General features: G+C 31.4%; 6 protein-coding genes across 8 annotated transcripts; 2 read left to right on the top strand and 4 right to left on the bottom strand.

The window, feature by feature from the left end:
- Positions 1 to 8379: 8379 nt before the first annotated feature.
- On the bottom strand, positions 8380 to 12085 carry LOC137811749 (probable methyltransferase At1g29790). Of its 2 annotated transcripts, none has more exons than XM_068613582.1 (2): positions 10431 to 12085; positions 8380 to 8777 (listed from the first exon to the last, which is right to left on the bottom strand). In XM_068613582.1, exon 1 carries the CDS (start codon positions 11576 to 11578, stop codon positions 10451 to 10453), a length of 1128 nt encoding a protein of 375 aa, XP_068469683.1. In that variant the 5' UTR covers positions 11579 to 12085; the 3' UTR covers positions 8380 to 8777; positions 10431 to 10450. The 2 variants fall into 2 exon arrangements, with proteins under 2 accessions (XP_068469683.1, XP_068469684.1); XM_068613583.1 differs by having other exon boundaries at positions 8380 to 8717.
- Positions 12086 to 17418: 5333 nt separating this feature from the next.
- LOC137811748 (26S proteasome non-ATPase regulatory subunit 8 homolog A) lies at positions 17419 to 21439 on the bottom strand. The gene is made up of 6 exons (XM_068613581.1): positions 21234 to 21439; positions 20508 to 20586; positions 19539 to 19641; positions 19030 to 19293; positions 18565 to 18676; positions 17419 to 17769 (listed from the first exon to the last, which is right to left on the bottom strand). Exons 1-6 carry the CDS (start codon positions 21336 to 21338, stop codon positions 17629 to 17631), a joined length of 804 nt encoding a protein of 267 aa, XP_068469682.1. The 5' UTR covers positions 21339 to 21439; the 3' UTR covers positions 17419 to 17628.
- Positions 21440 to 28987: 7548 nt separating this feature from the next.
- On the bottom strand, positions 28988 to 30958 carry LOC137809432 (uncharacterized). The gene is made up of 5 exons (XM_068610544.1): positions 30699 to 30958; positions 30235 to 30357; positions 29944 to 30130; positions 29639 to 29800; positions 28988 to 29152 (listed from the first exon to the last, which is right to left on the bottom strand). Exons 1-5 carry the CDS (start codon positions 30956 to 30958, stop codon positions 28988 to 28990), a joined length of 897 nt encoding a protein of 298 aa, XP_068466645.1.
- Positions 30959 to 33346: 2388 nt separating this feature from the next.
- On the top strand, positions 33347 to 36298 carry LOC137811747 (uncharacterized). Its single transcript, XM_068613580.1, has 7 exons — positions 33347 to 33594; positions 33791 to 33856; positions 33949 to 33998; positions 34149 to 34213; positions 35303 to 35394; positions 35878 to 35949; positions 36028 to 36298. The coding sequence occupies exons 1-7, from the start codon at positions 33592 to 33594 to the stop codon at positions 36064 to 36066; spliced, it is 387 nt and encodes a 128-aa protein (XP_068469681.1). The 5' UTR covers positions 33347 to 33591; the 3' UTR covers positions 36067 to 36298.
- A 7154-nt stretch (positions 36299 to 43452) lies between these two features.
- Positions 43453 to 43896, bottom strand: LOC137809430 (secreted RxLR effector protein 161-like). The gene has a single exon (XM_068610542.1). The coding sequence runs from the start codon at positions 43894 to 43896 to the stop codon at positions 43453 to 43455; it is 444 nt and encodes a 147-aa protein (XP_068466643.1).
- Positions 43897 to 47600: 3704 nt separating this feature from the next.
- Positions 47601 to 64498, top strand: LOC137811746 (two-pore potassium channel 3). 2 transcript variants are annotated; one of them, XM_068613578.1, is made up of 2 exons: positions 47601 to 49126; positions 63831 to 64498. In XM_068613578.1, exons 1-2 carry the CDS (start codon positions 47997 to 47999, stop codon positions 63976 to 63978), a joined length of 1278 nt encoding a protein of 425 aa, XP_068469679.1. In that variant the 5' UTR covers positions 47601 to 47996; the 3' UTR covers positions 63979 to 64498. The 2 variants fall into 2 exon arrangements, with proteins under 2 accessions (XP_068469679.1, XP_068469680.1); XM_068613579.1 differs by lacking the exon at positions 63831 to 64498 and adding an exon at positions 50298 to 54866 and having other exon boundaries at positions 47624 to 49126.
- Positions 64499 to 65757: the final 1259 nt, after the last annotated feature.

Genomic DNA, 65757 nt, shown 5'->3' with positions numbered 1-65757 from the left:
TTAACGTTGTCAAATCATGGGGGATTTCGGGTTGAGGATGAGCGCATGCAACATCCTTTCTTTGTCCTTTTGTTGATAGTGTTAATATCCAACCTCATGCTCCCCCCCTCCCTCCTAATTTGTCTTAACGTTGTCGAATCATGGGGGATTTCGGGTTAAGGATGAGCGCATGCAACATGTTATTGTGGCAATGGAATGTCTTTGTCCTTTTGTTCATATTTGTCGTTAGGCCTGTCAAATTGCCGCACACTATTTACCTTGAAGATATTCATTTTCTTCATGGTTTTTTTTCCAAGAAGTTATTTCACCCTAACATGATTGATGAATCTGCCATCAAGTTCATGTCATAGAGCAACATGAGGTGTGTTATTAAACAGTCATATGAAAGAGGCATATCATTGTTGCAACATTTCATCATGTCTTCAATGATAATAGGGTTAGTTAATCTTTATATTACTTTTCAAGCACTATAACATGAAAACATCTTCATGAACTAGCTGGAAGAAGTTGTTCCCCCGAGGACACAACATGTGCACCCATGTGTAATGAAGAAGTATGTCCTTCATAGTCAAACTCCAACATTTCTTACATTTTGATCGTGCACCTCTTCTCATGTCATGGTTAATAGAGCCTATTAACGATCAAAATGTATGTCCTTAGGGATGGTACCAGGGGTTAAGAACAAACCATGATATTTGAGATTCGCAATGTTCATCTAATCTTTATGTCTAATTACAATCTTGTGTGTGTCGATCGAAGTAGAAAGTGAACTCTGTGTCATTAGATGAAGTTTTGAATAAAAAAATTATGACCAGGTCCTCATAATATGGTAGTCTTAGACTAAGAAATTGTTCCAATTCTTAGAAATTCAAATGTCCTTGAAACTCAAACCCAAATGTGGCAAAAAAATGGGAAATCTATCACTTTTGGCAGTATGACTACTCTGCCATGAAACTTTTTCTCGAATGCAATCATCTCATGTTTCATTTGAAAATACCGAGAATAATCTAAAACGCTCTCCCTCTTTGTTGTGGGATTATAAAAACTTTATCATCATGTGGTCCGGCTTTACCTTACTCTTAGGTTTTTTTTTTCCTTTTCGTGGATGATACCATGGATAGGGAAGTTAAAACCTAAGATAAAACTTTATGAAACAATCACAAAATAATATTATATTATAAAATAACCCCACACAAAAATTTGAAAAGAATATAAATGTTAAAGGGGAAAAGTAGTGGCAATTAAGTATGCATATACACAAAAGATCGAAGTAACCAATAATGCAAAGGATCATCACTTAACATACGCTGCAAATTCAAATCAAAAGCAATGATGCAAAGAACAATATTTCTTTTCATTTGTTCTTGTATTTTTTAAATTAGATTCATGTTCACACGAACAACATCATTATAAACTGCAATTGCGTTCTCAAATTCTTTGTTATTGGACTCGTAAAAAAATGGTGGACAATTGCTTTGGTTATCCATGTAATGTTTTACCTTCTCATTGACAACCATAAAATAGTTTATGAATACGCTGCATGTAGTTTATGCTACAAACAACTCTAACCACTTCTTTGAATTGGAGTTACCACAGTAGCATTAGAGTTAAGGTGAGGGTGAGGAATATGATTACGATTAGGATTGAGGTTTAGTTATAGGGTTTAGTGTTATGGATATGGTTTAGGCTTTAGGCTTAAGGTTAGAGATACAGATAGGGCTACGAATGACTACTACTAATGAATGAAAATAAATTTATAACAAATTCTAAATTTATTTCAAATCATAATCATATAAACTTAATTACAATACACAATAATAAGAAGTTAAATACAACCATAACATCAATAATTTTTTCAATATTAAACATATTTTATATGTTAATAAATTATAAACAAAATCAATATTAACATATAACGTAGACTACTAAAAAAACAATTATAACTACATAACATATATACATACATGTGGCAAAAACAATTATAACCATGTTAACCACATGATATATCATATATTCATACGTTGAAGGATAAAAATTATAAAAATATATATGTATCAAAATAGTGTATATTTAACAAAATTAAAATCAAATTTACTTCATTATAAATGCAACCGCTACCACCACCAGTAAATATACCCAACTACAAGAATAAGGATTAGAATAAATTGACAAAAAAAATTGTAAACACATTTATAAAAATTAAAAAAAAATGATCAATTCATAAAAAAATTTACACAAATCAACAATTATCCAATCATTGCATATACAAATTACTTACAACAAAACTACATGTAAAACAACAAAGTTAACAAATTCATTTATACAAAAATCAATAAAAATTTCATAAAAACTTACTCTCACGAAGACTAAAGAAGAAAACCTTAGAACAACAAGAACCAAGCAAAACCAAGAGATTCAACATTCAAACTCAAGAACATTAGGTTGGATTCAACACTCTACTTGTTCGTCCGCCTGTGCACTCAACTTCAAATCACTTTATCCAAAAAAAACCAACCCACTCGTCAATCCGTGTATAGAGGCCATGACTAGAAGCAAACATAACCTTACTCCTTTTTTTCTAATTTCTCTTTCTTCTTCTTCTTTCTATAGACTTTTTATCAAGGATGGTAAAATGGTTCAGACCTGGCCGACCGATCTGCTGGTCCGCCATTATTTAGGTGAGACAGGTTAACCTTTTGAACCCGCCAACCTGTATTGGCCTGATCCGCCTAACCCGTCAACTCGGCGGGCTTGTTTGCCAGCCTGACCTTCTATACTTTTGGTACTTTTAAAAAAGAATCTCATGCTTTTGGAATTAAAATTGATGATGATCAATGCTCTATATAGATTTTATTAACATTTATTTCCTTATACATCATTTTATTCATTGAATTATTGTTTATATTTACTTTATTTTGTTAGGCATTAAACTTCTTTTATTAAAATATTAAAGTTTAATTTATTTTATTTTCTTCCTTGCATTTTTATTGTCAAAAAAGTGATTATGTGTTTGGTTTTGATTATATGCTTAAACAACTAAGTATGAAACATAATTTTATGTTTTTTTCACATCATGTTAGATGTAAAATATTCAATTTAGTTCATCAAACATAAGTTGTTTGGTTGGACAGATGCAAGCATTATTTAATATACATTTTGTCTAATAGACGTAAAGTGTTGTGCACATGCATCATCTAATATGTTTTTGCTTATACAAATACTGAGTATACTTAGTCAAATAAGTTTTTACTTAAACAAACAATAAATATACTTCACATAACTGACACGAGTTTTAAGCACTTTACTATACATGTCAAATTTTAATAAATGTTTATTTTATAGTTGTAAGAAGTATTAACATTTTCATTCGTCTTTCAAAATGATCTCGCAATGTCTTATTAATTTCAAAGATCTTTTGAAGAACGTACTACAAGATACTTCATGCAAACAACTCTTTTGGAAAAGAAAAGTGAAAAGTGACACATTTCAGTAATATTTCATATTAAAATACAGGCACTTATGAATATTTCTTGATAAAATAACAAATATAATGCATAATTATGAATTTAAACTTTTTTACATATTGTATGATTATAATATGAATAAGAATGATTTATTCCCAAATTTGTGTTAATTTCATGATTTTATGGATAAATAGAGATGAAAAGGAAAAAGGGGAATATACAAAGATAAAAAGGGAAAGTTGGAATGCTCCAACACTTGCCCAAGCTCGCCTAAGCCAGAAGCTTCCAGAGGATCTCGCCCAAGCAAGATCACTCTAGAGATGTTTGGCCTGTTTTCGTCCAACTCGCTCAGGCAAGCCCAATCATGCCCAGGCAAGAAGTCACTTAGCTTAAACCCAACTAGGTTAAATATGAGGTGTGAGGCACAACCCTATACATTATTGGAATAATAAAAGGTGATAGAAAACCCTAAAGGAGACAACCATTAAGTATAAACATTCTGAATCTTCTTTTCTTGTTTTCCATGCTTGTAATGGCCAACATGAGTGGCTAATTCTACCCTTTGGGATTGGGAGTAATATGTTCAAACTCTTATGTATTGAGGTGATATTTAAATATAATATTTTGTTATTGATTGATGATTGGTATTATCATTTTATTCGTAAGGTTCGTTTACCATGATCTTGATTCCTAGATTGGACTGAAAAGTACTTCTAAGTTTCTAACCTAAATGATAATGTTTAACATATTTGAATGCTAGGAAAAAATTTGAAATGTTAGCTGCTATCAACATCTAATCATAAGGATAAAGAGTTTTTATAAATATGTGAGAGATTGATATTTAGGAGACTCTCTTAATATTTTATATGCAAACAATCGATTTAAATGAATTTTATATGGGCATCAACATCAATCAAAGGATAGAATATTACTATGCCTTTCAAAATAAAAGAGTAAGAAGGATGAACCTCAATCCCAATTTTCCAATTTAATCAATAACTTTATACTTTGCTTTCTTTACAATTCTTGCAATCATACACAACAAACTTTATTATTTTGTTTTCTATTTAATGAACCTTATACTTGATAATTTAATTGTTCCTTGTGGGTTCGATATTTGTCCTTAGAGACAAATTATTACTTTTGATGCAGTACACTTGTCATAAAATAGTCATCAAAAAGACGAAAATGTTATGAGGCCTTGTGGTTTGCTCAAAGATGGAAAGAAGCCACCTAACCAATCATGTAAAGCCTTACCATACTCCAAAGGTTTTGTCAAAGAAGCCACACGTATTCAATGTGATGTCTAGAGCATTTAATGCATCATGAAGCCTAAAAAACATGTTGAGACACAAGAATAATCAGTATAAAAAGGAAGACCATCACAAAAATATATGCAATGACTCTTTTCTTCTAAGTTATATATACATATATTAAATATCTTGTTAAAAAAGTCACTAGGACAACAATGAAAGTTTTAATACAAAAACATGCACAAGATCTTAAGCTTCAAATCCTTGTAGTTGTGTGTGTAACAATCAATGCAAACATATCCATATCTCTCTCTAGTTTTCTCCTCTCTCCTTTCTCTCTAATTTTCCCTCTCCATACCTCATCCATTTCAAAATCTGATTACACCATGTCGTAGCTGAAGAGTCTACGATCAATTCTACCCGAACAAATTTCAAACAAAGTAAGTTTCAGTTTACTCTAAAGATCCCTTATTCTTTTTTTTCTTTGGATTTGGTCATCAATCATTAAGGGGGATGGTTGAGAAAAGTGTTTCCCTCAACTTGTTTTACCATATACTGAAATTTGGGGATGTTTGGATAACATGTTTTAAGTTCTTATACTCTGGAGTGGTTTCCCTATTGAAGCTGAAATTCCAACTGACATAGAATTTAAGGTAATTTAAAGTAAGGGAAGCTAACTTTAGCTTTATAATAGTACCCTAAGCTATAATATCTGTGGATGATACGTGCTCCCAAACTTCAATTTCTCTTACAAGAATGTTGTTTTAACTAGTAGAAATATTAAATTTTGATAATTTAGTATTTAAGTCTTTTTTATGTTAAATAAGTTCTTGAATGTTGTGGATTGTGTTATGAATGATTTTGGAGTGTTGATTTTGGATGAAGGTTTGAAGTTAAGTCTGTTAGGTTGCTTAAGTCCTGATATTTTTGCTCAGGCGACAAATTTTCGGTCAAGCGAAATCTGGCTGAAAATTCACTACAACTTAGTTTGGTCTCGACCTTACTTTCGCTCAAGTGAGAAAAATTTTACTCAAGCGAATCCATTCCCACTTAAGCTAAAAATTATCGCTCGAGTTAAAAGTTCATTCTCACTTAAGCTATAAATTCTCACTTAAGCTAGCCTTAAAAAATTCTTTCTTTTCTTTTCTTCTTGTCTTTTAATGATTTGAATTATGCATGAACTCTTTTTTTTTTGTTTAATGCAAAGTAGACATTTGTTTGTAAATTCAATTGATTTGTGAAAGTTTAAATGTTGTGTGATTAAATAGTATGTAATATTATATATATGAGAGATATTGTATGATCATTGAAATTTGAAACTTATAATTGATATAGATTGGCATGAATGATGGAAGGTGTATGAATTTGAGATATATGTGTAATTGATTTCAGAAATCTTAAATTCAATATGTATTATATGTGAATGATATGTCTTGTATGTGAAAGAATGAAAGTTAAATGGTTGTTGATGATGGTATTGAAATGTAGTTGGATTGTGGTGATTTGTATTGAGTATTAGGTGATTTGTATTGAGTATTATATGACTATGATTTATGGAAAAATAAAAATGGAATTATCTATATGAATGATTAATCTATTTGATTTTTTTTTACTTCTATTTTTATATGTTATAATTTTATTTTTGTTAACTTACCCTTGCATGTGTTGATTGTATTATGTACACAAGCAAATATATGTACAGATGCAGGAGGGACTTTGGGAACATGCAGGAGGGACTTTGGGAACAAAGTGAAGAGCATTGTTTTATTTTATTACCTTTGGTAAAATGTTTTGTATATTTTAGGGTGTTACAATTTTCATTAGTAAACTAGTAGAGAAGTTAAACCATATATATGTTATAAGACAATACTCTCTCTAGTTAGCAAACTCTTTCATGTTTTAGATCACTCTTTAGTCATCCTTCATTTAAGAGTAGTTGCGTGCAAAAAAAAATACTCAGTGATTTAAATAATAGTGACTATGTTACAAAAGAATACTCGAGATTTTAATCAATAGTGCCTAAGTGTTGAAAGAATATTCGACAGGTTAGCCATAAGTTGTTACATTCTAAAAGAATGTTAGATGAGTTAGATAGGAGTCATTACATCTCAAAACAATACTCGACAAGTTAACCAAGAATAATTACAATCCAAAAAAATACTTGTGTAGTATCTTGCAATTTACATAATAAAATTTAGTTAATTAATTGAGAATTGGATGACAAACAAATATAAAAAGTAAGAAAATAAATTTTTCATTTTCTCGTTTTGTTAAAATTACGTGTTATCGTCGGACTAAATTTTTGAAGATGTTTTAATAAATCTTCCATCAAGTTAAAACTATTGTTTGACTTAGCATAATTACACTATCCTTATAGTTCACAAAAGAACAGAAAGGAGATTATTTTTTTCAGATTCAACTTTTCTGGCAGTCTTTTTCAAACAAAACTAATGGCCGTTTATTTTGTTCTATTTTAGTATTTTGACTAGAAACTTTCATTCAATCTTTAAACTATTTATTATTTACAAGGCCTATTGGATCGATATTTATAAACATATTTCATCATTGATAAAAAGTAAACCTCTTCCTATTATTTTTCCCGTACTCTATTGCAAGAACATGTAATTTCATACTTATATACGACCTTGCACCATCAAATCATAATCCAGCATAACATAGTAATTCTAATTGCATCATACTTGAGCATGTATTGATGATGACAACATATAATATAGTTTACTAATATAAGTATGCCAAAACATATTATTTAGATTCGTTTTGTTTTTTAATGTCAAATAATATGTTATACATAGATGTGACAAAACGGATTATTTATATTCATTTTTTAATTTTAAATTAAGATAATATGTCATACTGTATTTGCTAGCCATAAGATGAATTGAGAATTTGACCCGTCTTAGTAAAAAATAGGCTAGCATGGTAATAAGTTGACCCGTAGATCCATTAATTTTGAATTTAATGTAATTTATAAAAGAAGATTAATTTGTATAATGTGCAATTTATATATAATCTTATCTAAATATATATTCTGATTTTCTGACAATAAAATATCTATTTAACACTAGTTTTTTAAGTATTTTAAATTCATTTTTAGAATTAATGTTAGATAGAACATAGTTAAAAGTATGAATTTTCAGTCTCGAATTAGTGATTGATATTGAAAATTACTTTTAATAATGATTCTTATTGTAACTAGTGTTGAAAGTTTGTTACTTTCAATAGTGGTTGTGGTGACTAGTTTACACCATCAATTATGATTACAATTGATATTTAATGTGATATGATTAACCTTTCAACATCGATTTGTAAGAACCAATCTTGAAAGTGTATCTTTTTTTTAAAATGATCTAACTATTTTGGAGCAAGTCACCTAAAAAACAAAAAAGTATAATACAATTTTATATTCACATGCATCACACTTCTAGTTCTACTACTATTCTGAAATTTCATTTCCAAAACATAAATCTATTCCAAATTTATCTTTCCAAATTGTATTTTCTTGTATTTCAGATTTTCAATTTCAGAATGAAGAAAATTTTGAAAATTTAGAAGTGGATCGTGCTGGAAGAATTAGCCAAACTCAATTCACCCAAATCTTTAGTAAAATAAGACTAGAGGGTTGGTATTAGTAAGTTACGGTGTGAAAATAACCAGGAACTTATTTATTTTTCATGTTGAATTCATATTCACACAAGATTTGCAACAACGATAAATAAATTATTCATATTCACAGGACGATCGAGCATGATAAATGGGAAGCAGGCAATGATGTTTCTTAAATTTATTTCAAAACAATTAATAAGGCATAACAATTTAATGAAATAGAAGTAAAAACTATGACAAAAACTATTTGCTGAACCAGGTTTCCCAAGTCCCCACGGATATACACCTGTCATCCACTTCCTTCTATCTTTGTTTCAACGGGTTATCATCCATCACTGGGCATCAAAATTGCTTCATTACGTGCTCCCATAAACACCTATGACCAAGGAAATCGGGATAAACCCACATGCTTATCGTCCTTACACCATATATCAAACTACAATGTGCAAAACAGGGCGAAAATAATCAGATCTCAGACACAAATACGAGGTTGCAGAGTAATAGAATTACTTACAAGCCATAGCACACTCTACTTACGTTTAATTCCCATTAAGTTTGTTTCACAGAACATTATCCAACAATGTTTCAGCCAATCTTAGAAGTTGAATCAGAGATATCCCCTGCCCTCATTTACTGATCCCTACTACCCTGTCCCCCCACATGGTTTTGGACATCCTATTGTAACTCAGTCATTTCATTCAAGTTTAGTTTGTTAGAATATTTCAACGCTTCATTGCCCAAGTTCATCAACATTAACAGACAGCTCCTTCTAAGAAGTATAAAGACCATATCATATTGCAACTAGTGTACTCAAATTGTCTCAACTGGTAGACACTAGTTAAAGTGAGATTTACTTTCCAGTCAAAATCCAATGTTTCTAGAATGCAATCTATGATATATATTGCTTGAATGAAGCAAGCCGGCACATTACACAAAACAAGGCAAACCCCAGGTACTATTCCATGCTTGTGATAGAATGACCCACCAAACACACAATAGAAGAGATGACCCTTTGGTGCTTCCACCAATCAGGCCCAGCCTTATACATTATTAAAGGCACAATAATTTAATTAATCCAACAAAATCACAAATATTATTAGGATTTGTTAAGATGTCCAACATCAACCAGGAATTTAGCCAAAGTACTCCTTGTAATTTGTAAACTTGAACAATCATCTTCTCTTAAGCAAGCTTTTAAGGTGGAGCTAATTCTAGTCCATTTCTAATGCTATACAAGTTTGATATATTGTAAACATCAACACCTAAACAATAGTTGGCATCGTAAGCCCCCCTCCTCTTTTTCAAACAGTGCATCAAATTTAAACTCACATTAATAACCTCAAATTAATAATCACAAAATGAACTATAGATTATATTAGGAGGCAAAAAAAATACATTCCTACCTTATTTAAACGGAGACTTATCCAATAAAAAAAAAAAATCTCGGTATAAACTGAAGCATCAAACCTTTTTTTAAGGTATAACACCAAAAAATCACCATTATTTTATTGATTAATCATTTATTTAATTTTCGTAGGTCAATGTAAATAAGTTTACATTATCAATCAACGACAACTTATCCGATGCATAACTTTTGTAATTACTATAAAAATCAATAATTGGACTATATATGGAAACTTATACATGACATTAAAAAATAACATATTTACATTATTATAAATAAATAAACACATTCCAATTAAGCAAATAACCAATACAAGAGAGTTTACACAGTTATCCAATCACAAATTATTGCAATGTATGATAAGTACTGACTTTTACATTACATACCTAAAGAGTTCTACATACTTACCATAACTTTTTATAGGTTATTGACTTGTAAAATTAATCTCTTCAAATAAAACCTAGCTTCCTAATTAAATTACTACCAAGAAACTTGTGAAATTGGCTTCCACCTAGGAGTGAGGGCTGGTTTCAATAAAATAGATAAAGCAATTAACAACAAGGATATTGACTTCTACAGCATCTACTTTGATTTAAGATCAATGAGCACTGTATAGAGGTTAAACTGTTCTTGTTAGATTCTTAACTAAAACAATGTTATAGAGCTAATTTGCAAATTATCTACCTCTTTACGTGTAAACACCCTCATCTGGATACAGGCTTCTGCAGCAACGCGGTTAAGAAAACTTCACCATTCTTGACGCCACCAGCATCGGTCTTATTCCCCATCGCCCACTTCACCTTCTTGTAGCCCAATTTCCCAATCAATGGCGCATAAACCTTCTCAAGGTCCACCCTTTTGCTGAAAAAATGGTCCACCCAAAGGTACCCTCCACCCCTGAGCACCCTATCAACATCAAACAGCAGAAACTCCAACACCGTCATCGGGATCCACCGGTTCACGGCGCGCCCGCACCGCACCAGATCCACCACTCCATCGAACAGCGGAAGCCGCTGCTGCAACGGCACGTGCAGCGGCACCAGCCCCCGCAGCGCGACGGCCTCGCTGTTCGGCGCCGCCACGTTCATCGTCGTGGTCACCACCGTCACATTGCGGAGCTTCATCGCGGCGGCGAATGACCCGGTGCCGCCACCGACGTCGAGTCCGAGGCGGAGCACCGACTTCGCCGCCTTTGCGATCTGGAACAGCTGGTTAATCGGGAGATCCAAGTCGCTCTTGTAGGAATTGAACTTGGAAACGTCGCGTGAGGGGTCGAAGCCGAGGTTAGGGTTTTGCCTGTTGATGCAATCAAAGGATTTGCAGGTGTAGTGGTCCCAAACGACGGCGTTGTCGGGGAGGGAGGAGGGAAAGGGGTTTTGCGGGAGGGAATTTGGGGAAATGGGTTTCTGTGGCGTTTGGGAGAAGCAGCGGCGGCGGGGGAGGGGGTGGCAGCCCCGAAGGATTAGGGATTCGGCGAGGTCGGAATCGGAGGGGCAGAGAGAGAAGGGGGTGTAGGTCATGTACTTATGAAGGAGTTCGGGATGATTATGGCATGATGAAGCAATTGGGGATAGTTGTGAGTAGAGGAGTAGATCTGAGGGGATGGTTGATTTTTTTGTTGGGTTAGTGTTCTGAAGGCGCGTGAGGTGGTTGATGGTGGCGCGTATGGTGTGAAGCTGGTGGAGGAGTTGGTCGGGGACAGGTGGGGGTGGTTTAGGGGATTTGGGGGATTGGAGGGTGGAGGAGAGGTGGTAGAGGGAGAGGATGTTGGTGGCCACCATGGCTATTAGGAGGAGCAAGTTGAGGGTCATGGTGGTGAAGGTGAAACCCATTTTCCTCACTACCACACTCACTCACACACACTCACTCTCACTCTCACTGTGTTTGTTTTGCTTTTGAGATTGACTATTTGGACTTGATTTAGGTGGAAGTGAGTGTAGTAAGTAGACTAATACTAACATAATAATGTAGGGACCAATGCAACTAACACTTGCACCTTCCAGGAATCTAGATCTACTGATCTATATCCCTGCTTCTGCTTATGCAAAATGAACACAATCTAAATTGTTTTTATTATTTTCAAAGACAGTTTTTAGTGTGATTCAGAGAGTGTGAGTGTGTTTGTAAGTTAGATGTGAAATTGATGTGGCATGCTCAAAGGATTGCGTTGACGTTGAGTTATTAAGGGAGGGGTTTCAATGATTTAAATAGAAAAGGACTTTGGATCTGATCTAATGTATGGTCTTGTCATATTTCAAGGATTGTATCTCTGCCCACAATTTAAGCACTTTCATTGTATCAGCCACGTTTTTCAATTGTTTCTGTAACTATTTTGTATCCTTCCCTTTTTTATTAGTTACAAAAAAAAGGTTAATTTCAATTAGGTGTCACGGTTGTGGGGCTTACAGATAGTTGTGGCGCTACCAAAAACGTCATCATACTTATTTTCAATTATGGTGTTTTTAATACTATTTTTCAATCAAAATTAAACAATTATCTTTCTACTATACATGTTCTCGCAAGGTTGAGTTTAGGGATGATTAAAGGTGGTCCTCAAGATAATTTTTTTGTTACTGTTACTTTTTTATGTTAAGAAATCATAAAAGAATGAGGGAGTTGCAAGACAATACTTCAATAATTAAGTTATTGTAGTATAAATTATTTGAAATAATACTTATCTTTTTTTTTAATCTCTATTTAGAGAGATTTTTTAGCTGATATCTTTTCATTTATTTTTTATCATCATAATAACATATTTCAATAATAACAATCATATTAATTATGAGTTTATAAGGAATAAAAATCATTTCATTTGAATAAAAGACCTTGTCAATGTCGATCAATATTCCATTAGTTTTTTTCCATCTCCATGTAACCGAAAGATAAAGAATTCATGATATATTGGCAAAATTTTAGGAGATAAACAAGGAATGAAAAACTTGTTTCCTTGTCGGACAAATACCAAGCTTAACCATATTAACTACTTACCTGACTATATCACATCGGTTTTATGTCCGATCAATATCATCGGCATATGACTGATATGACTCAAACGGTAAAGAGCCCTCTAACCTCGAGCGAGCGGGACAAAGACATTTGTTCGTACTTACATGAAAAATAACTTTTGTATCAAAAACGGATTTGCACATGGCTCAAGGCACTTTATGAGAGGACGTGGGTCTCAGAGTTATAAATGCATATGCACACATGCCACTCATCTAGCAGCCCATCAAAAAATAAATGTTTCCGTTACCTTTTTTTTAAAATAAGCTTCACTCTTCCTCCTTCTTTTCTCACTTATTCTCTATTTCACCCTTTCATATTCCCCTTTTCGTTGTCGAAGTTCCTCTGCGTTCCTCTGCACCTCCTAGGTATGTTTTACCTTTTTTCATCGTTAAGTGTTTTTCTGGTGGTGGTTTATCATGCTTGTTGGTTGTTGTTTTCACATTTCAAAAAATGGATTATGCTTCCGCCTACCCTTAGGCAAGGAAAGAGTTTATTAGAGAAACTTCCTCTTATACCTCTTGGAAAAATGATAGAGATTTTTGGGAAATTGGTTCCCTAAGTAAGACTAATGAAAACCTCATCAAAGTAGTCGTGTGTGACCAAGACGAATTGGTTTGCAGGGATGACTCTACTGATCCCACTGGTCCATTCTACTTTTTTTATGATATTGTGTTTATTAAGTTAGGGTTACATCTACCTTTAGACTTGTTTGAAAAAGAGTCGTTAACCGATTTGAACAAAACAATAGCCGACCTGAACAAGATTATTGAAGTTTTGAATAATGATATTGTCAACTTCTATGGCGTTGGTTTTGAAGTTGCCTTGGAACATACAAACATTGTCCACCTCTCCATTGATTTATCTTAGATAAATTCGTGCAAATTGGTGATTGATGGAAAATTAGTGTAAACCCTCTAATCTTTCCCTTTGTTTGTTTTGTGAACACTTTACTTTTACACGCTTTTAAAACACTTATATGAGTTTAAGATCCTTTATTTTAATTATGTTACCTGAGCACAATTGTTTTTAGATAATTATTTATGTTGTTAGCCAATTTTACTAAAGACACACAAAAGTATTACAAACAAACATTAATATATCAAATAAAAAAAATTCTAATTCACGTTAAATACTAACCTTACTCAAATAGATTTATGGTCTTTAAATGTAAAAGCATATACATGTTTATGCTAAGAAAAATAGATCCTATTTTGGGCAGAAAATTAAATTTGAGATCAAAAAATAGAATCGATTTTAGATAGAAAAATAGATTCAATTTTAGACGGAAAAATAAATTCATGTTTATGCTCGAAAAAATAGATCTGATTTTCAATTAAAAAGTAAATATGTGTTTATCCTCGGGAAAGTAGATCCGATTTTGGACGGAGAAATAGATTTGTGTTTATGCTCAGAAAAGTAGATCCGAGATAAAAAATAAGATAAAAAATAAAATAAAAAAGTAGATGTGATTTTAGACGAAAAAGTATATCTGAGATCGAAAAAGTAGATCTGATTTTGAAGAGTAGATTTGTGTTTATGCTCAGAAAAGTATATTCAATATCGGAAAAGTAGATCCAGTTTTGAATTGAAAAGTAGATCCAATTTTAAACAGAAAATTAGAATTATGTTTATGCTCGAAAAAATAGATACAAAATCAAAAAAGTAGATCCGATTCTTGACAAAAAAAAGTATATTTGTGTTAATGCTCAAAAAAGTATATTTGAGATCAGACAAGTATATCCAATTTTGGATGAAAAAGTATATATGTGTTTATGCTTGGAAAAGTATATTTGGGTTTATGCTCAGAAAAGTATGTGTGTTTATGCTCAAGAAAGTAGATACAATTTTGGACGAAAAAGTAGGTCTTTATTTATGCTCGAAAAAGTATATTTGATTTCAGACAAAAAAAATAGATTTGTGTTTATTGCTGTCTCCTGGACTTGGTAGGGGGGTTCAAAACATAATTTCAACTATAGTAAATCTAGGTCAGAGGGACTTCGAATAAAATTTCATCTAGAATAAATCAAGGTTAAAGAGTCTCCGAATATAATTTCCTCTGGAGTAAATTCAGGTCGGAGGGACTCCGAATATGTGTCTTATCATGTCTCACAAAACAAATAGTTCATAATAAAAAAATTGACAGTATAAATTTAACTTAAATAAAGTCTATGACTAGTTACATTCCATCAATCATATCAAATATTCTTAAATTCTATTTTTTTAAATATCTAGTTAATAGACCTATCATCTTGCCACGTGTCAAGTTTTTTCACTTTAAGCATTTAGATTAAATATTTTTCAAAGAAAAATTTCATGGTTCAAGAATTTGTATATAATATATATAACAACGCTAGATAATGAATAAAAATGGTAGAAATTTTAATTTAGTGAAAAAGAATTGATAAAAAAAAGTTGGTCTATTTTCACCCTTAAGAAAAATAGTTTTTTTTAATATGCAAAATTACATGGTAATAAAGAAACAAGTGATTCATTTTCAAAAAATGGATAACACATTTTTTTCTTTCATTATGTTTCGTTGTATAAATGATATGCATTTCAAAATTATGGTCAAACATACCATTAAAATAGAGTAAACGTACAAGGAACAATTGTATTATACCAAAAAACAAATAAGACAAATAAAGAACATTGAAACAGTGTAACTTCTAAAAAATATTAATAATTGATAATCATAATTAGAGATAAAGAAAGAATATTTGTTTTACACCTTTACCTGTTTTATGTCTAAAAAGTCTGAAATTACCGTATAATTAATCACAAGTTTAAGGAACTAGGACTAGTTTTATTTATCTCACTGTAGGCATCAAATGTTCTCGTCGAACTAAGGTCGAATGAATGAAGGTGGTCTTTGAGATGATCTCTCTGTGACTGCAACTTCTTGATGTTTGAAAATCACAAAGGAATGAGGGGACTCCATTTGTAAACAATACTCCGACGATAAAATTTATAAGTGTGGTATGTATTGTTTGGAATAATACTTATCTTATTTTTTGGAAGGACATCCTCTATTTATAAAGTTTTTTGGTTGATATCCTCCAATTTATTTTTTATTATCAAAATAACATCATAACATATTTAAATAATAATAATTATATTTTAGCTTCTTACATCAATTATGAGTTTATAAGAAATAAAATCACCACTAATAAAAGATCTTATCAATAAATATTTCATTAATTTGTCTCTATCCATGTACGAAAAGATAAAGAATCTCTAATATCTTGACAAAATTTTAGAAGATAAATGAAAAATTTGTTTTCCTATTAGAAAAATATCGAGTTTAACCATATTAACTACCTACCTTACTATATCACATTGAATTTATATAAGGGAACCAATTATTTTAATTAGAAGATAATAGTACCTTTTAAAAAAATATTGGCAAAATGTAGGCAAGTAATTTATAAGTATAACCCTTAAATTCTTTGCATATTTTAGAAAAAATTGTGTTAGCCCGTTTTATAAAAAAATTGTTTTCTATGTAATTTGATTTTTGTTTTCCTCGATTTCCCTTATTAAATATTATGCATATTTCTGTTTTGTACTAATAAATAATAAGAAAATAATTTTAAAAGCAGTACTAATAAAAAATAATTTAGTATATTGGTAATTTAAAAATGTGTGTATATATAAATATAAAAACCTATTAATATGTGATTATGTTACAAATTTATTATATTAAGAACTTTTTTTAAAATTCAGTTATTCACTTTTTAATTGACCAAACGAACTCATTTCAATAATTATTCCGTTAAATTTCAACACTAATTGAATACCTAAAATTGTAGTATTTCACTAAAAATTTATACTTACAACTGAACATACTACATTCACTTACAAATTATTGTATAATACTCAATTTAGTCCTTTGAAAGTGTATAGAAATTTTAATTTAGTTTTAAAATTTAAATAAAATGAATAACTTTTGTTTTTGAAATTTTTGTTTCATTTTAAATAAATCCCTACATGCTATTATTAAAATGCAATTTAGTCCCTCTATATTATTAATAAAAATAAATTTTTAAACTGTTTATACGTGGACTAAATTACATTTTAACGATAATATGTAAGAAATTATTTAAAAAGAATATAAAAAACGATTTAATTTTGAAGGCTTTTAGAAAAATAATATACACTTTTAAATAAGAAAAATTCATTGAGACATAAATTAAGAAATATATATAATCTTTTAAAATAATAAATAGATCATTCGGACATAAATTAAAAATGTATACTTTAAAGAATAAAAAGATCATTGGGTCACAAATTAAACTTTGATAGTGTAAATGCAAAAGTGTTTATTGGAAGCAAATATTTTTAACGTCGTGATTGAACACAAAAACAACCATCCATAATGGTTCACAAATTACAATAAAAGAATCAGATCTCAATAATTTTCCCTAACTACTATTTAGCTACCGTATACAATAGGCTGATGACATTTGCTTTAGAAAAACAAAACGCAACAGCCAAGCACACCATCATTCTAAATTTTCGAAAGTGGCCATTAACCTGAGGAAAAATTCAAGCGACCAAAAATATGCATGACTAAGAAAAATCATATCCCCATATTTTGGGTTTGAACTTTTTTATGGGTTTGAAATTTAGACTACAGAATCATGAATATGTAATCATAAAAGAAATGTAAGTATGAAACATCTTTTTCATGTTCTAGAGCACGAGGTAAAAAAATGAAAGTAACATACAGCCACCTAAATGATCAAAATACAGTGATGAACAAATTTTTAGTTTCGGATGGAATGAGAATTGAACAATTTCAGAAGACAATATTAGCAGCTATATTATCCATACACCAAGAAATTTTGAAATACAAAAGCCGCCTTCGCATATCTTTTCAGACAATCCTCTCCAACTCCCTAGCATAACTAAGTGTCTGGTTGATAAGCTGCAGAGAGGGTATCTCTTTGCACGGTGCAGATTCTTTTGCCTTTTGGAAAAAGACACTACCAGTCTTGATCTCCCACTCAGGATGTTCCTTCAATCAGTAGATAATAACTTTAGAACATGAGAAAGAACAAATGTAATTGTGGAAAGAGATATGAATGATTTCCCATGTCCGTTTGGTACATGGAAATAGAATTATAATTATAATTCCAATTCGGATTCTATTAGAATCGGAATACTTTAGATCATAACTTATAGATTTGGGTTGTACAAATAATTAGTAGAATTATAAAGTTTAACTTCAATTTCATTTTGTTACAGGATCAGTTATGTCATGTTTGAATAAAAATAATAATTTGCTAGTGATGATGGCAAAAACGGTCACAAGTCATGGTAACAGGGAACCATAAGTGGTGCACTGGTCACAGCAGTGGGGCAAGGGTGATGACAACAATAGTTATGGTGGTCTTGGTGATGACAATTGAAGTGGTGGTATCTTGGTGGTTAGTGGTAGAGGTTATTGGTAATGACAATAGTAACACAGACAATGGACTGTAGTGATGGTGGCAGGCAGAGCGGAAAAAAAAAAGGATGGTAGAGGGGAGTGAGGTTGGAAATTGATTTAGAGGTAGAGGTTAGGAATTGTTAAAGTGTGGTTATTATTAGTATTACAACTCCATGGAATTGTCTTTTCAATTCTAAAAGGACTTTGAAACATCATCATTATTACAGATCTAAGGTTCAATTCCAATTCTCAAGCTTGTGTCCAATTCCAAATCTCAAGTCCAATCTCATGCCCAGCTCCAATAACAGCACCTCCCTCCCCCCCCCCCCCCCCCCCCCCGCCAAAAAAACACAAAAATTAATGGGTCATAACATAGTTCACCTCTTTAATATATTCCAGAAGTTCCTGATCTGATGAGAACAATAACATTTGCTTAGCATCCTTAATTGAAAGATAGTCATATGCCTTCTCACTGCAACCTGCTATTTCATCTCTGAATGTTTGAAGATAGGTAAAAACTAATCAGAAAATCAATATAGATGCACAATAGGAAAAGAATAGAACCACTAGAGAGGCTGGTGTTTGAGCTTTAAGATTACAATAAAGGTCGTACTTCCATCAAATTGCCATTGCAAGAAGCAAATCAAATAGAATTACAAAAGTAAAAATAACTCAATTTAATGATAACATTCTAGAAATCAGTTTGAAGAAAAATGCAAAAAGCCTCAACTATAAGCCCAACTTATGAAGAAATCAAGTAGGAGTTCCAGTTTCCTCATGTTTATAACTTGAGTTCAATCATCCCCTATGCAATTAGAATAAAATTATAATAATAGCAAATATTACCTGACAGTCTTTGCCAGGAGATCCATGAAATAAACGTATGTATCATGTGGCACTGTCTGTCGAGCACTCAAGACACGATTATATGCTCCTTCCATAAAAGATTGTTCCAACTCCACAGCATGCTTAATGCAAGGATTCTCTAGAGCAGCAGATGAAAGCAATTCCAACTCAGTATGGAATTCAGCAATCCTATTCTGCACAAGTAGTCTCAACAAGTTGAGACCTAGTATTGGGTACTCCTGAGGCGATGGTGGAAGACGATTGCTGCCACACACAAAAAGTCCCCGTGAAATACAAGAACCCAATAAAGGAAGAAAGAAAGCAAAATTGCATATAACATCATACTTTAATATTGATAATTATTTTATACTTCTTGACACACATACACTATACAATTTTATGATGAGTGAACAATCAGAAGATGTCCATTCTTTGCTTTGGTTGCAAATTCATCTGTTCCAGACTAGAAATGGATATGTTATGTAAAGAAAGGGACAAGCATAAGTTACCAGGCATCTGTATAATAAGGTTTCAACTGGAAGAAATCCCTCTCAAAAGCATCTTGATCCTCAATTTTCACACTAAGGACAACGGCGTGCTCATATATATCCCCTAGAAGTTACAAAAAACAACAAAAAAAGGAAATCTTAGATATAGAACTTCAAACATTTTCCCCCTTTCATTTTCGAAATATTTATTGTAGTATTCATGCTGATATTATTCAGTCACTCATATATTAATTAGTAATTTGTTTCATTTAATCAATATGGCTCTAGAAGTTCAAAAACCAACAGAAAAAATAAATCTTACATATAGAACTTCTAACATTTTTTTCATTTTCATTTTTCAAATATTTATTATCTTATTCATGCTGATATGATTCAGCCATTCTGATGTTTTTTAGTAATTTGTTTCATTTAATCAATATGGCTCTAGAAGTTCAAAAAACAACAGAAAAAAAAATCTTACATATAGAACTTCTAACATTTTTTTCATTTTCATTTTTCAAATATTTATTATCTTATTCATGCTGATATAATTCAGTCATTCTGATGTTTTTTAGTAATTTGTTTCATTTAATCAATATGGCTCTAGCTCATTATTCTGCTGCCTTCAAGTATCTAACACTTTCTAATTTTAAATGACCAAAATTTATTATACTCTTTTCATTCTCTTCTAATATAGAGTAAACCACATTAACCATTCCTCATATAGAATAACAAAGGCTAAGTTGTCTCAACAACCAGATAGCAAAATTATCTTTCTATCAACAAGTAGGATTGTTAAGTTTCAACTTTATTTACTGCCTACAAGGATATAGTCAAGCCAGTGCATATTGATATCCTTTATGAATCAGCAAATTTAAATTCTATAACTTAATAAATAAGTCTAAGCCAGAGCAATGGCTGTAGGCCTTACAACACAGAAAAAGGTGGGGGGAAGAGGACATTGTAATAGATTGGAGCGAAGAGTGTTACTCGCTATTGTTAACTCATGAACAGCATTAGGTGTATCTGCAAACAATGGTGGAAGGCTTCTGAACCCTGTCAGCAACACCTGCAAGTAAACAGCGACGTTATGATTAATTAAATAACAATAGCTGCAAATATGTACCCAAAAAAAAAGGAAGCTAGGACCTTGCAAACCTCCATCTTATATAGACTTTAAATAAATTGGAGCTATGAATTCAAGCTGTTTGTAGCAGTAATCATACAAGTCCTTGCCCTATAAATACTAAGACGTCATATTCTCCAAGCAAAACCACCCCTTCTATCATTGCTCTTGAGTGGAGAACGAGTAAATCAATCACTCAACCATTGCAAATATCAACACACTTTATCCTCCACATACACTCCCTCTCTTTGAATGAGTCAAATCCAAAGGTAAAAACCCAATTTATTTGCCAGTACACACTGCTACCGTGGGATAACTAGGAAAGCCTCCTAAATATAAAATAACGTTGCTTTCAGTGTAATCTACCTTACCCAGAATGTTCATTGTTATAATAATCTCAGACAGAAGCAACCTACCCCATCCCACAACTATCTCACTTCCAAGGCCAAGTTCAAAATCAAAAAATTTGAAGGAAAAAAGGAAAGAAAGCAACAGAATGGATCTTCAAAGAGAAGAAAGAACGGGAATGATGGGCGAATTTTGGAATTGAGGGCAATAAGTAAACTAGGGTTAGGGTGGGTGGGAAATACCTTTAGTTGAGAAAGGAGATTGGAACAGTTGTCGTAGTCGTTCCTGAGAAACGAAGCCTTAAAGCGATCGAAGAGCTGAGAAACCTCGGTGAGCTTGGGATCCATGTCTTTTGAATTTTGGTGTGCAGTGCTTTCACAACTTCAAAAAGGAATAGCTTTGAGTGCTCCCAACGAAAACCTTAGTAGACAAGAATCACAGCGATGATGAACGGGGACCGACTTTCATATTTCTAGGAAATTGGGCTTTCTCTTGGGCTTTAAAATAAAGGCCCAAACCCATGTTTTATGCAGTGTGGACTCCCTTTTATTACAGGCAGTTTCTTCCTGCACCCCTATATTTTTCTTCCTGTACCTTACAATGTTATGTAAAGACCAAGTCCCTATTATTTTTTAAAATCCCTAAAATGCACTTGAACTGCATTTATTTTTTTGCATTCTGGATTATGGAATCTGGAAAAAATTTGGATTGGCACTTCCGCTAAAATTTCAGATCCACCAATCTGTAATTCAAAATATGCATTTCACATTCAAAAATCCATCATTCAAAAAAATCATTCCAGATCTACCAATCCGTAACAGAAATATGCATTTCGAATTCAGAAAAAAAACATTCCAGATCCAGCAATCCGTAACAGAAATATACATTCCAGATTCAGCAATCTGGAAATTAATAATTTAGGCAAAATTTGCTTATGGAACACCCCCTCATCCAGAAAAAAAAAATGATTCAGTTCCGAATTGATGAATCCGTAGTACACTCCCGGATCCCAATTTCCAGTAACCATGTGTTATTTTTCAAATAAAAAGTCAAGGTCAATTTTGGAATTTAGAAAATTGTGGAGGTGCATGAAGAAAAACTTAAGAGTGCAGAAGGAAAAAGCCTTTATTACATCATTTGTTTTATGAGAAAAAAAAAAGAAGGGGAAAGAAATACATACGACATCCAATCAGATTGACTTCTAACAAAACAACTTCATTTGTCCTTAATTATTTATATTTATAAAATATTTATTTCTTTAAAAAATAAACAAAAATATTGAGATTTTGTGTGTATAAACTCAGTTCAAATAAAAGTATTGATTCAATTATTAACAAAACATATTGATAATACTTCATTTCTACAATAATATTTAAAAATAATTGGTTTACATTATATATTAGAGAACAAATTTCTTTTTCATAACTCGTAATTTCTCTCATAACAAACTTTCACTCAAGTTCAATTCAAATGCTAGCTTTTACTAATTTTTATAAATGTTTTATTTATACAACAATATCGTTATTATGACATATGAAATGCACATATACTAATGAGGAAGACACGTGAGCAATTATTGAATTGGAAAGTCACTTAGATAGTTTCACTAGACAATCAATGTCTCAGGAGACACTAAGAGACTAAACATCTACTGAGACCATCTACCACATATGATGAAAGTTGCATATCAAACACTCGACGATCTAGTATATGATGATGATTTAGGAACCTTTTAGATAATATTTTATTAAGTCAACTCCACAAATCTCCACTTTGGTTCAACATAAATCTTATGAGTGAGAGTCATTACCTTCCACTAAACTTGTTATAGGCTTAATCACCAAACAACTAAATAAAATCCAAGCAATGAAAGAACTAGTTACCTCACCAAAAAAATTGTAATCATATTAACAGGATTATGATATGTTGAAACCTTTATCACCTTCACAGATCCTCATGCAATTTCATCTCTTATGAAATGTAGCTTAACATCAAATTGCTTAGTTCTTTAATGGTAAACTTGGTTCCTAAACAGTTGTATCGTGTTGTTATTATCACAATAGACAGTAGTGGTCTTGCACCTTTAGCTTCTTGGTTAGAACCTTCAGTCGTACAACTTCCTTCACATGTTATGTCATGGCAATGTACTCTACTTTAGTGATTGACAAAGTCACTACCTTTTGTAGACTGGTCTTCCAATTTATTGCAGTATCATAAGCAACAAAAACATATCGTGTGAGAGACATTTTGGTGTCCAAACACCCTGATAGAGGACCATCCCAGCCACCAAAACAATCAGACTCAAAAGAGAGGAAGTTTTGATCAAAAGTTATTTTTCTAAAGAATTCTTCATTTGTACTCTTGTAAAAATTGTATAGAGTAAATATGATTTCAATTTCAATCTTTAATTTTTGTATAGGATTTTTGGGCCTTATATTTGGGTAATTTTAATTTAGGATTGTAGGACTTTAGAGAAACCAAGAGGGATGCCTACATGGCACACACAAGACGCCACATAAGCTTCCAACATGGCACCTTCCTTTTCTCTTCCTTCCTTCTCCACAAGGTGACTTTTCCTCTCCTTCATGAAGCACATGGGGCGCCTCATGCATGTCTTCTCCAATCCCTTGTGCCACATGTCCATTTCCTAATGGAGAGTTTTTCAATACTTGGATTAACACATGACAATCCACCAATGGAGAGTTATTAAGTTGCCACATGGAACTCCATGAATGGAGAGTTTTTTAGTGTTCTACTAGTCACTTTAGGAGACTTCTAGATCTATAAATAGAGAGCTTCTCTTGTATAATTCTTATACTTGAATTGTGTAATAAATTTTTACCTAAATGATTTTCAGAATTTCTCTTAAGTCTCTCTTTTCTCTTGCTTTCATTTTGTAGTGAAGAAGCCTTAAAGTTAGCTAAAAGGTTGGTCTAACCTCCTTCCTAGCACCATTCTCCTACAACATTTATTATTTCCACATAATTTATTACCCATTTTTATCATATCTTCCACTGCCATGTCTTCTTCAATCATCTAAACCATCCAAAACCGAAAAACTTATGGAAGGAGTAAGGAGAACTCCATCACACCCAACAAATTTTGAGTCAACAAATCCTTCTATAGGAACTTCCTTAGAAGACCACCTAGCTCCATAAAAAACTACAACTCTTATAAGTGATCTCTTTAAGTAACAAATAATCCATTGAAGAGTTTGCCAATGAGCTCGTCTAATATTTGACATAAACCTACTACTAATTCTCAAAAGTTATATTACGAGATGTGCAAACCATCACGTACATAACATAACCACCAATATTAGCATATGGAATATTGTACATATAACATTGTTCCTTAATTATCTTAAGAGATTGTTCATCATTTAGCTTATAGTGAGACATAAGAGGTGTGGATGCAGGTTTGAAGTTTGTCATACCAAACTTTTCAAGGATATTTTGAGATAAATCTCCTACGACATATATAAACGTTTGAAATCACATTGTCTAATAACCTTAATCCCTAAAATATATCAAGCAACTCCAAGGTCCTTCATTTCAAACTTGTTATTCACATTGGGTAACCTCAAGTTCATCATTGCTCGCTATTAAAATATCATTTAATACAACAACAATACTATGAACTTACATTTTGCTAGAAACTTGAAGTAAACATAAATATCATACTGCCTTCGTTCAAAGCAAAATCTTTTAATGTACTCATCAAAATGTTGCCTTTGGGATTGTTTGAAACATATGAGAATTTGTTTAACTTAGAAAACATAATCATTCATGTCTCTTGCATCAAATCCTTCTGATTACTTCTACTCAACTAAGTTTTTTTTCGCTTACATAACCTAACTTTCTATGTCATATCCTAGTCTTAGATAAAACAGTTTAAGATAACATGCAATATGTATGACGAGATTGATATGTAATATGCATAGTAGAGAATATAAGAAGAAAGAGAGACACAAGATTTGTATTGATTCACATTTAAAAAAAATTTACTTCTAATTGATCTAGCATATTGGCCAAAACAATATACTCAACTTTAAATTTTTACAAACACATTGAAAAATGATAAAGAAACATTTAGGAATCGAAATCTTAGGCCTTTGAGAATTTCTAGAAGGGCTTCCATTGAGTGAAGCCCTATGAAAAAAAAAATTGTATCACAATATCAACTTAAATAAACTTGTAAGTGATTTGAATCAATTAAAATGTCATTCCTTATAATTCTAACAAATATAAGAACATTTTAATCCATTACATAATCAAAGTAAAATAACAACTTACAACATATTGAAAAGTCTAAAAGCTATTACATAAACAATATCAACACTTTCTTGGAACAAAATCTCCATCACTTGATCTTTTAATCTTGAAATGACTTTGACCTACACAAGGTCTTCATTGATAAAGGAGGTTGAAACCAACAAATTCTTCATTCTTTATGCATAAATAAAGTTCAACTTATACATTAAAATCAAATGAACTAAAAGAAATGAAATTTAGATATCTTAGTTGGTATCTTTTTTAATGTGATTTTATGATGATAACCCGATTTTACTTCATCATTGTTTTGTATAAGTTAGAATTTATATAAGTATGAAGGAAGAGTTTAAAATGACAACTTGCACATATTTTATTACACTACTCATTTATTTGAGATTGAGATTTTGATCATATATATTGTTAATTCATATAATTAAGACATAATTATATATTAGTGGTCATAATTTTTTTTTTTGAATATAATCTAATTATTTATAAATTAAAAAAAGGAACAATTTAGATTTATCACACATTTTTTTATAAAAAAAAAACTAGATTTGTGTTACGCTAACTTTCTTTGGAATTTAGGTTATATTTAAAAGAAATATTTAAGGTTATATTTAACGTGAGGTATTCTTTTTCTACATCGGTAAATCTTGACTTAAATATTTTAAATATGATTACTTAGTAAGGTTCTAATATATTAGAATTGCATACAAATTTGATTAAAAAAAACTTAGACACTAACTTTTATTTTTATATAGATTTCTCTTTTTAAATATTTTATATAATATAAATTAATATGTTTGATAGTTAAAGAAAAAAAAGTATCTATAACTATTGCTAAATAGACCCCTCTTGTAATTTTTGCTAGTGTACATAATTTATTACTAATTTTAATTTTATCAATATAATTTATTTTATTATTTGTTACTTTTAAATTTTGTAATTATTTTTTAAACTCAATTAATTATGTTTAATGTAACACCCTAGAAAATACATTTAACTATTACAATATAAGTTCTATTAGGAGTTTTTCAAAATATTTCAATTACAAAATTATGACTTGTAGAAATACAAATATTAACAATGTAAGGTTCAAAACAAGACTCTCCTATACTTGTATGATCATATACTTGTGTACGTATTACAATTATCGCAGTTCACAACACAACAAGAAAAACAAGGGTAAGCTAATGAAAAGAAATTCCATAACATATTTAATTCATACAAGAACCAATCAAACTAATCATTTATAAACATTTCTTTAAATATTGTCATATAAAATTTCAATATCAACAACATCATTCATATAGACCACACATGGATCTATTTTGAATCACAATCATTGGATTTCATTTCAATCTCATTTACTACACATGAATCCATCGTCTTCCGGAAGACTCATTAAGTATGCTCCTACTAGAGACTAACACCTGATCCAGAGATTACCAACGAATCCAAAAGAAATTATCAGAGTAAGTTCAAACGTCCAATACCGAGTGTCTACAACGGGACCCAATGTGTATGAACTCCCTGTCAACTTCTCACCACCTGATATCTTAATCTATATGACTTAGATCACTAGTGAAGCTAGATGATCTTTGTTAAACATAGGTTTTTCATACTTAATGTACCATCAAACAACAACTCATACATTATCCCAAATATTATCTCAAATGTATGACATCAACTTCATACAATTTTCATCATTCATATATAATACATATCATTCAATCACATAACATTTTAAAATTCATAACATTCAAGAACATTTCCAATATCAAAGACAATATTTAACTTCCAAACTATCAAAATCTAAATTTTTTACAAGTTTAAATAATATATAAACAAACAACACAATATATAAACAAACAACATCCCTGCAAGAGAAATTGAATATTGATACTACGTCCCCTCCATATTCAGATCTTCTAGCCTAGGATACTATTGAAAATTAAAGTTAGTTTCCCTTAGCTGAAATTCCACCTCAAACAAGAGAATCATTCCAAAATTTAGGAACCTAAAGCAAATTATTCAAATATTACCAAATTTTAATATGAGCTTAATTAAGTTGAGAGAAACACTTTTCTCATCTAGCCCCCACTAAGATTGATGACTAAATCATAGAGAAAAAACAGATAATAAGGGATCTTTAGAGTAAGAATGAACTTACTCTATTTGAAAATCTGATTGGATAGAAATGTACCTGACTTCTCATCGCGTGATCAAATATTGAAATAGATGAGATACGAGAGAGAAATTGAAGAGAATAGGGAGAGGGAGAGAAATTGATAAGCATAGTGGGATTCAGTGTTACATATAATAGAAAATTATCTATGATAAAATTTTTAAAAAAATTATTCTATAATTATTTTTATAAATATATTTTGTAATAAATTCAATAATGTTTTTTATTTTAATAATTATGATAAAAATTATTTTTTTTATTATAGAAAAAAGTGGACACATGCATTGCTTTCATTGGTTAAAGTAATCTAATATAATAATACTAATCAAAATTATTGTTTATACTTACATAAATTAATCAGATTATCATGTCTAGTATCATCTTTAGTATGTTGCTTTGGTATTTATAAAAGTTTTACTTTAATTTATTTTATTTTATTTTAAAAATGTCAGACTTGATACAACCTAGTTAACACTATATGAATATTGTGAAATAAAAACTAATTTTAGAGACGAGAAAAATAATTAGTTAATATATTAACTAAATTACACTTCATCTTATAAATTAAAAAAATTATTGGTATTTAAAGTAGTTTCTATTATTAATAAAAATTTATAGAGTAGTTTCTAAATTGTCATCTAACAATTAGCTACTAAAATACTAATTACTTATATTCTAATTAGTCTATATTAGTCTTTTAGAGACTAATTTCAAATTTATAATATTAGTAACTAAAACCTAGCCAATTTAAATATCAATTTAGAAACAATTTTATAATTTTTTATTAACAATAAAAATCACTTTAGATATCAATAGTTTTGTAAGTCTCTAAATAATAATTAATTTAATTAATATAGTTGTAGGAACTAATTGAATGAAATAAGAGAAGACAAAAGGTTGTAGCAACTGATTGAACGTAATTGCACAAAATTGCAAAAATAATCTTATTTATTTTGATTCACTCAATCATATATATAATAATTACAATTACTGAAAGCTATCAACTAGGAATACTAAGAGGGCCTGTAAATTGACCATTAATGCAATATAATGGTAAAATAGTTTAAGGGTAATAAAATATGAATTAATAATAATAAAATCTGAATTAATAACCAACATTCTCCCTTAATTCTGATTTGGAACAACCTTCCCAATTTGAGTCATGATATTGTTTTTCTCAATCGCCATCAATTCTTCATTCATAACCTTTTGCCATTTGGGATGTTGAATGGCATGGCAAGTCTCACAGGTTCTGATTCTGCAAGAAAAGCAAAGTGAACCAAATCTCCATTATCATCAACTTCATCATCAAGATTTACTTCGCAATCTTGAAGATGTACAGGTTGTCGTTGTTGCATTCTTGGTCGCTCCATCATAGTTACAATTGGAGTTGCAACTTCAGGTTGAACTGCAGGTGCTTCAAGAGTAGGTGCTTCAAGAGTGACTCTATCTTCCACATCATCGTTCAAAACGTAAATATATTGTTTTTTTAATCCATTTTAGCTGTTGCATTCCATTGTCATTCCTCATCTTAGGCAAATGTAACATCACGACTAATAATCACCTTCTTTGTCATTGGATTGTACAATTTGTATCCCCCATGCTTATATCCAATGAAAATGGTCTTCATTACCTTATCATCCAACTTTGATCTTGTTGCATTGGGAACATGAGCATAAGTAATTGACCCAAATACCTTCAAGTGTTGCACATTGGGTTTGAATCCACTACATGTCTCAATCGGAGTTGTGTTAGGAACACTCCGAGTGGGTGATCTGTTTATCAAATATACCGCACATGTTACGGCCTCAGTCCAAAAATAATTTGGCATACCTTTCGCTTTAAACATGCTCCTCGCCATGTCCATGATTGTTCTATTATTTCTCTCAGCAACTCCGTTGTGTTGAGGTGTGTAGGGGCAAGTTATGTTATGTTGCAACCCAAGTTCTTCATAGTGCCTCTTGAATTCATTAGACTTATACTCACCTCCTCCATCACTACGCACCATCTTAATTTGTCTACCACTCTTTCTTTCAACAAATGCTTTAAATATTTTAAAGTAGTGAAATACCTCATCCTTGCTTTTCAATACATAAATCCAGGTTTTCCTTGAAAAATCATCAATAAAGGTTAAAAAATACTTATTATCTCTGACTGATGATATGTTCATCGGGCCACAAACATTTGTATGAACAAGCTCCAAAGGAAATTTTGCACGCCAAGGCTTCTTAACAAATGGTGTCCTGTGATTCTTTCCAAAAATGCAAGCCTCGCACAATTGATCAGGGTAATGAATATGGGGTAAACCATTCACTAAATTTCTGTTGGAAAGATTTTCCAAACTCTGGAAATTTAAGTGCCCGAAGCGTAAATGTTATAACCACGATTCATTATTCACTATTGCATTCAAGCACTTGAAATCACCCATTTGAATATCTACTGGAAACATGCGGTTTTTTGATAAAAAGGTTTTAAGAATCAAATTACCTTTTTTTGATCAAAAATTGATAATTTATTTTCAACTATGTGCATCTCATAACCCTTCTCAGCTAGTTGTCCCATACTCAACAAATTACTTTTCATATCAGGTACATAGAAAACATCATAGATGTACCTGTGATCACCATTCTTCAATGTGATAAGAATTTGCCCTTTTCCAGTCACCGGAACAAACCTGCCATCGTCGAATTTCACTTTTGTGTGAAATGAGTCATCCAAATCTGAAAACAACTCCTTCTGACCCCACACATATGATTTGTGCAACTTGTATCCAAATACCAAGTCTGATTGTTTGGGGTTTCATTTGATGTGGTTGCCATTAGTACTGTATGATCCTCTTCATCTTGTATGTGATTACTGTCTTCTTGAGCACAATTGGCAACATGATTATCACCTTTTGATCTGCACTCATTTGCATAATGGCCACGTTTATGGCAATTATAACACTCAACATTTGATTTATTATAAATGACTCTTCGTCCTCCGCGACCACGTTCCCTGTGCCAAGCGCCTCCATGATTGTGGCCACGACCTTTGTTGAAATAGCTACCATGTTTATGATAGGAGCTACCAATTGAGGTTTGTGCTTGTAAAGCCTGTTCAATTGGTTTTCCAATCTTATTGTCATTCATCCGCTGCTCATGCGCTCGTAGAGAACTAGACAATAACCTTACTGTCATTTTTGAAATGTCATTGGCCTCTTCAATTGCGGCAATAAATGTTCAAATCTGGGAGTTAAAGACCTCAAAATCTTTTCCACCTTTGCCTGCTCCGAATGTGTTTCACCATTGGTCTTCATCTGATTTGTCAAGGCAATAACTTTATCTATATAGACATCAATAGTCTCTGTGGTTTCCATCTGCAGCAGTTCATATTGGCGTCTTAGGGTTTGAAGACGCACCCTCTTGATCTTATCATCACCTTTATAATTGGTTGACAAAATTGTCCAAGCTTCACTGGCAGTTGTTGCCCCTTCTATCTGCTCAAACGTCTCGTCATTCATCCCTTGATGAATGAGATAAAAAGCCTTATTGTCTTTCTTCTTCTAGTCACGATGCGCTACTCGTTGCGACTCAGTTGCATTAGCAGCTAATGCAGACACTCCACTTTCAATGACATCTCATAACTCATGATAATCAAACAAAACTCTCATTTGTACACACCACCGATTGTAATTTTTTCCATCAAGGATAGAGACTGATAATTGGGTAGAGTTCATGATAACAGACTAGCTTTTGATACCACCAGTTGTAACAAGATCAAAGTTGGATGATAAGGCAGTGAAGACCATTTTCATTGGATATAAGCATGGGGGATACAAATTGTACAATCCAATGACAAAGTGAGGTTATTTTAATTAATATAGTGACTAATTTTAATCTCTAAATTTGATTGTTATTTAAGGTTTGTTTGATTCTATGGATGTACTATTTAGAGGAAAACAAGTGAGGGATATCAACTATTTGGATCCAGAGTTTTTGTAGGGAAGAGAAAGAGAAGATATATTTGTGAACAATAAATATTTTTTCCCATCGCATCACTCACAAATCTCCATAAACTTTTCTCACACATCAACTTTAACATACCCAATCCAAACACTATCACTTTCTTCAAACTTTCCTCTCACATCCTCATACACCACTCCCTCAAATCCCCACACCTTCCCTCCCTAATCCAAACACACATTTAGGCTCTGTTTGGATTAGGGAGGGGATGTGTGAGGATTTGAGGGAATGGATGTGTGAGGAAAGTGTGAAGAAAGTGAGAGTGTTTGGATTGAGGTATGTTAGGGTGGATGTCTGAGAAAAGTTTATGGGAGTTTGTGAGTAATGTGATGGTTGTGAAAGAATTTTAATTTTTTTTAAAGATGTGAAATATTACTTTACAGATTTACCCTTGCCTATTAAAAAAAGTAATAATAAAATGAGTTGTTTTTGTTTAAAAATGAACAACTTTCACATATTTCATAGATTTAAAAATTATAAATATAAAAAAAATATGTTAAATGTAAATATGTATATTTAGAAAAAAAATATGTATTCAATAAATTAAATAAAAACAGAACTTCAAGTAATTTCTTTAAAATATTAAACATGTACTATAAAATTGAAAAATAAATCAAATCTTATATAAATAAAAAAATATTATTTTTTAATATTAAAAACCCTGAAGTAATTAAAAATAAAAAATACTACAAAAAAATATAACGTAATTAACAATAGAAAAAAACCCATAAAAGATCATAATAAATAAATTATAACTCATAAACATAATAACTATACATATAAATATATTAATATAAATACAATAACAAATTAAATAAAAACATAACTTCAAATAATTTCTTTAAATATTAAATACTATAAAATTTAAAAATAAATCACATTTTATATAAATAGAAAAGTACTATTTTTAAATATTTAAAAACCTCACAATAAAACAATCTAAAAAATACTACAACAACAAAAATATAACTTAATTAACCATAGAAAAGGATTTTATAAAAAATTATAATAAAAGATAAGGATAAAATAAAATGAAAAATGTTTAGTATTGGTCATGTCCATGATCCAACCCAGATAATATTTTCAATGTTAATTAGATATAGTATATTCTTTTATTTAAACAAAACTGAATCCAATCACATTTAATAAAATATTTTATTAGAACTTAAAAAATAAGTATAACCTGATTTACTCTAATAACTAATATATAAATAGAAAATTTTATTTAACTATATTTTTTTATACTGGTTTATCATTATTTATATAATTTATATTTTATAAAATAATAAACAAACTTAAAACTTTCTTAAAATTTATGATGATTTGTTTCTTCATTTTAAATATTATATATATATATATATATATATTAAACATTGTACAATAAATTTCTTTAAATACTAATACATTCAAATGAAAAATGAGAGTAAATTTGAAAATAAGGGATGCTGACATGACTTTCCCTCTACATGTATATCCCCTTCCTCTCTCTTTCCCACACAACCATAGATCCAAATAGTTGATATCCTCTTACTTCTTGACCTGTAATCATTACATCCATAGAAGCAAACATGGAGTTAATAATTTTTTTGTAGTGTAAATTAAAAAACACATTTTTTTTCAGCAAAATAAACAACATAACTTACTTTTAATAAAAAGAAAAAGAAGTAAGCTATAACTCTATCTTGAAAAAACATAAACTTATTTTCTGTATCTATCAACATATTTTTTTTTAAAGATCTAATATTATAAAAGATAGATATTTTATTTGATGAAAATCCACAACATTACAAGAAGATTCATAATAAAATTTTCAAATATTTAAATTATATAAAATTTAAAATTAAAAAAAGTTATAATAACTATATTCAATATCTTGAAAGATTCTCACCATTCTCTAATTTTATTCTCAGTTAGATATGTAATCATACATTATTCCTTATCACTATCATTTAGTATATCTCTAAATTAAATTTTAATTATTTAAAATAACTATAAATAAAATTATATCAGGATTTAAAACAATCCGATTTGATCATTCACAAAGAACCGCTTATTGCTAACGCGAACTCCTCTTCCTCCTCCTGCTGCATCATCAGAGACTCGCTAGGGTTTCTTCTGCACACCCAATCAAATGGTACGTTCCCAATTCTCATTCCATCGTTAACAATCTATCTACTCTCTTCTGCCTTTTGCGCTTTTTTTTTTCTTCCAACAAAAATACTCAATGGAATCGCTCGTAAAACTATCTTTTACCAACACTTTTCGGTTCTGCAAATTTTAATTATTATTAATTATTAGTTAATTAATTAATTAATTGTTTTCTGCTGCAGGCTGATCCTGAGTTGGAAGCAATTAGACAGAGAAGGATGCAGGAGCTTATGGGTCGCCGAGGCGGGGTTAGAGATAATTGCTTTTTACTTTATTATTTTTTTTTCGCTCTAGAGATTGATAATTTTCGTGTAATTATTTTATTTTTGCTGATTTGTAGGCAAATCAACAGAACCCTGAACAGGAAAAAGCTCAGGATGATGCAAAGAGGTGTTAGTTTATGAATATAGTTTTTTTTTTTGTGTTGTGTTAAGCTGATTATTTTGCCTCACAAACTTGGGCGTCTTTTATTTGTGTTTCTTTTTCTTGCACTTGGAGTAAAACTGATTATTGATATGGGTTGAACAACAATTAATTTAGGGAGGCGGAGGAACGAAGACAGATGATGCTTAGTCAGATATTGTCTGCTGAAGCGCGAGAAAGGCGTAAGCAATTTTGCTGTCTTAGTGAACATATGCACAAGAATGATTCTCCTATTTCCTTTACAACATTGGTGAATGTTTGTGTTAAAAAGTACAAGAATGTCTTTTGTGCTGTACTGCTGGTAGAAGATAAAAATTAATATTTTGTGGTTTGTGATGGTATATGTCAAAATTTCAATTCTTTTCTTAGTCGTGCATGCATCTATGAATCTAGAGACCCATGTTGGGGTGGTTTTATTGATGTTATATATTGTAGGTGTATTGTCTTCTTAAACTTTGTGTGTTTAGTATTTGTATGATATCTGGTATTGTGAATACAAACTATCTACGCAATATATGCACACTCATAAAACAAATATATAAGATATTTGTTTTACTAGACGTTGTGGTTCCATTTCATTCTATATATTTTGTTGTGACTGAAGTCTACCTGCAAATTATATACCAAAACGAACACTGTTGAAAGAAGGTATTAGTATACGTGGGTATAACTAGTAGATTTTGTGCCTAAATAAGTTTTCATCCAAGATACGTACGAAGTGTTGGAAATCTTATAAAGTGTTTTCAAGATCATAGATGGATTTAAGTCCCCATCTTCCAAAACAAAATTATCTTTCAAGACTGCTCGGGTACCAGTTACATGAAAAGTAGCAACTTCTTGCATTTTCGCTATCCATCAACCTTCTGTTCTTTTATTTTCCCTGTGTGCGCACTTCCTGCTAGGTACCTTGTGAGGATGTCATAGGATGATAGGAGTTGCTACCTACAGTGCAAATTTTTCCCCTCTCTGTACATTTAAGATTTTAATACTGCATTTTGGAATGTGCCGTATCGTTTTGGTGGATATTGAAGTTGAATTTATAGTTTTACTTTGTAAAATAAATAATAAATAATGTAGTGTGTAATTGGAAAAATAGTGTTGTATGCAATGCATAAGGTGTAATAGGATTTATTTGTTTAATTGGCTTTTTGATTTGTTTTTGGACTTCATTAATCATCATCTTGGTATTATTAAGGTTTAGGGTCAATTAATTGGGCTGACATGATTAGATTTCTTGCATTATTTCAAATTTCATCTTTCTTTATATGTAGTTGCTCGAATTGCTTTGGTGAAACCTGAGAAAGCAAGGGGTGTTGAAGATGTTATACTGAGAGCTGCTCAAATGGGCCAGATAACTGAAAAAGTATGTTGGATCTTGTTTTCTGCTGAGTCTTCCGTTCTTGGCGCCAATTATTGACAATATTATTAATTTAAACTTGATATACTTTATTGTATAATATATTTTTGTTTGATCATTGAAGTTGTAGTTGTATCATTTATTTTTTTACCAACTGATAATAGGTCCTCAATCTATAATTGCGTGCTATGCAATCAAGTAACAACTGTTAATTAGGTTTAGCGTTCTAATCTTTCATGTGCTACTCAGGTGGAATATTAGTGTAGCTTCTTGTGGTAATCACTTAGGTAGGTATAAGTGTATAAAGGGATTCCCAATGCATGAGGCAGCCACTTAGTGGCGTTTGGTCCAAGATATGGACCCCGTGAGGTCACAAGGCAACAACTTTATCGTTGTGCCGAGGCTTACCCTGCTAGATATAACATCATAACAACTTCATCAAATATCAATTTATCTACCATGCCTATAACACACTCGTGCCATATGTAGGTTTCGGAGGAAAGACTCATAACACTGCTGGAGCAGATAAACAATCAAACCGCAAGGCAGACAAAAGTTACAGTAAGTTGTAGAATATTTGTTATATTTTCTGTTATCGTTTTCTGAAGTATTTACCATGTTATTTTTTTGTCATTTCAGATACAGAGGCGCCGAAGTGTTCTCGAGGATGATGATTAACTGTCACTGTTTCTTCAAACGGTGTGCCTTGAGTATTGATTTCACGCTTTATTATGTATTTTAGCCACAAAGTATTGTAAAAGTGGATTGTTAAATTTATCTGTTTCTGTTTGAAATTTTGGTTGACTTATCCTCCTAATTAAACTATTATTACTTTGGCTGATTCATTTGTAAAACAATTTCTAGCATGTGGATGGCATCTCACAAATTACATGTTATAATGTTCCACGAAGTTTTTTTTTTTTTTCTATTTCACAAATGCTGCATTCAACGAGCATGGCAGAGGATCACTGTGATTGTTTTAAGGCTCTAACTGGGTTAAACCGCTCTTTGTAAATAGTTAAAAATAAAATTATTAATAAAAAATATCTTTTTATTCATTTTTCTCATTCCAAATCATTTCACTTTTTACTCATTTTTTCTTTTGTTTTTCCATTTTTCACCTTTTCACTTAACTCCCTAGACAAAATAAAAATTATAGAATATCAATAAAATTTATAAATTGTATTATTTGAAGGTCAAATTGATGTTTATTTTCAGCAGAGCAAATAAAAATTTGTTTAGGTTTGATTAATAATTCTTGCCTCTAAAAATTATTTTTTATGTGATTCGTCATTTTTTTCTTCAAAACAATCTTCATATAAGACTCTTTTTGTTAGCGATCTATTTGTTTTCTCGATAGCGGAGATTTTGTTTTTTTTTTTAATATTTTATAGATTTATAATATGATGAGTTTTTTATTTGATTTTTTCTACAAATATTAAATGCTAAATTTCGATGTTTATATGGATTAAAAAAATAAGTAAAATGATACTTAAAAGAATGGCAACTAGTAAAAGTATTTTTTTAATAAGAAGTTTATAAAGGATTCGTTTAAAGTAATAAAAAAGTATCGAAAGATTTTCTTTTCGATATTTTTTGGAATAAAAAGGTTAAATAAAGTTCTTGTGATTAAATCTATTTTCTTCCGAGGATATAAATTATGTTAACTGTATATTTCAAAGCCTAAATTGATTTTTTAATGGATGTATCCTGCGGGATAGGTGACTGAAATGAAGTTTTTTTCCCTCCTTTAAACCATTCTTTTCTTCCTCCACCTTCATTTATTTTGAAATTTTAATTTATTTTATTCTTAAATATATTCATACCAGTGAAATCATCATTCCAAATATATTCTAAAGTATATACATATACATTTCAGAATGTCCTATCTGAAATAATTTTTTCTCACTGTTATAAAATGATCATTCCATTTGATATTGTTTAAAAGGTAATAATAGATTCACCATCCATATTTTTTATGCATAATTTGTAATATTATTATTTTAATATTTTTTTTTATATTATTTAATTATAAATTTATTTTTTATTATATATATTTATATCTAAATATATCACATCAAGAATTATATACGACAGTAAAAATATTTTCTTATTTAAAAAAAATACATTTTAAAATACCTCTTTATTTATAATTTGAGGTGAGTGATATGACAATTTTTCTAATAATTTTTAGATTGGATTTTCCAGAGTGAACTAAAATTTTAAAAGGATAATGTTATTCATTAAATATAATTATGGGGACAGGAAAAAGACGATGAAATTTAAAAAGAAAATTCTTAAAAAGTGCCACAATAGAATAGAGAAGAAGTTTTTGACATTTTTTATAGTATACTATTGCATCTTCACCGTCTATAGCAAATTATAATAAATAAATAAGACAGAAAACATTAACAACAAATAATTTTATGATAAATTGGATTGAATTCTTTCTGACAAAAATATAATAAAAAATAATAATAATTAATTGTTATATTAATTAATTAGATATCAATTTATAAACTTTATTAATAATAAAAACTAGTTTAGATATAAATAATTTTTTTAATCTTTAAAATAGTATATAATTTTGTCAATAGAGAAATTCATTATTTTTTTTTCTGTATACTTAACAATTATTATTATTGTAATAATACTAAAAAAAATATTATTATTTATGTTTACTTATATAGCTTCTCAGGTCTTAAAATAATTTTTAAATGGTATAATATCTAATATATTTTACTAATGGAAATTTAATAAACATCTAGGTTACACCCATTCTATAAATTTTTTTGACATGGACCTGATGAATGTTGGGCCATAATTCTTCATTGAGTAACTTTATTTTCACCCATCAATACATAATAAATGTGTAGGATTGGTTTATTTGACACCTTTATTTTTTTATGAATTGTTTGGTTACATATTATTTTGTTGACCATGGTATTTTTGTAAATTATTATCATTTCATTTTTGTTGCATAATATTTAATTAAATAATAATGACAACTGACATATATAGAGTATTATTTATAATCATAAAACTTCTTTGTAACATCATCATTATCAAGTTGACCACTTGTAATTTACTAGAATTGGATTAAGTCAAGATTTTCAATGCAATCTTAAAATGGACGCAATTAATTTTAATTCAATTTTTACAGATAACAACAAATTAAACTGAATTAGCTCGCTTTTATATCTTTATATTAAAATATTACAGAAACAAAATTATAATTACTGGAATAACTATTAAAAACGGGTTTGCTTATTTAATTAAAAAAAAAACTTGTCATTTTTAATTTTTATTTTCAATCTACTTTTTGAAATATAAAAACTAAAATTTAAATTACTAGAGTAACTATCAAAAAAATATTATATTAGAATGCATGATATATATTAATATATATATAAACAATTCTCATAAATAATAATTATAAATATGATATTAATATACATATTACACACAAATACTAATTATAAATAATATATGAATAATCTTAAAAATTGATTTTTTTTTCATACTCAAATATTTAAGTGAGATGTATACATATAACAAACAGTTAGCATCATACCTATCTGTGCAACGCTAATAGACAAAAATGCACTTGCATCACTAAATAATGTATATGTTCCTTTCACGTCTTCTAGTTTCACAACTTTTAAACAATACAAAAAATATTATTTTATTATTTTATGTATCGCAATCATGCATTATATTTTTTATTTTATTAACTTTCCATTATTTTTAATGGACCAGATCAATTTCATTTGTTAATTCCATATAGTATAATGAGTTCACTAAATTAAACCATTTATTTCTACCATTTCATACTTCACCAATAAATATATTTTAAATTGGTTTTACTCCAACTACCAGACAAACTCAACAATTTTGTGTTTTAATCTATCAAAATTTAGACTTAAAATAATATTGATTAAACCTGTAAATATTTATTTAATATTCCCTTCGACAATGATTAAAGTTTTAAACTTTTTGAAAAAAAAATCTAGTTAACTGAAATTATTTTCCTTATTTATTCCCAAATTATTTTTTCTGTCTATTATATTTAAAGTGATGCATTTAATAAAGACTAAGATTTATTATTTTTTTAATATTGCGCATAAAAACTTTGAATGTATTAATTTAATATTTAAAATCTAACAAGCTTCAAGATTGAGTATACGTTTCTAACACATGCTCAAATATACAAAATGACGTTAATTTTATCAAAGACATAAAGCTACAATTATAGCTTCTTTTTTCTTTCTTTAATAATATTTTTTTTTCTTTAATAATATTTTTTTTTCATGTGATGACAGATGATTGTTGTTACTTTGAGGTGTCAGCCTAACTGAGATGTCAAGTTGCATAGTGATGCCTAACATGAAAACTTTATATATAAAAAAAAACATATAAAAGAATGTGTAACCAAACATGTTATAAATTCAATTGAAGTTTAATATAAAAAACAAGACACCTATGTGCTTATATAAACTAGATGATGAATTGAAAGTTTTTTATAATGATACATGTAGGATTTTTTCTCTTTGGATCTCAATTGTCTCTCCTCCTTTTGAGTTACATGTAAAGTTGAGGTGTAGAGATTCAACCTCCTTATTGACATGTAGGATTTGAGAAGAGAATATGTGTTTTTGTTTTTAATGTTTGTTATATTCATGTGAATTGTAGTTGTACTATTTGATTTTGATTGAATGGTTTATGTCATATAAAATTGATAAGATTTTCTTATTGGAGGTTAGTAAACTAAACATTATTATATCTTAACGTCTTACAACTTCGTATGATTTGGTGAAATCCAAATAACTTAAACTTGTTTTAGAACATGTTGAAATTTGGAAACAAGGGATGAAAACATGTTTGATTTTGAATAAAATTGACAAGAAAATGAGTTGAAAGGAGAAACATTGAATTTTACACCATTTGAAGATTGTTTATGGTGTGTTCATATATGTATATATCATTCGAGCAACACAATTGTCACTTAAGAAATATTAAAGTGGTGGAAATTTAATTTTGTTTCAAAGTCTCTTTGTTCAAGCATCTCCAAATATTATTCAAGTAACAATATTGAAATACTTAAATAGAACAACCAAGTTTGAAACCAAGTTTGAGTGAGGAAGAGACATAATTATTTCTCTCTCCTATGAGAACATATTTATTCAAGGAATGAAGAGACTTAATTAATTTTTTCTCCTAATGAACTAATGAGCAACTTGTAATAGAAGGTGTAACATTATGATACTTAACTTTAAAATTTTTATATATAAAATAAAAATAACTCCAACTATAAATTTGGACAATAACTATTATTGTTAGTATCCATTATCTATATTTTTTTATATATCTCTTAAAAATATTCTTTACAAGTTTTTTCTATAATCAAACATCAAGATTTGACATTTCTAAATACACTAAAAATAATAGAGCAGGTATTCATTTGACGAGAAGATCAAATACTGTAATACATATAAATGTAATACCTGTAATACATATAAATGTAATACAAATTGTTAATTTTTAATTAACCATTGAAATTAGGTACTTTATCTTTAATTGAGTTTGTCAATCTTGAGAAATAAATCTAAAACGCTATAGCCATAAACACTTATAAAACTAAAGAGCTTGTTTTTTTGTTTGTTTATTTAAAATACTTATATTATGACATAAAAACTTTTATAGTCGTTTGTTTGAAAGAGTATACGAAAACTTGTGAAATGTTCACAAGTTGTTTTCAGAATAACTAGTTTACAAAAATAGCTCACTACTTCCATGAAAATAATTTAATCATATTTTTTCAACTCCTTAAAAAAACTTTATATAAATATTTAATGTTTTTTGGAATTTAGATGAATATATGAGTTTTTCAATAACTATAGTTGGAAATGACACATTAATTCAGTCCTAAATCAGCTCCAGTTTTCATGCCTATAATCACTTTAGAAAGAAAAATAAAATGATGAACATTTAAGGAGTAACAGTTGTGAAACAAGTGTTTCAAAAACAAAAGTAATATAAACCCTCACAAGCCCTGCTCTTTGTCTCTAGCGAATAGATTAAGCATTTTGGTAAGAAAATTATTTAAAAGTAGCTTTTATTTTCACATGAATCCAAACACGTAATAACTCTTTTCTACTTTTGTTACAATCAGATAGAGAAGTTTCCAACCTTTTATGCACTTCCATTCCATTTTCACACCAGATTATTGGATTATAAATTATCTTGGCTTTTAAAGTCTTTGGACTAATTTGAATTTATACCTACCTCAATCATTGGTTTGTAAAATAATATTGAATATATAAAGAGTTGGTAGTTAAAATATTAGTATTTAAAAATTATATTTATTAATAATAATATTATTTTAATATTAATAATTTTTTTTAATTTATAAAATATATCTAACTTATTAATTTAGTTACTAGTTATTTTTTTCTTTAAAATTAATTTTTATTTAATATTTTTTAAATAATTATGTTTTTTAGGTTAGAAAACAGAATAAAACTTTGATCTTTACATCCGTGTCTTATAGAAAAAAAGAGTTTTATGAAGACGATAAATATTGTGTATGGTGGGGCTTAAAGAGTGAAACTTATGTATCCCTTATATTGTTGTATTAGGGTTCAATAAAAAGAAGGGGTTTAGAAAATGTTTTTACTACAAGAAAATTTGTTACTAGAAAAAATCCGTAGATCAGATCAGTATGTAATCTTGGCGGACTGAGGCAGAAAATTGTTACCATTCTCTTTACTGCATAGCTAGATGGAATTCTTTTATGGTCATGTCCGGGAAAAAAAATGACTATGATAGGTCTCATCTCCTACTTATGCTAAAGGGAATCTTAAAGTCCTAGTATAACTCTACAGTCTAAATAAAGTTTTGTCGTTAAACAGGACTCCTTACAAATCTCCAAATTATACACATACTTAACATTTCATGTAAAATTAAAGCGTATTATAATAAACAATAATGCACATCATCATAAGGATCTTACAAACTATGATTCTCACATTCCATACATCAATTATAATAGAGATAAACACTTACCTTGATCCATGAGAGTCCCTATGTGAGCAGTTTCTTTTTTATCTTCTTTTCTCAATCTATCTCTTGCAATTCCTTTCTTTGTCACATTTTTTCTTGATGGTTAACTGTGAACAACTTCCTTTGCAAAGACAAAACCTGTTTCTATTCTTTCCCAATCTTCATCAGATTAGGTTTTCATTAGTTATCATAATATATATATATATATATATATATATATATATATAATGAGCCTTTTATTTTATTAAATCATATTTAGACCTAAAGCCCAAAATATATTTCATACATGTGTCACATTATAAAATTAATTTACATAATTTTTTAACATTCTTCCACTTGACTCATATGAGCTATAATACTTTCATGATTTAATAATTACATAAATCATAATGCGAATTGAAAGGCCTTACGTAAATTGGTTCTATCATCAATCAAAATCAAGGAAAAATAATAATAAGAGTCATGGCACTTACATGTCATTTAATCAACACATTTCTTTCCATATACCACTATATCATTCTTCTCCTTAATATGACTTTATAATGAGAAGTCCATAATGAGTTCAAACATAATGTCATTTTCATCAACAATAACATAATTTCATTTTCATCAACAATAACATAATTTGTTTTTCACACCATAATTTGCATTTATAACAACATTCATCATTCACTAGTACACATAATGCCCATATTCTCAACATGACCAGTAAATGTTTTGGACGGTAACCCTTATGATAAAGGGTCAACAATCATAAGATCAATGCTAATATGTTCTATTGACATTATTATATGTTTTTGAACTTCCTCTTTAACGATAAAGTATTTCAATTCCATGTGTTTAACACCTTTCGAATACTTGTCATTTTTAGAAAAGAAGACAACTGCGAAATTATCACAATAAATTCTCAGCGGCTTGACAATATTGTCAACAATTTCACGTTCTAAAATAAAATTCCACAACCAATTAGCCTGAACTGTAGCCTCAAAGCATGCCACAAATTCAGCCTCCATGGTGGATGCAATATGACTGCTTCACACTTTTCCATGAAATCGCTCCTCCGGCTAAAAGATACACATAACCAAATGTGAACTTTCTTGTATCCATACAACTAGCAAAATCTGAATTTGTATATCCAATCACCTCAAGATGATCAAATTTCCTATACGTAAGCATGTGATTCTTTGTCCCTTGTAAGTATCTTAAAACTTTCTTTGTAGTTTTCCAATGATCTAATCCTGTATCACTTTGGTATCTACCAAGCATACCAACTGCAAAGCTAATATCTGGTCTTGTACATGTTTGTGCATACATCAAACTCCCAATAACAAATGCATAAGGGATATTCTCCATCTGCTTCCATTCCAAATCATTCTCTGGACATTGCATGAGACTAAATTTGTCTCCTTTTTGTATTGGAACAAGAGATGCTGAACATTTATCCATTTTGAATCTCTCTAAAACTTTATTAATATACTTTCTAAGACAAGTCTGACAGTCTTTGTGATCTATTACGAAATATTTCTATTCATATCACATAGTATTTATATTTCATTTCAAAGTTATTAGAGAGAAACTTCTTAGTCTCTCTTAATAGACCAAAATCATTAGTTGCAAGCAAGATATCATCAACATATAGAATCAGAATTATAAACTTGCTCCCACTGACATTCATATATATACACTGATCAACAATGTTTTCTTAAAATCCAAAGGACACAATAGTATCATTAAACTCAAGATACCATTGTCTGTAAGCTTGTTTAAGCCCGTATATTGATTTCTTAAGTTTACACACCATGTGTTCCTTTCCTTCTTCAGTGAACCCCACTGGTTGGTCCGTGTAAGCATTCTCTTCTAAATTCCCATTCAAAATGGAAGTTTTACATCCATCTGATGCAACTCAAGATCATAATGAGCTATTAATGTCATGATAATTCTAAAGAAATCATTCTTAGAAACAAGTGAAAATGTTCCCTTATAATCAATGTCATCCTTTTGAGTAAAACTTTTGGCAACATGTCGAGCCTTATAACATTTGGGTATTGACATGAGAGTCATATTTAGTCTTAAAGACCCATTTACACCTAACTCTCTTACATCCTTATGACAATTCCATAAGGTCCCATACATCATTTTGTGCTATTGATTTAAGCTCATCTTTCATAACATCCAATCACTTATCAGAATTATCACCATTAATGGCTTCTGAAAATGAAAATGGGTCATTATGAATGCCTAAGTCATTTTCTAACTCTTGTAGATAAACCACATAATAATTTGAAATAACAAACTTTCTTTCTCTTTGAGATCTTCTTAATATTATTTATTGTGGTTGTTCTACTACAAGTTCATTGTTAAGCTTATGATCATTAATTTATTGTTTTTTTCATCGTTGAGTGTTTCAACTACATTAGTAACAACTAACATACACATATGCATAAAATTAAGCATACAAATTTATTCCAAAATGTTTCGTACCCTGTGAGTTTTACCACAATATTAATTGAACAATTAATTAGAAATAACAAGCATAAGTTTCATGATTTCATATCATCATAAATTTTTTTCCAAGATAATTTGAACTGCAAATCAAAGCATCATATCTTATTCAAAGATAATTATTAGTAAATAATAACAATCTTTTGCTTGTTGTGCCGTTAATTTTACATAAGACATCCAACGAATGACGAATTACATCTATTTGAATAGAAACAATCTTAAACTAATTCTCACATGATATTCTTGTTAAATGTTTCTCATTTGATGTACTTCTTAAATATATTAAAACTTTTGACATTATTATTGTCATAAAAAATTACGATAACTTGGTAGTAAATGTGTAAATTTGCATCTAATAATCTATGCTTAAGAACTTTGACACGTTAACGTGATAATTTACACAAATTTTAATTTTTTGATAAAAATGTATTTTGAAGTACTAGAAAATTTAATTTTAATAAATTTTAAACTTATAAATTTTTATTTGCAGATAAACTATTTTAATAACAATTTTTGTACTTTCAATTATTATATTTTATATATTATGTATTTACTATTTATCTTATATATCATCTTAAATTATTTTTAATCAAATTTAAAATAAAATAAAAATGCCACACATCTAAGTCAATATCTTACTTTTATTGTATCAATTAATACAATGGTTAAAGAATAATATAATATAAAAATCATAATATCAAGTTCAATATTAAAATAATAAATTAAAAATAAAAATTATATCATTATTAAAATATATAGTGTAATGTAAAATAAAAAAAATAATTATTATGTATCACAATAACATTTTGTGCAATTAAAAGGTAAGAAAATGAAATTTAATATAAAAAATAAATAATTTCTTATGAGTGAAAGAAGATAAAAAAATACACCCACTAAATTTATTAATTAAAAATTTAATAAATATTTCAAAAATAAAATATAAAAATTAGAAGATTTAATATTTTTCCGAGAAGTTAGAAATTAGTAAAATAAATAATATTAATGAAGTTAAATATATTTTTTAGTTAATAAAAGCCCCAGATATTAATGAGGTCAAACATGTTTTTTTATTACTATTAAAATAAAAATTAAAAAATGTCATATAGGTAGGCTTAATTCCCTATCTAGCACCATTTAGACTTTTATTTCCCCATCTAGCACCTTTTTGTTTTTAATTCCCTATCTAGCACTCTTTTATTTTTATTTCCCTATCTAGCACTCTTTTATTTTTTATTTCCCTATCTAGCAACATTTCAAAAATAAATAAATAAATAACAAAATTATTATTTTTGTGATAATTTTAATTTTGAATGCATTAAAAAATAAATATTTTTAATGTTTGAAATAGTTAGAAATATAATTAATGAATAAAGAAATGAGTTTTTACAAAATAAAAAAAAAGTAATAAATTTAAAATGTTTAGTTTAATTTTTTTAAGAATGAAGAAAATAAAAAATTAAACCCTACAACAACATAAAAGTTGAATCTATAAACATAAATTAGTATTTATTTTTATTATTATTGATGATGTAATCATGTTAATTTCAAGTAAAAAAATACTGGACATAATTATAAAAAAACAAAGTTAATTAGTATTAATTAATAGTGGACACACAAATAATATTGAAGTGTTTACCTTAAATGCAAAATTCTAAAAAAAAAACTAATGCAAATGTTACCCGCTTAAAAATGAGAAGAAAAAAATGCAAAAATAAATAAGTATAGAAAATAAAAACAACAACAATAAAATAAAAACAAAAAAACAGAAATAAATAAAGAATGACAGAAAAAAAATAATAACTAAAAACATAAAAGATATAAAATAAAAGCAAAACAAAATAAAATAAAGATAAAAGATATAAACAAATCCAAATAAGATAAATATAAGAGATATAAGGGGATACTAAATATATGTTGATCATAAAAAGAAAAATAAATGAAAGATGGTCATTCATTTAATATATTCTTCAATGGTACATTAAATAGTTTGTGCGAAATGAAACATAATTAATGACGAAAAGTGCATAATTCAGTAATGTTTGGACATGTTCTTTAGGTATGTTTTGGTGTTTGACAATATGAACATATTTTTGTTCGATCATGTTGTTCTCTTATGTCCATATTAGTTCTTATTCAACTTGGTTTTTTTATAATTATGTGATGTATTTTTTACTTGAAATTAATATGATTACATCATCAATAATAATAAAAATAAATACTAATTTATGTTGTTGTAGAGTTTAATTTTTTAATTTTTTCATTCTTAAAAAAATAAATTGTAAACTAAACATTTTAAATTTATTATTTATTATTTTTATTTTATAAAAACTTATTTATTTATTCATTAATTATATTTCTAACTATTTTAAACATTAAAAATATTTATTTTCTAATGCATTTAAATTAAAATTATAAAAAAATATTATTTTATTTATTTATTTTTAAAATAGTGCTAGATAGAAAAATAAAAAATAAAAGAATGTTAGATAGGAAAATAAAAATAAAAGAATGATAGATAAAGAAATAAAAGGGGAAATAGTTCTACAGGAATTTAGGCCAAATAAGTATACAAAATAAATAAAAGTTATAAATAAGGTAATAATGTGATGTATTTATTAATTCTAAAAGAAGATACAGAGATGAAAAAAAGAAAAGATTTGGGCCACTTGCCCCCAAGAAGCGCGTGAGTGTAGCATCTACCTTGAGAACGAGTGGTACCCAGATTAATGAATTACAGAAAACATGTTTTGTCACCTCCCATGTCAACACCGTCCTCATTCTTGTACCCATGTTATCTTATGTTATGTTATGTACTGCAAATGCAATGCAAATCTCTCTCCTTTCTCTATCTCTTATAACTTCCATTCCCACTTTGCTCATAACAAACTCTTTACACAAAGACTCTCTTTTGCATTTCCTCAACCAATTTACCTCCATTCCCAAACTCACCCTTCTCTGCAAAACTCTTCCTTCCTCCAAAGCCACCGTCTTTCCTTGCGTTCAATCGTTTATCTTTCTCTGAACCCTTAAAATCGTATACCCTTATGGAAAAGGAGCCTCTGCTCCCATATTTCAGCCCCAGAAAGAAGCCTCAACCATTGTCACCGCTATGTCCTTTGCCAGAGCACGATGAAATGGTTCTTCCAATGACCCCCATGGAATTCAAGGACCGTCTCATCTTTGGTCCTGTTTGTGCTTCTCCAAGGGACCCTTCACCTTTGGCCGATGCCTTAACACTCCCCCTCAATTCCCCAAAATGTTCCTCTTCTGCCGCGCAGGACTATGCATCGCCGTCACGGTTTGATTCCCAGCAGCAACAGCTATCTTCTTGGCTCCTTGACCCCAATTACTCCTGGCGGAAAACAAACCTTCACCGCTCCAAAACCGCGCCGGCCATGGCGGTGATAAGCGATTTCAACCCCCAATCCTCTGTTCCTAGGCCGCAATTTGGCAGCCAGAGTGTTGTGCGGCAGGGTGTGATTCTTCTTGTTCTTTATCTGGCATTAGGGGTTGTCATTTATTGGTTCAATCGTCATAATTTTACAGCTACTGAAACTCATCCTGTAGTTGATGCATTGTATTTTTGTATAGTCACAATGTGCACAATAGGATATGGTGACATCACTCCAAATAGCACAGCAACTAAGCTTTTCTCTATATTGTTTGTGTTGGTGGGGTTTGGATTTATAGACATATTGCTGAGTGGGATGGTTAGCTATGTGCTTGATTTGCAGGAGAATCATATGTTGACGGCAGTGAAGGGGAGGAGGGGTGAGAAGGACGGGAAGTCCTATATAATTGATGTGAAGAAAGGGAGGATGAGGATTCGATTGAAGGTGGCACTGGCGTTGGGAGTTGTGGTGATTTGTATTGGGATAGGTGTGGCGGTTATGCATTTTGTGGAGAAGCTTGGATGGTTGGACTCTTTTTATCTTTCAGTTATGTCGGTTACTACGGTCGGGTATGGAGACCATGCTTTCAAGACCATGCATGGCCGGATCTTTGCTGCAATTTGGTTGCTCGTGTCAACGCTTGCTGTGGCTCGAGCGTTCCTCTATTTGGCCGAGGCAAGAGTGGATAAGCGGCAGAGGAGGATGGCGAAGTGGATTCTTGGTCAGGATATGACTGTTTCTGAGTTTCTTGCTGCAGACATAGACAACAATGGCTTTGTGAGGTATGGACTGATTCATTTTGATCTCATAAAAATTCAGTGATTTTTTGCATTAATTGATGTTCTTGTTCATGAAAGTAGAGCACTGAAATGTATTTACCACCTAGTTGTACAAGCCCCCCACGCCATGCATCATGAACCACTTTTTAAAGTAGATTTAGTATCTGGTTAAATGCTACAGATATCACCTGACTAATTTTAAATTCTTACTTATTTTTTTTTCTATTTTCTCTCTGCTTTGTTACAGTGACTGTCCTAGAATTGAGCCTCAGTAATCTAATGATTAATTGGTTCTTTGTGATTTCCTTTTATTTGATATCATGTAAAGTATAAACATTTGTATCCAAAACCCATCAGTTGGCATAAAGCTGTATATGGTTCTTTGGTAAATTGGACAGCTTGCATGCCATCAGAAACTTTGTTTGAAAAAGTGAAACTTGAAAAGGTAAATGGTGGATTAAACCATAAGAATGACAAAAGGGAAAAAAAAAGGATGTTGATGGAGTTGATCAAACATATCTTTTGCCTAGACTTGGGTACCAAATATTCAATAATTCATAGTGTTTGATAATTCTCTAGAATTCGTTCCCCTTTTTGTTTTTATAATTAGCTAGGATTATGATTATATAAATAAGGGCTATGCTATAGGTTTTATGAACATATTAAATACACCAAGACATAGTAATACATCATTATTTGGTCTCATCATGGGATTAGAGTGGTACCATCCTCCATGATCTGTCCTGTCACTACTTTGCTACTGAGCGCCCTAAAATTGAGTTATACTTTAATTTCATGATTAACCTTGCAAATTAATCGTATTTCATGTCATGTTAACCCTTGTACATCTTTTTCCGTTTTAACTCCCTTGCACTGTGTTATTCCTTCCTGCTAGTCCAGGCTTCTTCTGATTGTGTTTTTCATTCCAATGGTCTTCTTTTCCATCCTAGCTTTCGACATGTATTTTATCAGCGTGTTTCAGGAATTTTTCTGATGTGTCCTCCTTTGGGTAGTTCTTGACAATCTATTTCATTGGTTTCTTCCATCACCGTGACATCTTGGCCATGCACTAACACCCATGTTTCTCTTCAAACTTTTATCTCGTCCTCTACACATTCTTTTGATGAGTTTGGTCGAATTCTTTATTCTGGTAATCTCTTCTATTGATTTCTAGGGTTGTGATATCTCCAGGATGACATTCCAGTTTCTCTTTGGTTCTGGTCTCTCCTGACATGAACTTTTCTGACGTGTTTCAAATAATCTCCGGTAATTTTTGCAAATCCTCTACAGTCATCGATTCACCCAAATTCAAACTTCAAGTTTTCCATTTGTGACTTTTCCAGTATTTTTCGTCATTGTTTGGTTCAACTTTAAATGCATCACGGACCACCTTTTGAAGTATGAGTTATTAATGCCCAGAGATATTAACTAAGTTTTTTTTTGGCCTTTACTTCAGTAATATAACATATGATGTAATTATTGGGAATGCATTGTAAATTGTAGAGAATGCACACATCTAGTAGTGAGTATGCATTTATTATTTATTTATAGTTCAATTTTTTTGGTATATGGTTTTACTTCTTAGGCTTCTTGTTGTTGCAGATATCAAATCAGAAAACTAGATAATAAAATTCTTAACTAGTGTTAAGAAGTGAACTTTAAGCCTAACTCAACTTCATAAAACCGGTTTAACACGACTTGGTCCCCAAATGTTAGAGTGAACTAAGGAAAAAGGGGATGAAACACGTTGTGAGACACTACTAGGAAAAGAATTGCGACTTTGTTTACCTAAATGACACGACTCACAAGACAAACTAGACACTATGGACAGACTTGGGACAAGGTGCTGCATCTTGGCAAGATTAGGATGACCTAGCTGAGTATGAATGAGAAATGGAGAGTCCATAACCGTGCCAACATGTGCAGATGTTCGTAGGTGGTAAAGACCACGAGACTCACATCTGGTGCCAATCATCTGTCCCGAACTCCGATCCCGTAAACAAATAGAATCTTTGGTAAAAGAAATAACACAATCAAGGGAACGAGTTAGATGACTAATGGATAATAAGTTTAAGGGAGACCTAAGAACATAAAGAACATTATCAATAGATAAAGAAGGAAGAAGATGAATAGTACCAACACCATGGGATGAGACCCTAGAGCCATTGGTCATGGTAATGGTTGGTAAATAATCAGAGGTAGACAAAGAAGAGAAAAATGATTTATTACCAGTAATATGATCGGTATTATGCCTTACATGGTCGTCCTCCTAGACCTGTTACAGTTGCCCAAAATGTTCCTATGCAGCCTTCTACCATGGATCCTACTTCATCTGATATCTCAGGCCAACCTGCAATTTTCAATGAATTTCTTAAATGGTAGTTAGGCTTAAAATTTACTTCTTAATATGGTATCAGAGTTATTCCGAGCCTATCCTAGCGATTGTTTATTGGGCTTATCATGCCACCTGCTATTGGGTCGTTATCGGATCACCTATACCACGCACGAGTTGGTAGCCTCAGTGTGAGGAGTGTGTGTTGGAGATTCCACATCGACTAGAGATTAGGGCATTTCATATAAATGGATGCAAACCTCACCTTATAGGCCGGTTTGATAAGATTGAGTTAAGTTTAAGGTCCACTTCTTAATAACTAGGAAGTGTATTTCTTATTGGGCTGTTATAGTAGTTAGCATGCTTTACTTGCTCAACACGGTTATCTACATCAGTGTTTCCATTTGTGCTGATGTGATATTTTCCTCATTATGTTAGACTGTATTGAGTTTAAGCTTAGAACCAGATAGCTATACTATCCATTATTCACTGCCAGTTCATGTGTTTCTTTGGAATGGAAATAGAGCATTATCTTCTATTCTATTACCTTGTCTCATAATATTGTTATTGCTTCATTCCGGCTCCAGTTGTATCTTGAATCTGGTTCAAACTAATTCAAGCAAAATTGATGTCTTTAGTTGTAGTAGACAATGAGGATACCTATGGAGAAAAAAAATCCAAAGATTTGTACTTTATTTTAAACCTTTTTTTGGGTGTGAAGGAAGGAGTAGTCTCCACTTGGGCACTGGTGGCTAGGATTTTACCACAAGGTGCTTCTAGTGGGTTTTGAAACCCTGCACTGCAGTAATGTTCATCCACATGGAGTTAAACTAATTTTGTTTTCATTATCTATTTTCACTATATTTCTTGTTTCAAAAGTTTGAATATGAAATTGTGAAAACAAAAAATGAAAACAAGAAAGAATAGAAAGTTGTTTTTAATCACGTATGTGGACTTTTGAAAATAGAAAACACAATAAAAAAGGTGGCAATTTTCTAAGTAAATGTGATAATAGAATACATTTTCTCAAATCAAATGGCCCCTAGTTTTCCAACTGAGCCACACCTCGTGGTTTGCTATATTTGAAACATGTCCATTCTATAAATCTATCTCAATTATTGCTACCTGCATGTTACTTATGAAGACCTGAAAGATTTCATGTAATAATGAGGAATTGACTAACATTAGTTAAAGGACAAAAGATGAAAAATATGGGCAGAAACTATGTGTTGATCATCTTCTTGTTGTCTGTTGAACTTTGAAGCAGTACTCAATGACTATGACATAACTTGTGACAGTTATAGCAAGAAAGGTCAATCTTTCTGAATAACAGGGAAGATCTTCCTTTGTGAATGATACACCTTCCAGATATTTTGAGAGGTCTCCCTTTGTGAATGATACACACATCAGATATTTGGAGAAGTCTCTGGACCACTCCTCACAACTTTATAATTCTGAAAAGGTTCCCTCACAACATCCCATCCAAAAGCTTTTAACCTTGTTCTCAAGACGAAATTGGGGAGTTGTTCCGAGAGGAAGAATCTGTAGTATTTTGTTTGTAAAAGCAAAGAAAAAAAATGAGTAATGTAGATTGAGAGGTTACTAATATTATATTAAAAGGTTCTATATAGAAAGCATAAATCCTATCAGATTACAATCCATTATTTCATGAGCATAACAACATTAATTTAAATTAAAAACAGAACACTTGAATAAAAGAGATGATCGAAAGACAACGTATTTTAACCTACACTATTGGACTTTTATTAATGTGTATATAGAATACAAAGAAGAGGCAAGGCACTTGCCGAAAACCCTAACCCTAGAGCTGCGTACACATAAGGAAAAAATAATAAAAAAAGAAGAAAAGAACATTACATTTAGTGGAAAGAAATAAGTGAAATATATTTCTGAGATATTTTACAAATGTGATTACAGTCTCTATTTATAGACTGTTTTACAACCTAATTAAAGAAAGAAATAATAGGCAATGAAAGCCAGAAATAATGAGTGTTTAAAGCTGTACAAATCAAATCAAATCACTAACAAATCTGTCCTAATAAATATAAAATAGAATCTGCACTTAATTATAACATAATTCTCCTGATTATGCAACACTCCCCCTCAAGTTGGTGAATGTATATCTATCATTCCCAACTTGCAAGTAAGATCTTCGAATTGTTTTGCGGGAAGTCCCTTAGTAAACATATCTGCCAATTGGAGTCTTGAAGGGATGTACTCAGTGGCTATAAGACCATCATCCAACTTTTCTTTAATAAAGTGTCGGTCTATCTCTACGTGCTTTGTTCGATCATGTTGAACCGGATTGTGTGCAATACTGATAGCGGACTTATTATCACATGCCAAACTCATAGGAGCTTCATATTTTATTTTTAGGTCATCAAGTATGATCTTCATCCATAAGAGTTCACACACCCCTTGAGCCATGACTCTAAATTCTGCCTCTGCACTTGATCTTGCAACTACATTTTGCTTCTTGCTCCTCCATGTCACCAGATTTCCACCCAAGAACATGCAGTAGCCTGTGGTGGATCTCCTATCAACAATCGATCCTGCATAGTCAGCATCAGTATATACTTTCATGGATAAGTTTTCCCCCTTTTTGAATAGCAATCCTTTTCCTGGAGAGGCTTTTAAGTACTGAATAATTTTATCTACTGCTTGCAAGTGTCTTTCTCTTGGATCATGCATAAATTGACTAACCACACTAACTGCATAGGCTATATCTGGCCTAGTGTGTGAAAGATAAATGAGTTTTCCCACAAGTCTTTGATATTGTGTCTTCTCCACTTTTGGGTTTTCCTCATCATTCCCAATCCTATGATTTTGCTCTATTGGCACTCCAGTGGGCTTACAACCCAACTTACCAATCTCTTTGAGAAGATCAAGGATGTATTTCCTTTGAGAAATAAAGATGCCCTGTCTCGAGTAAGCAACCTCTATCCCAAGGAAGTACTTCAGCTTCCCAAGATCCTTCATTTCAAATTGAGCAGCTAGTCTCTCCCTCAAATTTTGTTTTTCAATCTCATCATCACCTGTAATAATCATATCATCTACATAGACCAAAAGTAGAGTGAGTTTACCATTCTGAGAATGTTTTATAAACAGAGTATGGTCACCTTGGCTTTGTCGGTACCCCAAAGATACCATAGCTTGAGTAAACCTTCCAAACCAAGCACGAGGTGATTGTTTAAGACCATATAGGGCCTTCTTAAGTCTGCACGCCTTATTCCCTTCATTAACAATACCATACCCAGGTGGAATCTCCATGTATACTTCTTCCTCCAAGCTTCCATGCAAGAAGGCATTTTTAACATCAAATTGATGCATTGCCCAACCAAAGTGTGCCGCCAGGGAGAGAATAATCCTGACGGTATTCATTTTTGCCACTGGAGCAAAAGTCTCCTCATAATCGATCCCATAGGTTTGAGTGTACCCTTTTGCAACCAACCTTGCTTTATACCGATCCAGTGTGCCATCAGACTTATACTTAACTGTGTATATCCACCTACAACCCACTGCTTTCTTATCTTTTGGTCTCTCTACAATCTCCCAAGTCTCATTCCTTTCTAACGCGCTCATTTCTTCATTCATGGCTCGAATCCAGTTATCATCTTTTAAGGCTTCTTGTACCGATGTAGGGATTTTGATAGAATCAATAGCTGAAAGAAAACTCTGGTGCTGCATAGAAAGTTTTTCTGTAGACACAAATTGGGATATAGGATATTTGGCACAAGATCTTTTTTCTTTTCTCAAGGCAATAGGTAAATCATTTAGGTTAGGTTCAAAAGCAGTATTTAAGGTGTCCTCAAGAGTCTCACTGGTATGAGTTCTTACCTCCGGTTCAGACAATTGAAGTTGCTGTTCGACCAGGACGGGTTCTTGTTGCCTTCGCTGATATTGTTTTCCAAAATATTTGTCTTCATTATTCTTCTCTGGTAATGATGTTGGTGCAGGGTCTTTGTCATCCTTCCTAAGAACGAAATCCTGTAACAAAGGAAAAGGTGGCAACTCAAGGTCCTCAGCTTCTTGAATACTCTCCCCCTGAAGCTGAGAACTAGGAAAGAAAGACTCTGTTTCATGGAAGGTGACATCTTTGGAAATATAAACTTTACGACTTTGAGGATGATAACATTTGTACCCCTTTTTGTAGGGGGCATAACCGATGAAGACACATTTGATGGCACGAGGATCTAACTTACCCCGATTAGGACTATGAACATGGACAAAAGCAGGACAACCAAAGACACGATTCTGAAGACTATTCAACATGGGAATAGAAGGATAGAATGTGGTCATAACCTGAATAGGAGTAACACCCTCTAGAACCCGAGAGGGTAATCTATTAATCAAATAAGTGGCAGTCAGGACTGCTTCCCCCCAGTAAGATCTAGGAACAGATGTTTGGAAAAGTAAAGCTCGAGTAACCTCAAGGAGATGACGATTTTTCCTTTCAGCAACCCCATTTTGTTGAGGAGTGTCCACACAGGTTAATTCATGAACAACTCCATTTTCCTCAAGGAACTTGGAAAGGTTTTGGTTCACATATTCTCTTCCATTATCAGAACGCAATCTCTTAATTGAACTTTCAAATTGTGTTTGAATCATTCTGTAAAACTTTACAAACAAGTGAAAAACTTCAGACTTATCTTTCATGAGAAATAACCAAGTAACCCGAGTACAATCATCAATAAATGAAACAAACCATTTTGCACCCGAGATATTAGGAATAGGTGAAGGTCCCCATACATCTGAATGAATAAGATCAAAAGGTTTAGAACTTTTATTACCATTGGGAGGAAAAGTTGTCCGATGGTGTTTAGCAAACTGACAAACATCACAATGAAATGACTCAGCAGACACTTTTGTAAATAAAACAGGAAATAAGGACTTTAGGGTACTAAATGGAGGATGACCAAGACGTCTGTGTTGAAGCCATATCTGAGAGGATGACCAAGATTCACGACCTTGCTGAAGATTAGAAGTGTGTGCCTGTAGTCTAGCACCCTTTTTACTTTCTTCATGCTGTAAATAATATAACCCGCCCTGCTCTTTAGCAATTCCAATTGTCTTCCCCGTGACAAGATCCTGAAAAACACAATGGGAAGGGAAAAATACCACTGTACAATTTAAATCTTGGGTAATCTTTTGAATAGACAAGAGGTTATTGGATAGTTTGGGAACATGAAGCACATTTTTTAAAGGAAATGAAGGTTGAAGGTGAATGTTACCACGACCATTAATGGGGGTAGTGGAACCATTAGCAATAGTAATATATGGCTTACCGGATAAAGTAGTGTAGGATGAAAAAGAAGAGGAATGAGGTGTCATATGATCAGTAGCACCAGAGTCTATAATCCAGATATTTTCAGTACTAGAAGCATTAAAGGATAAAAAACTAGAACTCTTACCACTCATAGTAAAGGAACAATAGCTAGATGGCTTACTAAGGGAGTCCATGAGAGTTCAAAACCAACTGAGTTTTTCAGATTGGCAAAATTTGATCCTGTTCACACACACAGGAAAAAAAATCTGCCGGAAAAATTTTCCGGTGGCGGTTTCCGGCGGCCAGCGGCGGTTTCCGGCGAGCAGTGGCAGTTCCGGCGAGCGACGGCAGTGGTGGTCGGTGGTGGTCAATGGCGGTGGCAGTAATGGTCAATGGTGCAAGGTGGTGGTGGTGGTCAATGGAGAAAGGATAAGGAAAATAGAAAGTTGCAGCAATGAAGGCTGTCCAACAAATAATTGCAGCAATGAAGGCTGTCAAGGAAAATGATTACAGCAATGAAGGCTAAAAAAAAATTTGCGGAAGCAGAGTCTCCTAGATCAGGAGCTCTGATACCAAGTGGAAAGAAATAAGTGAAATATATTTCTGAGATATTTTACAAATGTGATTACAGTCTCTATTTATAGACTGTTTTACAACCTAATTAAAGAAAGAAATAATAGGCAATGAAAGCCAGAAATAATGAGTGTTTAAAGCTGTACAAATCAAATCAAATCACTAACAAATCTGTCCTAATAAATATAAAATAGAATCTGCACTTAATTATAACATAATTCTCCTGATTATGCAACACATTTCAACACTCCCCCTGAAGTTGGAGCTCATAGGTCATATGCATAAAGCCTGGAACATATGGAACATATAAATTGAATCCTATGTCCTTTTAGAGATTTAGTTAGAATGTCTGCAAGTATTAGAGTTGACAAACTCAGTAATAAGATCCTTGGACAACAACTTCTCTCTAACAAAATGATAGTCAATCTATATGTTTAGTTCTCGCATGAAACACTGGATTTGAGGCAATATGAGCATGGTTGTCACAATACAACTTCATCTTCTCATTTTCACAAAATTTCAACTCTTGAAGGAGTTGTTTAATTCAACTTTTGCACTAGATCGAGCAACAACACTTTGCTTCTTACTTTTCCAAGATACAAGGTTCCCTCCAAGGAATACACAATATCCTATGGTAGATCTCGTCAATGGCAACCAACCCAATCTGCATCATAATATCTTAGGACTAGAGTATTTCCCTTGTTCTCATACAACAATCCCTGTCTTGGGTTCCGTTTTACATACTTGAGGGTTTTGCATAGATTGACTCACAACTCCCACTAGATTAGAAAGATCAGATCTTGTTATAGTAACATAAATGAGTTTTCCAACCAACCTTTTATATCTCTGGGTTTGAGAAAAGTTCACCTTGGTCGCTCTTTAACTTTTGATTGAAGTCCATAAATCAATGAGTTTGCAATTTTCCAAGCCTATCTCCTCCGAAATATCAAGAGCATACTTTCTTTGTGAAATGATCACACCTTCTTTTGATTGTGCCGCTTCAATACCAAGAAAGTATTCTAGATAGCCCAAAACTTTGGTGGTTTGAAAGTGGCTAAATAAATGTTTTTTTAATTGAGTAAGTCTATTGATATCATTTCTTGCAAAAACAATATCATCAATATAGACCATAATAAGATAAACATTTCCTAGAAGAAGTATGACAATAGAACATTGAATGATCTGCCTTCGTTTGAATCCAAAAATCTGCACAATATGACTAAATTTACCAAACTAGGCCCAAGGTGATTGCTTCAAGCCATAGAAAGACCGATGTAATTTACAAACTAAACTAGACTCCCCTTGAGAAATAAATCCAAGAGGTTGCTCCATGTAAATCTCATCCTCCAGATGACAGTGAAGAAAGGCATTTTTAATGTGAAGCTGGTGAAGAGGCCATTGGCAAATGACATCCATGGCAGGAAAACACGAACAATGTTGATCTTAGCCACAAGAGAGAAAAATATCACAATAGTCGAGACCATAAAGTTGAGTGTATCCCTTAAGTACTAGATGAGCTTTGAGACGATCTACTTCTCCAGTGGGATCGACCTTGACAACATAAACCCATCTACAACCCACAAGCTTCTTACCAAGAGGAAGAGTTACAAACTCCCAAGTACTTATCTATTCAAGTGCATGCATCTCATCAATCATGACTTGTTGTCAACTAGTGTGACCAAGTGCCTCATGAACATTGTTAGGAACAATAATGGTGGACAAGGAGAAAACAAAAGAGGAATATGAAGGAGGCAAACGATGATAACTTAAAAAATTATAAACATAATATGCATTATAAGTAGATCGAATAACATTTCTAAGAGCAATAGGTGGAGCATTATCAAAGTCAGGAGAAGGTGACAAGGATGAAGAATCCATGGTACGAGAATATGGGGGTGAAGGATTTGAGTCATGGGTATCTTCAGACAAGGATGAAGGAGTGATTTGTATGACACTGGTATATTAGAAAAGGTGGTAGAAAAATGTCATCTACACTTTGAGCTTGGGTTTGAGAGGAAGAAGGAATTATCAATAGATCATAGGATGATACAGGAAGGACCTGTTGAACAGAGGAAGAATGTTCCATGGAGGACAAAAAAGATGTGTGTTCGCAAAGAAGGTAACATCAACAGACATATAATACCTTCTAGTTGAGGGAGAATAATATTTGTACCCTTTCTGAAGGCAAGAGTATCTCAAGAAGACACACTTAATAGCTTTTGCAGAAAGCTTGTCAAGACTTTGAGAGGCATTATGAACATAACAAGTACTCCCAAACACACGTGGAGAGACATGATATAAGGTTCATCTAGAAAAATTATAGAGTAAGAAACTTTATTTTCAAGAGAGGAAGAAGACATCATATCGATTAGGAAACATACAATGAGAGTTGCATTTCCCCGATGATGAATAGGAACATTAGTATTCAATGTTAGAGAGTGTACAATTAATAAGATGTTCAGACTTTTTAGGAAAAAAAGATCTAACATGTTTTCCTAACTAACAAGATTCACAATCTAAAGCTTGAATGTTTTTGAGACTAGAAATCATCATTTTTAATTTTGACAGGGTGACCCAAACAATCATGCAAAAGTTTTGGGGCTGGAGTTGCAAGACAAGATACTGAAGGACTTGGTTTCAGATAAAAAAGACCCCATGACTCATGTCCATTTCCAATCAAATGACCTGTACCATGTTCCTGTATAACAAAGCAATTAGCAATTTGCAGTAAAGGTCACAAAACAGTTTAAAGAACAAGTTAATTGATTCAGGAATTAAATTGTAAGGACAATGAGGAATGAACAAGACCGAATTTAAATTTAGAGAAGGAGATAAAGAAACTTGGCCAACTCCTTGAGATGCCACTTTTGATCCATTGATAACAGTAACAAGATAAGGAGTTTTCGGGTAAGAAATGGAGGAAAATGAAGAAATGTTACCAGATATATGGCCTGAGGCACCTGGATCAAGAAGCCATGGACTGACCCTCCACAGATGAGAAATGCATATGGTTGACACACTTGGCATAGAAGAGGATTGACCTTGATTGACATACCTAAAAAATTCTTGGTACTCTTCATAAAAAATTTTAGATTCTAATTTTTCAAATTTAGACATGTGAGCCGGATTGTGGGAAAACGATGCAAATAACAAGTTTTTGGGTACATTCTCTTGCAATATGAGCATTGAAAACGTCCACTCTACCACCACATCCTCCTAGTATGGTCTGACCTCCTCCTCCTCTTCTACAAGAGACTGCCATTGCGCATGTTTCAATAACTTTAGTTTGATTGTCATTTCTCATTATATTAGGCATTCAGATAAGTCTAGTAATTAAACCATTCATAGAAGGGATTTGATCACTAGTTAGAATTTGATCATGAACATGATTAAAATCTGAATGTAAGCTTCTTAGAATCAAAACCATATAATATTTATCCAGTTTCTTTTTGAGTTCCTCTAATGAGTCTGCCACCAAGAATCTTTTAACTTTTTCTACTGTAGCCCTAGCCTTTACCAAATTTGAGACCATATCCTGGTTGGTCTATTTGTGAAAAGTTACTCTTTAAGTTGCATGAAAGAGACGTTGGATATCATTAGCAAAAATTCTTGTGCATTCTTCCAAAAAGATAAACATGTTTTTGAGGATTTGAGCATCTCTATAATATCATGATAATTGACTGTCATAAAATAGCACACAGTTGGAAATCAATCTTTTGCCACTGGGATCTATCGGCATCATGAATAGAGTTGAGTTTTGTTTCTAAGTGGTCAAGGTGTCCTTGACCACGAAACCATAATTGTATGGAGGCAGACCAACACGAATAATTGTTCCAATTAAGGTTTTCACTTGTAATAGTTGGAGTAGCCAAGAAGAAAGAACCAAAACCTATTGAAGAAGAAGAAGAAGACAATTAGATCTTATTTGGCTAGCTTGTAGCTCAAGCTAACCAACTTTCATTTTGTAAGAGCTTGAAAAATATTATATAAGAAGGGTACAATCCTATGTTATAAGTAAGTTTTGTGGAGTAGTTAGACTCAAACTCAAATTATAGTAGGTCTTGATAAATCATAAAATATTATCTCCTATTCATATTTCTAACTACATTAGGAACAACTCATGATTATATAAGAAAACATGGTAATTAATCTTGGAATAATGAGGCAATGGGGAAACTGATGCTAGAGGGTAGTCTAAAATATGATGAAATCATTTTGAATATTTCCATATATTACACTAAAAACATAGCATTTTAATTTTAGAAAAATCCAAGTGTTGCATTTTATATAGTTAGTGGTATCTAGTGAAGTATGACACATAAATACTGTATTCCAAAACACATCAGCCATTAAATGACACAATTATAGGATATTCCCTGGATTCACATTTAGTGTTTTTTTTGTGTGTATTGGTGTACTTTGCCATTTTTGAAGTATCTAGGCTTCATAATAAAATCAATGTTAGAGTTAATTTGATGAATTATGTCTACCCAAGCCATTGACCTCTAAATCCTTTCTAATTGTTTTTCTTTTAGTTTTTCCTCAATCTCTCTATTTATAGTGATAGATCTACTCTGCATCTGATCTACTGTCCTCATCGGGGCTTTTGTAAGTCTTCTCTTTATTATATTAACATTTCGCTCAAGGAGGGAATCAAATACAGGTCCCGTTTGTAAGTCTTCTCATGTGTAGTTATAATGCATTCATTTATAATCTTGTCATGTCTAATATATTCACTCCTCTATTTCAAGATTTTCTTCTCTGTAACATGGAGATTATTCTCATAAACTTTTCGGCCCAACACTTAGTTCTATATATCATGACACATCATGTAGCTATGGGATTGTGATAGGATACAACCTCCTATTACAAAGGTTTATGAGAGAAGAAATAAGGGAGAAGGGAGTAGAGCTAATTGATGTAGTTACAAGTAGTTAGGAGTTAGTTACCATGTTAGTAAACTTAGTTAAAGAATATATTCTTTTGGGGTTTAGAGAAAAGGGGAGGGAAGAAAATATATGTGAGAGTGTAGTGGACCCTTGGAAAACCAGAGTTATTGTTTCTATAATACTTTTCATTGCAGAAATATACTGTGTTATTATCTCTGTAAACTTCATTTTCCTTAAGTTTTTCTGATCCAGTTTCTATAAACGGTTGTTTCCCCTAAGCTTGAGTGATTCTTTTGTTTTTTGTCATTGATAACATTAAATGCTCTCCTCCATATCATTCATCTTTCTTCAATCCTATGGTATACACCACCTTCCATTTTTCCATCCTTTTGTATGATGGAGCCAAGATACTTAGACTGTGACTTGTGGTAAGGGTATGGTTTCCGATTTTCTCCTTTAAGTTGGAATTTGTGTCTCATTTAACTTACATTCTATGTGTTTCCATGACTTATCACTGCAGTCTGCATCTTTGACTTCCTTGTCTATCTCCATTCTCAGCTCCCTAACTAAGACTTTATCATCTCCACTAAACATGGGTCATGGAATCGACTCTTGCATATGCTTAGTAAACACATACACATCTAAATCGAAGGTGAAAAGATAGGGGCTCAAAGTTGACCTTTGAGACAAACTTACAGGAAAATTTGTTGTGAACTCACCTTTTATCTTCACATGTGTCATGATAGGCATTATGTACTCCTTGTTTGTTTAGGGCCTTCCACATAACCTCTCTTGGAAGTAGGAACAGTAGATATGCCTTCTTCCTGATCAATGAAAAATCATTTGCAAGTCTTTTTAATTCCTTTGACATCATTTCATCAATTGTTGTCCTAGTATATTGTTTCGATTGTTGACATCCTTGAGATTTTCAATAATGTCAGTCTTTTGTATTAATCTTTGCACAATTACCCTCTTCCATAGCGTTGTAGTATGTTTATAATCTTAATTCTCCCTTTAATTCGCAGAAATTTGTCTATCTCTTTTGTTCTTATGTATATGGATTAAAGGGCTTCACACATGTAGCATTTCCATACAGGTCATAGTCTTTTAAAAAATTGTGAGCCAACTAATGAATTCTCACCTAGACCCATTCATCTGGGCTTCACAAGAAAATATATTTTCAATTGATTGATTTATTTTTATAATGAAAAACCTGATGTTGTGTTTTTTTTCTTGGCTGCATCATCTATGAATTTTCATCTGATTTTTTCCCCATAATGGTTGACACTAGGATATAATTTTGAAATATTGTCTGCATGCAGATTCTTTCCGTTGTTTCTCGTAGTTATGGACATATCTTTCTCTGTTATTGTGAATTGTTGACTAACATGTACATACAGTAATGTCCTAATAGTTGCTAGGTCTCATTTTTTAACGATCTCCAAATGTCAAATTCGTATTTGCATTTTTCCTTTTCTTCAGGTCGCATCATTATTTTCTGTTTAGTCTTTTGAATTATGTTCTTTGTTTTTTATCCTAGCAAGAAGGCTAGCTAATTTATTTGATCAAATTTGGCAACTTAACATTTTGTGGTTTTACTGAATATACTGAGTTTTGGAGATGCAGTAAATCCGAATATGTTATATACAAGCTCAAGGAGATGGGAATAGTATCTGAGAAGGACATCATGCAGGTTAGTGAGAAGTTTGATAGACTAGATGCTGGCAACTGCGGAAAAATAACGCTTGCTGATCTCATGGATAGTCATAATTGATGAGTTCATTGTGGATATAGAAGAGGCAAGTAGAGAAGGGAGTGTGAGATTCTCAAGTTGATGGGAACTTTCTTGTTTTGGACGGTTGGGAGGGGATATCAGGTTTTCAAGATGCAAGCTGGTGATTTACCCCTACCCTTTTCTCATGATCATTAACTCATGAAATCATACCACAGAGACTGGTGAATTTCTGGGTTCTTTTTCCTGAATTTCACAAATTATTCAGTGGGTGGTAAGGTGCTAACCTTACCAAAATTAGGGTATAACCAATCACAGATTGTCACATTGATGAGATGGCTGGTGATAATGGAGGGGATCATTTTGATTGGTTTAAATTATTAATTTGTACATAATCTTTTTTGAATGAATTTCATTGATTCTTTAGCATCTTATTTGCTCTGGGTTAGTCGTGTCTTGATTGATTGCAAAATCTATGTGAAACATCTTGGTGACTTTCATGTACTATTTTTGCAAGATGATTCGATTAGCTCCTGTGTAATAAAATATGTTTAATATTTAAGTTCTTTATTGCACATACTTATAGATGTTGCACATTCCAGTTATAGTGTTTTTAGATGTTGCAGATTGCAGTGCACATGCTTAACATGGCAAAGTACCTGGGATTTGACTCCTTTAAAGTAAAAAAAAACGCACTTTAGGAGATAGACAAACTGCAATAATAACCACTGATTGTAAAATCAACTGTTAAGATTACCACGTGTTTACTTTTTCATTAAAGTTTACAGTTTTTCTTTTTTCTAGTTGGGGGAGGGGGTAAGGGTGGTTCAGTACTACAAACTGCTAGCTGTTCTGATTCCATTTCTCTTACGTTGAAAAATTATTATACTATTATTGTTATTATTAATACTGATTATTCATTATAAATATGTAATAATATTAAAAATCCTGAAACTTAACATGAAAAGGATAAGTGTTAATTATTGGCCGAAATTTATTAAAAATTATCAAATGATGCGAATCTCACTTTATATTTAGTTTTATTCATGGTCTTGTGGTTTTTAACAAGTTTTAATCAAAATCAGAGAATTTGTTGAAAAGAACATTTTGTTTACACGTTATTCAAAATCTTGACTACACAAGCCTGGCGTTTCAGTCTAGGATGCCAAAATTCAAGATCTCTAAAATTGGCAAGTTCTGCAATCTCTTGAAAGAGTAACCATATCCCCAGTACACAGCGGTACCATCACACTGCTGTAAAATACACAAACCAAACCACAATGGTAAGTGTGAAACCTGCAAAAATGTGTCAAGATTTTACCTTGTCCTATGGTAAATTGGTCCTGAAATTCCAGGGGAAGCTGTCACTTGTCTACACTGTTAAAATGTTCATGAACTAACTAATTATCTTACAGTCTCGATCGTCTCCTCTTCTGTTGTCATTCATTCAGCTATGTTCAGACGCTGCAACTGCATTATTGAGCTGACAAAGACAATTATATTTATAGGCCCATAAATCACTACAAAACTTACCATATAGACTAATTTTCTATTATCCTGACACTGAGCCTCTAAGGGAATTAGGTGCTCCTCTAACCATATTATTCATTTGTGGCCAGGCTCCAACACTGCTCGAAAAGCCTGACATCTTTGACAAAGTTTTGTATTTTCCTAATTAATTTCAAACTTTTGACTTTGTCCAACCCTCTTCTTTTGCGCAAACTCACTGTCCTTCAACAAGTAGTTATAACCTATCAAGTTCTGAATGCATTTGTGGTGTGTTTGATGGAAGAAGTAAGCCACCAAACAAAAAGGAAAATG

This window comes from Phaseolus vulgaris, chromosome 2 (genome assembly GCF_000499845.2).
Source record: "Phaseolus vulgaris cultivar G19833 chromosome 2, P. vulgaris v2.0, whole genome shotgun sequence".
In the NCBI taxonomy this organism is placed as follows: domain Eukaryota; kingdom Viridiplantae; phylum Streptophyta; class Magnoliopsida; order Fabales; family Fabaceae; genus Phaseolus; species Phaseolus vulgaris.
Note: the sequence above shows the minus strand (reverse complement) of the source record. Positions and strands in the feature narration are given on the sequence as shown.

Excerpts from the sequence above, each read along its gene's own strand:
- LOC137811747 (XM_068613580.1), top strand. Across the intron at positions 33,999-34,148 it reads GCTCAGGATGATGCAAAGAG|GGAGGCGGAGGAACGAAGAC; the intron begins GTGTTAGTTTAT and ends CAATTAATTTAG. Across the intron at positions 35,395-35,877 it reads TGGGCCAGATAACTGAAAAA|GTTTCGGAGGAAAGACTCAT; the intron begins GTATGTTGGATC and ends TGCCATATGTAG.
- LOC137809432 (XM_068610544.1), bottom strand. The coding sequence starts at position 30,958 with ATGAATGACGAGACGTTTGAGCAGATAGAAGGGGCAACAACTGCCAGT. Across the intron at positions 30,358-30,698 it reads AAGGTGGAAAAGATTTTGAG|ATCAAAAGGTGATAATCATG; the intron begins GTCTTTAACTCC and ends AAATGAGTGCAG. Across the intron at positions 29,153-29,638 it reads TGGAGCTTGTTCATACAAAT|GTATTTGGGTCAATTACTTA; the intron begins GTTTGTGGCCCG and ends CAACACTTGAAG.
- LOC137811749 (XM_068613582.1), bottom strand. The coding sequence starts at position 11,578 with ATGGGTTTCACCTTCACCACCATGACCCTCAACTTGCTCCTCCTAATA.
- LOC137811746 (XM_068613578.1), top strand. The coding sequence starts at position 47,997 with ATGGAAAAGGAGCCTCTGCTCCCATATTTCAGCCCCAGAAAGAAGCCT. Across the intron at positions 49,127-63,830 it reads GACAACAATGGCTTTGTGAG|TAAATCCGAATATGTTATAT; the intron begins GTATGGACTGAT and ends TTGGAGATGCAG.
- LOC137809430 (XM_068610542.1), bottom strand. The coding sequence starts at position 43,896 with ATGGATAAATGTTCAGCATCTCTTGTTCCAATACAAAAAGGAGACAAA.
- LOC137811748 (XM_068613581.1), bottom strand. The coding sequence starts at position 21,338 with ATGGATCCCAAGCTCACCGAGGTTTCTCAGCTCTTCGATCGCTTTAAG. Across the intron at positions 20,587-21,233 it reads ATCTCCTTTCTCAACTAAAG|GTGTTGCTGACAGGGTTCAG; the intron begins GTATTTCCCACC and ends GTTTACTTGCAG. Across the intron at positions 19,642-20,507 it reads TCATGAGTTAACAATAGCGA|GGGATATATATGAGCACGCC; the intron begins GTAACACTCTTC and ends TGTAACTTCTAG.